The following is a 58,735-nucleotide window of genomic DNA, read 5'->3' as shown; positions in this document are numbered from 1 at the left end:
TCAGGTTTGTCCAAACTGATCCGTAGAAGAGCAGCATCTAGAAACCTTCCCATGTATCTAAGAAACCTTCCCATGAATTTTTTTTTTAAATGATGTAATACTTTATATCAGTAAGGACTGTTCACAGATGGTGTTAAACCCATCTGCTACCCATTTGATTAAAAAAGGAAGGTTGGGCCAGGCAGGGTGGCTCACGCCTGTAATCCCAGTAGTTTGGGAGGCTGAGGCCAGCAGATGGCTTGAGCCCAGGAATTCGAGACCAGCCTGGGCAACATGGCAAAACCCCATCTCTACAAAAAATGCAAAAATTAGCAAGGCATGGTAGTGCATGCTTGTAGTTCCAGTGACGGGGAGGCTGAGGTGGGAGGATCACATGAGCCCAGGGAGGTCGAGGCTGCAGTGAGCTGTGATCACACCACTCCACTCCGGCCTGGGCAACAGAGTGAGACTTAGTCTCAAAAAGAAAAGGAAGGTTGGATTTTTAATTCATATTCAAAAAAATTAACTTCAGTTGGATTAAAGAGCTAAAACTAGAAGCAAAGTTTTTCTTTTAAAACATTGGAAGACAATATTGCATTTTTTATAATCAAAGGGTCTTTCTGAAAGTGACACAAAGTCCCCCATCTGTAAGGGAAAAGTTTGAGATTTGAGTATGCAAATTGATATTTTCCATAAGACAAAAGAAAGCATAAAGGAAAGCAATGGGCTGTATAAAATATTCACAAAATATCTATCCGAAGATGGATGTCAGATATATAGAGAGACTCTAACAAGATCAGTAACACAGAAAGAAACTCACTTAAAAAAAGTCAGTGCGCTTTTCTACATTTTTTTCCAAAATAAAGGATTGGCAAAGCACATAAGCAGACCATTCATCAAAGAAGATGACTGATTAATAAGAAAAAGATGGTAACATCACTAATAATCAGTAAGGCCAGGCACAGTTCATGCCTGACTTTGGGATCCCTTGAACCCAGGAGTTCGAGACCAGCCTGGGGAAAATGGCGAAACCCCATCTCCACAAAAAATACAAAAATTAGCTGGGCGTGGTGGCACGTGCCTGTAGTCTCAGCTACTTGGGGGGCTGAGGTGGGAGGATCACTTGAGCCCAGGATTTCCAGGCTGCAGTGAGCCGTGTTTGCGCCACTGCCCTCTAGCCTGGGTGACAAAGTGAGACCCTATTTAAAAAAAAAAGAATCAGTAAAATGTAAATCCTTGCATTCCTGATGTTGATATGCATGGCTTCTTTTTAAAAAATGTTCAGTCTTACTAGAGGTTTCTCAATAATTTTTTCGAAGCAACAGCTCCCGGCCTCATTCATATTCCATTTTTGTTTTCAATTTCATTGATGTCTGCTTTTTGTCTTCCTTTGTTCTGCTAGATGTGGGTTCATTTTACTTATCGTTTTCTGTTACTGTGGAAGCTCAGATTATTGATCTGAAACCTTCTTTCATAATAAAAGCACTCAATGCAATAAATTTCCCTCTAAGCACTACATTATCTGTGCCCACATATTTTAATATGCTATAATTTCACTTTTCTCCCCTTTAAAATATTTTCTGATTTCTCTTGAGAATTTGTCTTTGGTGATTTATTTATGACTATGTTGTTTAACTTCCAGGCAATTTCAGATTCTCCTGTTATCCTTCTATTACTGAATTTTAGTTCAATTCCATTATGGTCAGAAACATACTTTGTATGATTTCAGTTATTTTACATTCGTTAAAGTTTATTTTATAAACCAGGATATGGTCTTAGAGATATGTTCCATGTGGCCTCGGAAGAATATATGTATTACGCTGTTGTTGGGTGGAGTGCTATAAATGTCAATTACAGCCACTTGATTAATGATACTCAGTTCTTCCATCTTGGCTAATTTTCTATTAGTTCTATTACTGTTAGGAGTATTGAAGTCTTCAACTGTAATGGTGAATTTGTCTAGTTCTCCTTTGAGTTGTCAGATTTCTTTCACATATTTTGCCTCAGCACAATCTTCTTTGTCATGTTAGCCTTTTTCCAGTAATTCACCTGTCCACCATAGCCATCTGCTTCCTGTCATAACCCTGCTTTCCCTGGGCGTACGCAGAATCCTATGTTCTATTGTTCTGCACTGTCTCATTTTTTAGGGATTATGCTTGCCTCACTTACAATAAGTCCAGCAGGTTTTAGAGAGTGTCGCTATGCTTGTGCACTATGAACACAGAAGCTCATACACAGTGAAGTTCCGCTGCCAGGTGCGTATACCTTTAAACATGCTGTGTCTTCTTGGTGAATTGACCGTTTTATATAAAAACTCTCTTTATCTCTGGTAATTTCCTTTGCTCTGAAATCAACTTCGCTATTGCTTTTTTTTTTGGTTAGCGTTTTTATGGTCTTTTTTCATTATTTTTATTTTTTTAGAGACAGAGTCGCCCAGGCTGGAGTGCAACGGCGCGATCTCAGCTCACTGCACCCTCCACCTCCCAGGTTCAACCAATTCTCATGCCTCAGCCTCCTGAGTAGCTGGGATTACAGGCATGTGCCACCACACCAGGCTAATTTTTGTATTTGTTTTTGTTGTTGTAGAGACAGGGTTTCATCATATTGACCAGGCTGGTCTTGAACGCCTGGCCTCAAGTGATCGACCCTCCTCAGCCTCCCAAAGTGCTGGGATTATAGGTGTGAGCCACCACGCCCGGCCTGGTCCATCTTTTTCTGTCCTTTGCTATTAACTTACTCATATGGTTGCATTTAAAATGAATTTCTTATAGACATCATATAGCTGAATCATGTTACTTTTAATTGGTGTGTTTATACTATTTACATTTAATGTAGTTACTAATGTGTGTGGTTGCTTTTTGTTCTCTGTTTTTTGTTCTTTGGTTCCCCCTTCCGTTTTCTTTTGGGTTATTTGAACTTTTTGTTGTTGTGGTGGTGGTTGTTGTTGTTGTTGTTGTTGAGATGGAGTCTCGCCCTGTCGCCCAGGCCAGAGTGCAGTGGCGTGATCTTGGCTCACTGCAACTTCCGCCTTCTGGGTTCTGGGTTCAAGTGATTCTCCTGCCTCAGCCTCCTGAGTAGCTGAGACTACAGGCACCTGCCACCATACCTGGCTAGTTTTGTATTTTTAGTAGAGACAGGGTTTCGCCATGTTGGCCAGGCTGGTCTTGAACTCCTCACCTCAGATGATCCACCTGCCTGGGCCTCCCAAAGTCTTGGGATTAACAGGCGTGAGCCACTGCATCTGGCCTATTTGAACATGTTTAGTATTCCATTTTATCTATTATGATTTTGACTATATCTTTGTATAAAGTTTTGAAAGGAAAACAGCCTATTTAGAACCGTTTTTGTCACTTAAATGTACTTGGAATACAGAAACCTTCCCACCATGTGGGTCCCTTTACTTACCCCTCTTTCTGTTACAGTTGTCTTATATATTGCATCTACATAGGTTGAAAACCCTATCAGATGATGTTATATTTTTTGCTTTCAAAAATCAAACATGTTATAAAAACTCAAGAGGAGACTAGTCTATCCTATTTTACCCAGATAGTTATCATTTTGGTTGCTTTTCTTCATTCCTGATGTTGCAGGTTTCCTTTTGGTGCTGCTTTTCTCTGAAGGACCAGCTGCCTGTGCAGTTCCTTTGAGTGGGTCAGCTGCTGCCAGTCCTCTCTGTTTTCATGCATCTGACAATGTCTTTATTTCACTTTCATTCCTGAGAGATACCTCATTGGCTAGGAATTGCGAATTGACAGTTATTTTCTTTTAGCACTTTAAAAAATGGGCCACTTCCTTCTGACCTCCTCAGTTTCTGATGAAAATTCTGATGTCATACAAATTGTTGTTTCCCTATAGGTAATGTGTCATTTTTCTCTGGCTGTTTTCAAGATGTCTTTTAGTTTTCAGCAGTTTATGATGTGTCTGGGCATTGACTTCTTTGAATTTATCCTGTTTAGGATTTACTCAGCTTCTTGAATCTGTAAGATTTCACCCATCTTGGGGATTTTTCAGCCATTAATTATACAGATGTTTGTAAAGCTCTGCACTTTTTTTTTTTTTTTTTTTTTTTTTTTGAGACAGAGTCTCGCCCTGTCACCCAGGCTGGAGTGCAATGGCATGATCTTGGCTCACTGCAGTCTCCGCCTCCCGGGTTCAAACGATTCTTCTGTCTCAGCCTCCTGAGTAGCTGGGATTACAGGTGCCCACCACCACGCCCAGCTAATTTTTGTATTTTTAGTAGAGACGGGGTTTCGCCATGTTGGCCAGGCTAGTCTTGAACTCCTGCCCTCATGATCTGCCCGCCTCGGCCTCCCAAAGTGCTGAGATTACAGGCACGAGCCACTGCACCCAGCCAGCACTACACTCTTTTATCGATCTGTGACATGACTGTGAGACCTGTCAGTATCATCCCACAGGTCCCTGAAAGTCTGTTCATTTTTCAGTGACCTTTTTTCTGTTCATATTGGATGATTTTATCAATCTGTCTTTCTTTTGTCATCTCCATTCCATTGAGTCTATCCAGTGAATTTTTAAAATGTTATAGTATTTTTCAGTTCTAATATCTTCCTTTGGTTCTGCTTTATATCATCTATTTCTTTACTGATAATTTCTATTTTAATATGTTTCAGGAGTGATTGCTTATTTGAGCTTTTTATTATTAACTAAAGTCTATAGTGGCTTCTGTTGTCTTTTCCCATTAGAATTATTTTCATGGTTCTTTATATGCTGAATAATTTGGGATTGTATTCTAGATATTTGAATGTTACATGACAAGACGCGGCTTTTAAGTCCTATAGAAAATGTTGATACTATTGTTTTATTATAGCAGGAAATTGATCTGGTGAGGCTCAGGCCGAAAACTCCAACCTTCTGTGAGTTTTGGTCCCAATGTCACTTCAGTTTTCAAAGCTTTTGCAGTGCTATTTGGATTCATCCCATATAGGCCCCATCTTGTGGTCAGTCTGAGGCCTGACAGGGCTCACCTGCAAGCTCGGTTCTCTGCTGTCTTTGATATGGACTTAGGATCAGCTCTACCCATAAGCACTGTGAACATGTGAGTAGGTGGGGAAGGGCTCAGGTGTTCATAAATAACTTTGTGGAGTCACTTTCTTAAGCTCTTCTCTCTCTGCTCTCTCCCTAGCACTTTCTAGTTCCCTGGGGCTCCCCTTTTTTGGTCCTGTGGCCCAAAATTGCCCACTTCTGCAATTAAGCCATATCCTTCAGAGAGAAAAAAAAAGCATTAGCTCAGCCCCACGCTCTTGGTGATGCAGCTGTACTCAGTGGAGATGTGCGAGGCTCTCCCTCAGGCTTCCGACTCCTGCAGGCTCCCACTGTCAGCCAGGGGGTTATCTGGGAGCTTCAGCACGAAAAAATGGGGAAAAGGAGAGGTAAGGGGGGCATTTCCCCCACTCTCTGAGCTTCAGCTCTTCCTTCCCCTCCTATCCCTCGAGCCAGGCTGCTTCTGGATCTCCGCATCACAGTGCTCACTTTTGTGTTTTGGCCTGTGTTAAGGCTGGATGATACATGAAGAAGAAAAAAAAAGGAAGACTCACCACCACTTTAGTGGTCCTTAGAAGTCTAGTGTACCCAATCTGTGCGTTGCTATTTACTTTTCAGAGTCCTCAAATAGCTGTGTGACACAGTCCGTCCATATTTTATAGATGTGTTCAGTAAGAACAAAGTGGGGGAAATGGGTGCTTCCTCCATCTTCCTGGAACTAGAATCTTCCCTAAGATATTAAGGGAAAAAAAATTGGAGAATGTCTATTGCATTATCCGATATTTGTGCAAAAACAAATGTGTGCATGTATCTCCATAGATAAATTCTTAGAAAAAAGGTCTGCAAGTTTACACACAAAACTTAAAAATGGTTTATTCTAAGAAGAGGAGTAGAATTTCGATGAGCAGGGAACTTTCACTTTTAACTCTATACTCTTTTTTTTTTTTTGAGACGGAGTTTTGCTCTGTCGCCCAGGCTGGAGTGCAATGGCATGATCTCGGCTCACTGCAACCTCTGCCTTCCGGGTTCAAGCGATTCTCCTGCCTCAGCCTCCCGAGTAGCTGGGATTACAGGCACGTGCCATCACACCCAGCTAATTTTTGTATTTTTAGTAAAGACGGGGTTTCACCATGTTGGCCAGGCTGGTCACAAACTCCTGACCTCAAGTGATCTGCCTGCCTCAGCCTCCCAAAGTGCTGGGATTACAGGCATGAGTCACCACGCCCGGCCAACTCTATACTTCTTGAGTTATTTTAACCATGCATTATTACTTTTGTAACTTTCAAAACAATAAGAAGATGTGATGGAAAAGACTGGGAAAAATTATAGCTCAACTCAAAGTGTATATACACTATTTATCTTTTCCTGGACATAACTAATGTGTCTTGTTAAACATTTATCTACTGAAAAATCCATTTAGGAGTCAATATGATCATACATTTTCTTCAAGTCATTTATGTACTAAGCAGAATTACTTCTCACAAAAGAGTCTCAGCTTGTAATGTTAATTAACTTTATTCACATTTTCCCAAGTAAATACAATATTAACTATAAGCTAAAAACAATACATAGTTCTTAGAAAATACAACCCCGAATTACTGTGTGGCCTGGGCTTTGTGATTATATGTGCCCAGCCTTTGTTCCTCCAGAATTTTAAAGTGAATGCAGTGCTCAAAACAAACTTACAATAGCACAGGGAAACCTTCCCTAAATAAAGTTTTGTTATTAGAAGAGAAATCCAAAAAGAGGCCTCTACTGCCTTCATTCAAGTGTCCAGAATTTCAAAATGGAAATAATATTAAAAGAACAATCGATTTTTTTCCACCTCACACTAGTAGGCTTGAAGGAGGCAAATTTGGACCAAAAATCTAGACATAGCTCCTTGCATAGGGTTTGATATTAAGCACACACTTGCACTGAATAACTCCATATCTACCCTATAGTACAAAAATTCATTTCAAATGCAAACATTGTGAAATGACCAGGTCATATTTTTAAGATCACTCTTTAAAATATCATTTTACTGATCACAAAATTATCTAATAAGGATCTTATATGGGTTAGGTATTAAGTTTGATACCAAAGCAACTATAGCGTCAAGCTACATAAATATTAGCACCATTTTTTATCTAGTCCAGTGAAATGTAAAACTATCCATCAAACTGTTTTTTACCAAAGCAGTCAACAAGAAAAATTGTTTTACTTCTGATATATGCTTTGCTCCTCCTCCTCTTTGCTAGTAATACTTTTGAACACTTTAAAGAAAGTACAGTCGGCCCTCTGTATCCGTGAGTTCTGCATCCATGGATTCAACCAAATACCAATTGAAAATATTTGGGGGAGAAAAGGATGGTTTCACTTGTGCTGAACATGTACAGGCTTTTTTTTCCTTGTCATTATTCCCTAAACAATATAGTATAACAACTATTTACATAGCATTTACATTGTATTAGGTATTTTAAGTAATCTAGAGATGATTTAAAGCATACAGGAGGATGTGTCTAGGATATATGCAAATACTACACCATTTTATAGAAGGGGTTTGAGTATCCATGGAGTTTGGCATCCTAAGGGAGGCCTGGAACCAATGCCCCATGGATACTGAGAGGCGACTGTACCATAACATTCCATTTACAAAGTCTGTGCCCAGAACAGCATTATCAACCTGAAAAAGGATAGTGGAAGACCCTACAGATTTTTTTTAACTTACGAATTGTGCAGAATTATCTTCTGGAAGTTATGGCTTCCAATAACAGCCATCTTGCTTGCTCTCGTTCTTACAATTTAGTCAGCTGAGTTCAAGTGACCCAAGTATAATACCCTTCAAGTTGCTAGCAATTGATCTTCGATGAAACACAATGACAAAGATATTATGTATGAAATGGTATAAATATATGCCTCCTACCTAATACGCAAGTAAGATCACCTATAGCCTATTATACATTTATTCATTTTTGAAATGAATCTTTTGAAGATTCATTTATTCATATTTTTCCAAGTAAATAGAATATTAACTATAACTACTAACTATAATCTTTTAAAGATTCATTTTAAAAGTGAATAAATGTGCTTAGGAATTTTAGGGGGGAGAACATACATATAACCAGAGGTGCCAAGTATTTTAACAGCTCCTAACTAAGGGCAGTTAAAAGACAAAGAATCGATTCCTATTCACTTCTCCTCCTGCGGACTTAATGTCCAGCAGAGTGCTAGACAATATTGCTTCAATATTCTATTACTTTTATATTAAAAGCAGTAACAAAATAAAAAAGCATATTTATGACATTGTTTTAATTAAGAAGTTAAAACCAAAATTTTAAAAAGAGTTTTATGTAGCATTTATTTTAAATATCATTGGGTTCTCCGTTTCAGACTTTTTCAACATGAAAGGTAATTTTTAAACTGTCTCACTGTCTTGCAGGTTGTCCCAAGAATTAGGAACATGATTACAACCACATTCATTTCTAGCATGAAAAGAAAGAATTAGGACCATCAGATTGTTAACAACTATAAAATTTTCACAGGTTCAAAAGGTAATTGGACACTCTTTAAAGAAGAAAGAAAAGAAACCCTAACCAACTAAGGACTTGGACGTAAGATGAAGGCTTACAATTCATACTGATTTATTAACCATTCATACACTTTAAAAGTACTTTTAAAATCCCGTTCATTTGTCTTCCACTTAAAAAGAGGAAAAAATTGGCCAATATTTGCCTTCTACGTTTTATCTCTGTCTGGAGTTTTAAGTAGTAAGTACATTAAATATGTTTGTTTTCTAAAGAGAAAAGTCTGGCGGTTCAAAGTCTAGAGGAAGTCGGGTTTCTAAGGCAGTCCGTCAGTGTGGGGCCTGAACCACTCTCTAAGGCCGTCTTTCCTAGATTGTCAGCTGCAACACAAGCCTGAGCTGGATGGCTAACACCGAACATGCAAGAAGCAACTTTAAAGGAACAGTTTTCACAATCAGCTAGCTACACCATCACAAATTGCCACATTAAGGTGATCTTTAGGTACCTGTGTCGTTTAAAGACTTTAATAATAGTTAATACCAAAATTCACCAGTTACTAGCAAGGCTGTTTTGGACAACATGTAAAATTTCCTCTTTTGAAATATACATCTCAATGATTAGGAGAGATCTGTACGGAAACAAATTCACCTCAAAACTATGCAAATATTTAAAAAGTTTTTTAAGCTCACAATACTTCAGTATGTGTTTTCAAAGCTTAAACAGTTATCATGTGTGAAGATTTTATGGGGAATGAAAGCAATATGTTCTAAAAATTGACTATGGTTTTCCAAAGACCCAGAGAAAAATACTAAGGTAATACTCAGCCTCACGTCCACTCACACATCTTCGGGTGCCAAGCTGGCATAGGCAAAGCACCATTATCTCTTATAAGGAACTTAGCACATATCCTTCTAGCAGATTCTTGTCTCCACAGGATGGAGAAGACATCATTCATTTGATGGAAACCAGTGTTTGTTAAAACCATTTTTCTACCACCAAAGCAAACATACTAAAGAGAAGGAGCACTATTTACATAAATTTGTGCCTACCCACACACCGCCATTCTCTCCCATTAAAGTGTAGATAAGATCTACTGGCTAGGAATCAAAGAGTAATGTATTTCAACCTAAAGTTTGAATACTGTACATCATCAAGACTTTGTTATTGTTAAGTGCTATAAAGAAAAAGAGAAAGTGGGGGTGGGCAGTCTGTCTAACAGGCATCTTCACACTGGTCCCCATCCCAGTGGAACAAGCAATGCCAATGTACCAAGTGCAATTCCAGATTATAAGTTTGAAATGTCATTGCCAGCCATTACAGAAGAGGCAAAAGTCCACAGTGGGTGTATGCCAAAAGGTCAAGTGTGACAAGGGACTGAATCCACAGTATGTATTCTTAAAAAAAAAAAAAAATTTGCAATAAAAAAAGTGAGTCTTTGACTATTCAAAAGAAACTTTACTACTACTCAACACACATATTGGGTTGTGTGCACTGTGTTGTGTGCGCTTCGTCTATTGGAATGTCCTTGAGCTATTAAACTATTAAATAATAACTGCCTAGATGATCACTGAAAGAGAAAAAGAGACCCTCGCCCAGCCCAGATAATTCTTAAATATCACAATCTACATAAAGATGCTGCTGAACTGAAATACAAATAAGTTAAAAATTTTCAGGAACTAGCAAAGTTCTAGTTTCATTATACATGGAATCAATAGTAGTGCTGACACTCATTTTTGACTTGATATTCTTTCACAAACAAAACGGCACATAAGGAAAACGAGTCTTACGCTGTAGGATGGAATGATCTTATAGCTATGGAATCTGGAAAGTTATTTAGAACAAGATGATAATAGGCTCTACCTAAGCTTATGAAAAGAATACTGAACTGTAAGCATCTGTTGCCATTTAAAGGCATTTGGTGTCAGTATCTTAAAAGATTAAGATGCTTTAAAACAAAAACCTTATAAGAATATCAAAGATTTAGGGAATTATCTTCATAAATAACCAAATGTCTATGGCTTCAACTGTCTGCCCTACTGCCGAGGTAGGTGACCAATATTCATCAAAATAAAACAATCTTTTACAAATTCCCTAAAAAAAACCTTGCATAATCAGTTGGTTTCTTAAACCTGTGTCCAGTTTCTTTTGATGATTTTTGTTTTGTTTTTCCTTTCAGTCATTTACACTTTTTAAAAGAGGCTGTCCACGCAAGTGTTTCTTTAAGCTCTTGCCGAATAGCACCTCATGTATTCTGTCATCCACGGGTTCTCTGAGGAGGAAGCCTTCATCTTTCTGTTCTTCTCCACATCCACAGAGTGAGCACGCTGCCTTTGAGCAACCAGTTTCCTTTTTTCCACCTGTCTTCTGTTCTTGGCTCGTAATGCCGATTCATGAATCTAAATAGAGTTCAAAATAAAAACACAGTAACTTAAGGGGCTATTATACTAATGTGCAACAAAGGTTGCAATGAAGCTGGCTACTGCCAGGTCAACTGCAGCAGGGCAGAGTCAAGCCCTGCCTCTCTATATAGTTCTTTACATAAAACCTTCCACAGAAGAGCCATTTTCACTTGATGCTGTTCTCACTTGATTCATATCAGGGATAATGAAACTAAGCAACAGCAAATTAAATGTTACACAGAAATGGTAAGCAACTAATTTGCATGTGCCTCTAGAGTTGGCTCTGGAAAACTGTCCGAACTGCTTAGCATTAAACATAAGTATTTAATTAAAGACTTATAAACAGCTCATAAACAGCAGGGAAAGTAAAAGAACTTTAAATGTTTAACATCAGTATACCAAAGACATCTCAAGAGATTTTACCACCTAAGATGTCTTATACTACAGACAAATCCTGTTAAAATTAATCCCACGGACTTGTCAGAGATCTTTTGTTAAACGGCAGCTTTGTTGTCTCAAATATCACTCCAAATAACACCATCTGCTAGGGTTCAGATGTCTGTTCAGTGAAATTTTCATTATGCTATTTATCTAGAACTCAAGCAGTTTGCAGTTTCTCTTTCTGCTTCCTTAAACGCATCCTTTGCTTTAGGCTATCGTAACAGTATTAATGCTAACATACATGTTTTGTGACTACACACATGAAGGTCCTCTCATCTGAAATGTTTCCGGGTCTTGACACAGGAGAGACGAGCTAAGGCTAAGTCAGGGGAGGACTAAAGCTCCTGAGAGTAAAATGCATTCGTTATGGATGAACAGGGGAAATGCAGCCATTTGAATTTAATCAGAAGAACAAAAGGGAGTCTATGGCAGATGCCAAGCAATCAATCAATCAGACAAACCAAAGATAAAGAAGTGCCAGGTTATCGAAGCTGAAGGAAGCTGAAACAGCTCAAGAGACCAGTGGCAAATCCAGATGGGCCATCACCAGCCTTGGCTGTGCTGCTCCTCCTGAACTCCCGGCACCCCAGGAACTTGTGAACCCCAACTCTATCTACATCTTTACCTGGCTTGGTGTCACTAAACCCTTCTGGGTAACTCCGAGCCAAAACCCCTCGCTCTGCAGGCCACTAACATGCAGAATCCTCCTTTGGTTAATCAGAGGCTCCATTCTGGAGTTCCCCAGCCCACCATGCTATCCGCTAAGATCTCCCATGGGCCCAAAGCACCCAGTGGCCAAAGGACATGATGCCCGATGACAGGCGCATGGCCCAGCTCGCCACTCTCAAAGGGAACACAGAATCGCAAGGGCCCAGAGCGCACCTCGTGCACAGGAGCGGACGCACAGACGTTGTGAGTCTTCTGGCTTCCGGTATCCGTCTGTTTTTCTCCCCAACCATAAAGAGCAAATGGATGCTTGTTTTCTTTTATTTTACTCGATGATCTTTGGGGACTTTTGACCGCTTTCCTGTTTCCTCTAGCAAATAAGGCACTTGGTTGCTGTCGAGGCTCAGTACTGGTGGGTGATTTGTCAGTCTCTCTTGTTCTGGTTTGTTGTTCAGGTTTATCTTCTACATCTTTCACTGGCAGTGCTTTTGAAAAGAGATAAATGAGATGAAAATACTTTGAAATCAGATTTATATATAATTACTTAAAATATTTATGTTGAAAAATCATAATAATTAAGACAGTAACATTTTCACTTATGGCTCAACTCATACGATCCACTTAAAGTAGAAATACAGGAACAAGTTAGCATAATTTCCAAACCATTTATCTCATTTTAAAATCAACAACAAATATACCAAGATTGAACCAAGCTTATTCAAAAGCAACCACTGCCACTCCGATTCTGAGACTTAGCATCTGGAATGTTAAAAGATAGAGAGCACCACACCCTAAGGGCTTTCTCCACAATCCCCCAAGATAAATCCAATCATCTCAATTTTGCTTTCCTTCACGGAAAGATCTGGATTTGTGGTCATCCTCCAGCAGCTGGAGGTTGCTGTTTGAGTTACTCCACCCGAAAATGCTCCTTCGTCCTTCCGTGCTCCTCCTGAGAGCCGCTTCCTTCATTCAAAAGCCCCTCCGCACAACAGGGAGTGGTTTCCATCGTTACCGCCTAGGTGCGCAGCCAGGCATTCCCCGTGCGAAGAGTTAAAAATGAGGGCCCCGGCCGGGCGCGGTGGCTCACACCTGTACTCCCAGCACTTTGGGAGGCCCAGGAGAGCGGATCACGAGGTCAGGAGATCGAGACCATCCTGGCCAACATGGTGAAACCCCGTCTCTACTAAAATACAAAAAAAAAAAAAAAAAAATTAGCCAGGCGTGGTGGTGCACGCCTGCAGTCCCAGCTACTCGGGAGGCTGAGGCAGGGGAATCGCTTGAACCTGGGAGGCGGAGGTTGCAGTGAGCCCAGATTGCGCCACTGCACTCCAGCCTGGTGACAGAGAAAGACTCCGTCTCAAAAAAAAAAAAAAAAGAAGGCCCCAGTTTTAAGGGGCTTCCCCAACACTTGCAACGGAAATTATTCCATGAAATCAGGCCTGGGTCTGTACCACAGCCCTAAATTCTGGGGAACCCCCGGTGGTGAATGTGGCTGCCCCACCTAAGGGGAACTTCAGATAGCAAGGATGTACTCCAAAAAATACCTATTCCCCTGAATTACCTTTTATGATTTTCCTGTTTATTATTTTGTAAGCCTTTCTCTTTATGAAATCAGTACGATTCAGTATAAACACTTTGTGAGCCTGTGTTTCCTTCCACCTATGGTTCTGCTGAAGTAAGAGTTCGTGACGGGTCTAGGGCTCCATCTGAGGTGCCCCAGTTGTTTAGGCCACAGGAGACCCTTTGTTTCAGATGCTCCAGAGTTTTGCTCTCAGTCATGATTTTATTTTTTTTGTTTCATTTTTTAGAGACAGGGTCTTACTTGTCGCCCAGGCTGGAGTGCAGTGGTGCGATCATGGCTCACTGCCGCCTCAACCTCCTGGGCTCAGGTGATCCTCCCACCTCAGCCTCCTAGGGAGGCGGGACTACAGGAGTGCATCACCGTGCCCAGGCAATTTACAAAAAAAATTTTTTTTGTAGAGATGGGTTCTTGCTATGTTGATCAGGCTGGTCTTAAACTCTTGGCCTCAAACAATCCTCCTGCCTCGGCCTCCCAAAGTGCTGGGATTACAGGCCTGAGCCACCGCACCCAGCCATCAGTGATGATTTTATAGACTGCTATTACAATCTATATAAGGTCTTATCACCTCTGTAGGACAGAATTTTGCCATTACTTTCAGTTGTGACTCTTCTCTTGCCTATTTCTACTTCCCTTTAAAGTTGAGGGAACCTGCATGGGCAGTGCATGCAAACTGGCACATACTTATAAGAAACCTTTATAGGTCATCTGCCACATCTGCCTTCAGTGATGATCTTGACTCTAGCAAACCATTACATTTATTACTAAGCATTTGAAGGAACAGACACTTCATGTCTGAATCTGGGTGTAATATTCTGCATTGGAGTGCATCATCTCTTTAAACCCAGCACTGGAGTTGCTGGGGATGAGGCAGGACACCAGCCTTCCATTTCATCATGAGACAATATCAATTCACTGCTCAAACGTTTATCTGAGTGATGTGTCCACACGCTCTTTCCTCCTCTTCCCTGGTGTTTAAGAAGAGGAGGAAAGAAGAGATCATCAGGACCAAGACTAAAGGGAAAGAGAAGTGGGGAAGTGCAAGAACCTGTGCAGTGGCACAGTGATACTGAGAGAGAGAACAGAAGCCACCTCGGTCATCTGCACTGATTCACTTCCCCTCTCTTCCTCCTGTTCCAGGCGTGTCTAGCCCAGATCTCCCAGAGAAGCCTGCCCACAGAAGGCAATAAGGATTTCATTGATAGGACAATCTGGGGCTAGCCAGGCAGAGAACAGGAAAGAGAATTCCAGAAAGAGGGAGTGGCTTCTTCAACGGCATGGAGAGAAGAAGAAAGAGGGAATTATAAATAGTTCAAAATGGCAAGTACATAGAGTCTATGGATGAAGGCCTGGGGTAGATAGTGTGGGGGAAATAAAGGCTTTCTATGCCAAACTCAGGCATTTTTATTTTATCTTGGAGATGAAGAATCATCATGGGAGGACTTTAAGCTGAAAACTGACATGGTCCTATTTGTATTTTAGGAATGAGGCCCCTAGCTCCACACGTGGAGGATGGGTGAGATCAGAAAGAGGGGCAGAGAGGCCAGTTAGAAAAACACACTGATCAGACCAGCTGGGAGGTGGTGCCAGGATGTTTTTTTTAACAAGGCCCCTCCAGCCAGGTACGGCGGCTCAACCCTGTAATCCCAGCACTTTGGGAGGCCAACGAGGGTGGATCACCTGAGGTCTGGAGTTCGAGACCAGCCTGACCAACATGGTAAAGCCCTGTCTCTACTAAGAGTACAAAAATTAGCCGGATGTGATGGTACACGCCTGTGATCTCACCTATTTGGTAGGCTGAGGCAGGAGAATCGCTTGAACCCAGGAGACGGAGGTTGCAGTGAGCCAAGATTGCACCACTGCACTCCACCCTGGGCAACAAGAGCAAAACTCCATCTCAAAAAAAATAATAATAAATAAATAAAAACAAGGACCCTCCAAAGCAGACAGCCCAGCAACACTGCATCAGACTGACAGGTAGACAGACAGACAGACACCAAGAGGACACCAGGAAGGACCATGTGGGCGCTCAGTTCTGTGGCTCCTGCAGGTGTTCTGAGTGGATGGTCATGCTGTCCTCTGACATAGGCCCCCTAAAGGATGAGGAAAGGGTGCTTGTCACCTTGGATGCAAGACACTCGTGGTCCCGGCGGCCAGACCTTCAACTGGACCTCAGGAGAGAAGATGGCATGGAGATGAAAGCCATGGCTCCCGGTGTGGACCAGGTCACCCAGAAGAAACACAGAGCCGGAAGACAGGAGGTGCAAAGAGGCCCGGAGACACCGTCATTTAATGCACAGGCAAAGAAAGGAGAACCCGAGACGGGAGCAGAGGAAGGGTAGCAAAAGAGTGAAAAAGAATAACCAGGAAAGAGGCTGAGCAAAGAGTTTCAGAAAAAGAAAGTGCAGGCCAGGTGTGGTGGCTCACACCTATAATCCCAGCACTTTGGGAGGCTGAGGTGGGCAGATCACGAGGTCAGGAGATCCAGACCATCCTGGCTAACACGGTGAAACCCCGTCTCTACTGAAAATACAAAAAAAAATTAGCCGGGCGTGGTGGCGGGCGCCTGTGGTCCCAGCTACTCAGGAGACTGAGGCAGGATAATGGTGTGAACCCGGGAGGCGGAGCTTGCAGTGAGCCGAGATCGCGCCACTGCACTCCAGCCTGGGTGACTCCGTCTCAAAAAGAAAAAAAAAAAAACAGAAAAAGAAAGTGCAATTAACAGTCCAAAAATTACAGAGATTGGTACAATAAAGATGAAGAGAATTTGCCTTGGCAGCTCGGTGGTCACTGGTGCCAGAGGGGAGGTGTGGGGTGGGGGAACCAGACCCCAGCTGGCTGAGGACTGAACAGAGTGGAGCCTACCCATCCTGGTTCTTGGGGGCTACTGGACTCACCCTCCCCACTAAGGATGACCTAGAAAAGCTAAATGAAATTCAAAAGTGACCCCAGGCTAACAAATGTCTATAGGTACCCAACACAAGAAACTAAAATCTTCTCAGGAAACCCTTAGACCTCAAATTATTCCTAGAAAAGCTTTTCCAACACAAAGACCAGTGTGTTGTAAAGATAACCAGGCACACAGGAGGGTAGGCAAAGAGGGGGACCTGAAGAAGCAAGAGGCCTGAAATCCAAGGAGTCTTATTCAGACTACAAAATAGCTGTGCTTATAGAAAAAGACAGAAGAATTATCTGCAACAGGAGGAGAGAAAAGATGGAAAATACAGAAGAGAAAAGGTAAAACTCATCACTGTAACATTAATATTTATAAAACTCTTTTGTAAAACTCTTGAAATAGTGGCTGGCACAAGAGAATTGTATATAAGTGTGGTATTATTATATACGTGTGTGTCTGTGTGTGTTCATTTTTGTCCATAGTTCGTGGCTCCTAACTCCCATAGCCCTTGTTCCAGTCTTTTGTTATAATGTTGGGTGTGTTAAACCTCAGGGGCAGGCCCCCAGAAACCGAATCTCTCCTGCTCTCCTTTCCCCTGCCCCCAGGCAGGACTCTAATCTTCCACACCTTCCAATTGTAGCTGAGCTCGGGAGGTTCCTGGAGGCTGGCGAGAGAGCATGGAAGCTTCTCACCCCTTTCCCCATATCTCACCCTGTTCATCTCTTCATCTGTGTCCTTTCTAATATCGTTTTATTATTATTATTATTATTATTATTATTGAGACAGAATCTTGCTCTGCTGCCCAGGCTGGAGTGCAATGGCGCGATCTCAGTTCACTGCAACCTCTGCCTCGCGAATAGCTGGGATTACAGGTGTGTGCTGGGCTCAAGCAATTCTCTTGCCTCAGCCTCCCAAATAGCTGGGATTACAGGCGTGCGCCACAACGCCCTGCTAATTTTTGTGTTTTTAGTAGAGACGGGGTTTCATCATGTTGACCAGGCTGGTCTGGAACTCCTGACTTCAGGTGATCCACCCGCCTCAGACTCCCAAAGTGCTGGGATTACAGGCGTGAGCCACTGCGCCCAGCCTCTAATATCCTTTATAATAAACTGGCAAACATTAAGTGTTTCCCTGAGTTCTATGAGCCACTCCAGCAAATTAATCAAACCTAAACGGGAATCATGGGAACCCTAGTTTGAAGCTGGTCGGTCAGAATTTCCCAAGGCCTGGACTTCCAACTGCTGGGAAGGAGGGGGCAGTCTGTGAGACTGAGCCCTCAACCTGTGGGACCTGACACTATCTCCAGGCAGACAGTGTTGGGACTGATTGCTTGCTTGCTGGTGGGAAAATAGCCCCACATATTTTGGGGCTATTTCAGAAGTCTGTGTTGATTGTTGTTGTGTGACAACAGGAAAGAGTTTGAGAGATTTTTCCAAACAATAAGTATATGTTTCTAAAATCCTGTTTGAAAAAATAGTTTAAAATAAAGACTTCTTCAAGCAAAAACAGCATTATCCACCAGTTACAATGCCCCTTTCTCAGTAATTGGCAGAACATTCAAATAAAAATAAATTCAGTCTCAATTTAGAACTGGCCGGTCCAATACAATAGCCATGAACCACACGTGGTTACTAAATATAAATTTTAATTAATTAATTAAAAGTAAATAAAATTAAAGATTCAGTTCCTCAGTTACACTAGTTATCGTTCAAGTGCTCAATACCCACATGTGGCTAATGGCTACCCTGGTAGACAGCACAAATGGAGAACATGCCCATCATCACAGAGAGAGCTGTACTGAACATCTGATTTTTCAAATGTATTTAAACAGAATTAATAAACGACCTAATGGAGATATATAGAACACTGTACCTAACAACAGCAGAATATAAATTTTTATCAATCATATATGGAAAATTTATAAGAATCTGCATATCCAAGGCCATAAAGAAATCTTAAGATATTTACAAAATTGAAATTATATAGAATGTATTCTCTAACCACAATGTAATTAAACTAGATACAACAAAAAAACTTCAAAAAATCCCTCCCAGTTTTGAAACTTAAAAACATTTCTAGGTCAGGCGCGGTGGCTCACTCCTGTAATCCCAGCACTTTGGAAGGCCAAGGCGGGCGGATCACGAGGTCAGGAGATAGAGACCATCCTGGCTAACACGGTGAAACCCTGTCTCTACTAAAAATACAAAAATTAGCCGGGCGTGGTGGCAGGCGCCTGTAGTCCCAGCTACTCGGGAGGCTGAGGCAGGAGAATGGCGTGAACCCGGGAGGTGGAGCTTGCAGTGAGCCGAGATCGCGCCACTGCACTCCAGCCTGGGCGACAGAGGGAGACTCCATCGCAAAAAAAAAAAATAAAATTTCTAAATAACCCATACGTCAAAGTGAAAACAGAGTTGCACAAAAATGTGAAGGTACTTAATGCCACTGAGCTGTACACTTCATTTATTTATTTATTTAGAAATGCACCCGGCCAAACTGGACACTTTAAATCAGTTAAAGAAGGTCAGGCGCAGTGGCTCACGCCTGTAATCCCAGCACTTTGGGAAGCTGAGGCGGGTGCATCACCTGAACTCAGGAGTTCAAGACCAGCCTGGGCAACATGAGGAAACCCCGTCTCTACTAAAAATACAAAAAATTAGCCAGGCATGGTGGCGCATGCCTGTGGGCCCAGCTACTCAGGAGGCTGAGGTAGGAGGATCACTTGAACCTGGGAGGCAGATGTTCCAGTGAGCCAAGATGGTGCCACTGCACTCCAGCCTGGGTGACAGAGTGAGATTCCATCTCAAACAATATTAATAATAATTAACAAATAAATAATAAAATGGTTAAAATTGTAACGTGTATTTTATATATTTCAGCACCATTTTCCAAAATTCCAAGTAGTGGTAATAGAAGGCATTCCTTTCTTAATTCTGATATTATTAGGAATGTTTCTAGTTTCCTCATTGAGCATAACGTTTGCATTAGGTTTTTTTGTTTGTTTGTTTGTTTTGAGACACAGTCTCACTCTGTCACCCAGGCTGGAGTGCAATGGCGCGATCTCAGCTCATTGCGACCTCCACCTCCTGGGTTCAGGCGGTTCTTCTGCCTCAGCCACCCAAATAGCTGGGATTACAGGTGCACGCCACCACACCCACCTGATTTTTGTATTTTCAGTAGAGATGGGGTTTTGCCATGTTGACCAGGCTGGAATATATGTTTTCTTTAAAAAATAAATGTTTCCTTATGTGGATACTATACATAAATGTTAAATTTTATGAATTTTTGTGACTATTTTTAAAGATCATAATGAAAATTTGAAAATGAGTTTGAATAAAAATGTTATATGGCAAAACATGCGTGATGCAGCTAAAGCAGTTATCACAGGGAAATTTATAGCCTGAAATGAACATATCAAAAAAGAAAGGCGAGGGCAAAAAAATCAATAAGCATCTATCTCAAAAAGTTAGAAAAAAGCTCTCCCTCTCCCTCTCCCTCCCCCTCCCCCTCTCCCCTTTCTTCCGTCTCCCTCTCCTTCTTTTTTTGGTCTCCTTCTGTTGCCAAAGCTGGACTGTACTGCCGAAGCTGGACTGTACTGCCGTGATCTCGGCTCGTTGCAACCTCCCTGCCTCGGGCTCCTGTGATTTCCTGCCTCGGCCTGACGAGTGCCTGGGATTGCAGGCGCGCACAGCCACACCTGAATGGTTTTTGTATTTTTGGTGGAGACGGGGTTTCGCCCTGTTGACTGGGCTGGTCTCCAGCTCCTGGCCTTGAGTGATCTGCCCCGCCTCGGCCTCCCAAGGTGCTGGGATTGCAGACAGAGTCTCGCTCACTCAATGCTCAATGTTGCTCAGGCTGGAGTGCAGTGGCGTGATCTCAGCTCGCTACAACCTCCACCTCCCAGCCGCCTGCCTTGGCCTCCTAAAGTGCTAAGATTACAGCCTCTGCCCCGCCGCCACCCCGTATAGGAAGTGAGGAGCGTCTCTGCCCGGCCGCCCATCACCTGGGATGTGAGGAGCGCCTCTGCCGGGCCGCCCCGTCTGGGAAGTGAGGAGCGCCTCTGCCCGGCCGCCCCGACTGGGAAGTGAGGAACACCTCTGCCCCGCCGCCACCCCGTCTGGGAGGAAGTGAGGAGCGCCTCTGCCCGGCCGCCCCGTCTGGGAAGTGAGGAGCGCCTCTGCCTGGCCGCCCCGTCTGGGAGGAGAGGAGCACCTCTGCCCGGCCGCCACCCCGGCTAGGAAGTGAGGAGCGCCTCTGCCTGGCCACCCCGTCTGGAAGGTGAGGAGCGCCTCTGCCCGGCCGCCCATCGTCTGGGAAGTGAGGAGCGCCTCTGCCCAGCTGCCCCGTCTGGGAAGTGAGGAGCGCCTCTGCCCTGCCGCCCTGTCTGGGAGGTGAGGAGCACCTCTGCCTGGCTGCCACCCCGTCTGGGAGGAAGTGAGGAGAGCCTCTGCCCGGCCACCCATCGTCTGGGAGGTGAGGAGCGTCTCTGCCCGGCCGCCCCGTCTGGGAAGTGAGGAGTGCCTCTGCCCGGCCGCCACCCCATATGGGAAATGAGGAGCGCCTCTGCCTGGCCGCCCCGTCTGGGAGGTGAGGAGCGCCTCTGCCTGGCTGCCACCCCGTCTGGGAGGAAGCGAGGAGCGCCTCTGCCCGGCCGCCCCGTCTGGGAGGTGAGGAGCGCCTCTACCCGGCCGCCCATCGTCTGGAATGTGAGGAATGCCTCTGCCCAGCCGCCCCGTCTGGGAAGTGAGAAGCCTCTGCCAGGCCGCCCTGTCTGGGAGGTGTACCCAACAGCTCCGGAGAGACGGCAACCATCGGGAGCGTGCCATGAGGACGATGGCGGTTTTGTTGAGGGGAGTGGGGGGAAGTGTGGGGAAAGGAAGGAGAGATCAGATTGTTGCTGTGTCTGTGTAGAAAGAGGTGGGCATAGGAGACTCCATTTTGTTCTGTACTAGGAGAAATTCTTCTGCCTTGGGATGCTGTTGATCTATGGCCTTTCCCCCAGCCCCCTGCTCTCTGAAACATGTGCTGTGTCAACTCAGGGTTAAACGGATTAAGGGCGGTGCAAGATGTGTTTTGTTAAACAGATGCTTGAAGGCAGCATGCTCTTTAAGAGTCATCACCACTCCCTAATCTCAAGTACCCAGGGGCACAAACACTGCAGAAGGCCACAGGGACCTCTGCCTATGAAAACCAGAGACCTTTGTTCATGTGTTTATCTGCTGACCTTCTCTCCACTATTATCCTATGACCCTGCCATATCCCCCTCTCCGAGAAACACCCAAGAATGATCAATAAATACTTAATAAAAAAAAAAAAAAGTTTAGAAAAAAGCAAAATAAACCTGAAGAAAATTAAAGTAAGGAAAAAATAATAAATTAATGAAAATATACAATAAAGAGAAACCACAAATCTTTAGTGTGGGGAAAAACTAAACAAATTCACAAACCTCTGGTAAGTCTGATCAAGAAACAGAGAAGAAAGTAAAAATAAAAATCAGTTAAAAAAATATAGCAAATTGGAGGATTCAGGTTAAATATGCACTAAAAACCTGTGCCTTATTGTTCCTTAAAGCTTATAGTCTCTTCCTCTCCAAATCCTACTAAAGGAAGGAAAAAAAGGTATAAAGCCACAAGGACAGAGAGCAAGGGAGGTGATGACATCAGGCAAAAGGCATCAGTAAAATTTGGAGGAAAAGAAAAGCAACTGAAGAGGTAAAAATGGCCTCACAGAACTGAGTAGGATGAATCCTAACTGCCAGAGGGAAAGGCCTCCAGGACAGAAGCTAAGTCCTAGAAAGAATCACATGAGCCAGATGTGGTGGCTCACGTCTGTCATCCCAGCACTTTGGGAGGACAAGGCGGGAGGACTGCTTGAGCTCAGGAGTTTAAGACCAGCTAGGCAACATAGCAAGACCTCATCTCTACTAAAAAATAAAAATTAAAAAATAGCCAGGTATAATGACGCACACCTGTGGTCCCAGTTACACAGGAGGCTGAGGCTGGAGGATTGCTTGAACCCAGGAGGTCAATGCTGCAGTGAGCTTAGATCATGCCATTGCACTCCAGCCTAGGCAACAGACTGAGACACTGTCTCAAAAGAAAGAAAAAAAAATGAAAGAGTTGTATGAGGTGCCAGCTTCCTCAGAAGGCTAGTGAAGTGGATTCTCTTTTCCAAAAGTTCAGCATCAATCAGCACCCCAGCCCTCATGCTCTTCTGACTAAAATATGGATGTGCTCTGTTGAGAGTTGGGATCCATGGGTCCTCCCCTTGAACCTGGGCAGACTTTTATATTAGGTTGGTGTCAGAATAATTGCACCAAGTAATAACTTCCCCAGCGAGGGTAAAATGGGGTGAGAAAGGGCCTGCAGAGCTCCTGAGGATAAAAGAGAAAAAGCAACACAGCATCCACCTGGGTCTGTCTCCAGACGCTGTCCTTACAGGCCAGCCAGTGTGTTCTGAAGAAGGCCAGGCACAGGAAGAGGTCATGCATGTGAGGGTCCCAGCAACTGGAGCCTTCCAGTACAGGCTGCAGACAAGGTATCTCACTGCCCAGGGCCAACTTCCAGCCCAGGAAACCAGAGCAACAGCAAAGGAGGACAGCAGGCCGGGGGCCTCCGTATCCAGGGGTTCTGCATCTGCAGGCTCACTCAACCATGAATTGAAAATATTCGGGAAAAATAAACAAAAAATAATACAACAATAAAAAGTAATACAAATTAAAAAGATAGTAGAAAAACTATTTACATAGTATTTAATTGTATTAGGTATTATAAGTAATCTAGAGATGATTTAAAGTATCCGAGGGATGTGCACAGGTTATATGCAAATACTACACCATTTTATATAGGGACTTGAATATCCACGGATTTTGGTATCCATGGGGGTATCTTGGATGCAATCTCTCACAGATACCAAGGGACAACTGTTTTTACTAGTTTTAAGCTACTAATTTTCAAGGTAATTTTGTTACACAGCAATTGACACTTCTATATTCTTTCCCCTAGCACATATGCCAGGTGGTCGCTCCTCTCCTACCCAGAAGGTCTGTGGATTTCAGTCTCGAGTAGCAGAAGCAGGGGAGGCTTGGACTTCAGATGACCCTAGGGACAGAAGAAACCAAGGGAAACAGCTTCCTGAAAACAGAATTAGGTGAAAGGCCTCATGGTAAAGGAGACCCCTCCTCAGCACCTTCGTCCACCTCTGTTCCCGGGATGCTGGTGCCAGGCTTATTCCCCGTGAGACAGGAGACTGCAGATGCACTGTCTGGGCAGCTCACTCAAGAGACGCTGGCAGGTATACATGTTTGCAGTCCCCAGAGGAACAGCTGGGTCCTCAGCCAATTACAGAAAACAGGCATCCCCCGTGCACAGAGCTCCTAAAAAGCTCTTTCAGGCCTTACTCTTAAATATGAGCAGACAGGCTAAGAGCAAACATCTGAGTACATCCTCTATTAGTAAGGAAGAGACCAAAATTATGCAGAAAAAGGCAAGGCAGGGAATGGAGGACAGCTCTGAAAAGATATTTCTGGCCTTTTTCTTTTCTTTTCTTTTTTTCTTTGTAGGTTAAAAGAAATCTGAAAACAGAATGCTATTTTTTTTTTAATGTAAAGAACATTATGGATCAAAAATAGATGATCTCTTCGGAATTTAAAGCTAAGGTGAGAATTAAAAATTTCAATAGAAATGTTGGGGAATAAAATTGAAGGGTTCTCCCAGAAAATAGAACCAAAAATTCCGAATTCCAATGTAGAAACATTTTTAAGTAAAAATGTTAGAGGACTGATCCAGGAGGCACACCATCCAACTAAGGATAATTATAGAAAGAGAAAATAAAGCATATGGAGCAGAGAAAATTATTTTTAAACAGGAAAATAGGAAATATCACTGAACTGAAAGAACCTTCCAGAATGAAAAGGGCCAGCCAAATGAATGAAAAAAGACACACACAGGCACATCACAAAATTTCAGAACATCTCCTAAAAAGACATAAAGAATCTCCTAAAAGTTTCCAACAAAACAACAAAAACAAACATGGTGGGGGTCACACACACAAAGCTGGTGTCAGAATGGCATGGTCCTTCTCAACACTATGACCTGAAGCTAGGATTCAGTGTTATCGTAATGCCTCAAATGCTGAGGTTTCCAATCTAGAATTATCTACCTTGCCAAAATATCAATCCTGGATATAATAAAGGCATTTTCAGATATGCAAGGTTACAAAATTTCTAATTCCCACGCAATATTTTACAGGATCTACAGAGGATGTGTTCCATCAAAAGGAAAGAACAGGCCAAGCAAAAGGAAGACTTGAGATGTGCAAGGCAGGGAATCACACAAAGGAGGGAAATGGTAAAGAAAGCCCAGTTCAGCAGCTGTGCCAGGGCTGGACAGCATAAAATCTAGACTGGAACAAGATCAAGGGCTCAAAAAAAATATATATATATATATATATGTGTGTGTGTGTGTGTGTGTGTGTGTGTATATATATGTGTGTGTGTGTGTATATATATATATATGTATATACATATATGTGTGTGTGCGTGTCTCCAAGGGAAAAAAAAAATCAGATGAATAGAACACCTAATATGTCTGACAAATGGCAAGTTTCATAGTACTATCAGGCCATTTCAGGCATTAGTGATAGCTAAAATAAATAAGAAATAAGAAACAGTGATAGGTAGCTTATTTTTTAATAAACCTATTACTGGAGTAGGAGCAAAAAACAAAAACAAAATGAGCAAACAAAAAAGTGGAACAATTATTAATTTCAGGAAAACCATAAATTTTAACAAAAAATGTAATCAGAATATATTACATGGCTCACCTGCAAATATTTACACGGCCATAATTCAAACACAGAACACAGATTAAACAAAGCAATCATATAGTTAATATTGTGGGGATATGGGGAAGAGGAAATGGGTGTTGGTATGTGTCTAGGGGTAGAATAGGGAAGGCAGAGCTAAGATCCTGAGCTAAATCTTCATCTCCCATAATGGGAAGTCAGTAGATAATGTTCACAATCAAAAAGCCAACAGATAACTTTAAATAAAAAGAGGGTGGCCAATGCTGAAAGGAAAGCAAAACTGAGTGAAAGGAGCAAGGGGCATGGGTAGGAAATGGGGCAGGATCATGTTTTTTTTCATTTTAAGCAAAATGTTTTAAATTACTGCACATGTAAACTTTGCTAAAAATAAAATCTAACCTAAAAAGAAAACGTGACTATGAAGCAAGGAATCAGAGACAGTCTAGAACACTCTTCATAGCATATTGGCTATGGGAGGAAAAGAATCCCACGCTTCACAAGCACTTCCACCCCCAAACCCCAACATACACACACACACACACACACACACACACACACACACAGAATTTCCTAACAGCTTTTTAGTATCCATCCCTTAAACAAGAATGAGAAACGAAGGATCATTAGATATTTGAGTAAAGTGCCTAACATGAAAATAGAGAATTACCAGCAAAAAGAAACAAAGAGGCAGAAGTGAAAGATTGTGCTGAAGAAACACAGAAAGAGAAGAAAACAAACAAAAAATTCTAATATATATCCTCAGTAAGATAAAACCCTATATGCATGAATCAGGAACAAGATACTGTATTGTAAAAAGAAATAAAAAGAGAAGGAAAGGAGGGAGGGAAGGGAGAGAATAAATGGCAGCCCAGAAAACAATTCAAGAGCTCTTAAATTTAAAAGAAAAATAGGATCCCTCAAATGGAAAATGTAATAAGAGATTTAGAAGATACAGCTGAGAGTGTCACCCAGAAAACAAAACAATAAAAGATGAAAATCTGTCAAGAAAAAACTTAGAAAATTAGAGGATAAAATGATAAAGTCTAATATCCAACTAAGGACTTCAGAAAAAAAAGAAATGGGAAAAAAAACAGAAATAAGAAAATAATTCCAGAAAACTTCCGGGAATTAAAAACATGAGTTTGTCTATAAAGACCCGCCAAGTGCCCAGCAAAGCAAAGGAAAACAGATCTAGATCAAGGAAAAATGTCAGAACATAAAGGCCAAAGAGAAGACCCTGAAAGCTTCCTGAGGGGGACACGTTACCTACGAAAGATCAAGATCAAGAATCGTAACGAGGCAGGCTGTAACATCAGCAGTCATAACACATAAGGAGGAATGCCTCCAGAGTTTCTACGGACAACTGTTCCAACCTAGAATTCCATGCCCAGCCACACTCACTGAATTGTAAGGGCAGAATAAAGCTATCTCTTGGCATTCAAAGAAAACTAACCTCTGAACCATCCTTTCTCGGGAATCTACCAGAAGATGTGCTCCACCAAGAAGGGGTAAACCAAGAAAGAAAATGACATGAGAGCCACACAACAGACTCAAACCCAAGAGAGAAGCCAAGAAAGGTCCTAGGAGGATGGCCAAGGGCCCTCCCAAGATGCCAACCAGGCAGCAGGCCACAGGAGCAGCAGCCAGCCCGGACAGAAGTAGGTCAGGGGCCCTGGGAGGGGCGTCTTAAGATGACGAGAGTGATAGTGAACCTGATGTGTTGGTTGTATTGTGAAAGAAAAAAAGGGAATCATGGGAAATAGTATGGGTCAGCTTTGAGTAACTTTTTCCATGGGCACAATATGGTACATACTAATTATGAATCCAACAAACTCTATGAGGACTGTATTGAGCAGGTGTGGAGACGGGCCGTGTGTGTGTGGGTGAGGAGAGCAGTAAAAAAGAATTAAAGTCAATAGATAATGTTAAAAACTGAAAAAAAAAAAATCAAATGTCAATAAAAGCCATGTTACTTGAAGATACAGAAATAAATACCAAAGGAAAAACCAGGGTGTTATGTATGGCATGGGGCTGATGTGCTTTTGTAATAAGTCAGGTGGAACTATGTGATTCTATGTGCATATATGGCTTCAGGGAAAGTAAGAAATTTTATATTTTGTAGAAACTCAGAAGAGTGCTCATTGCACTAGTATTTAAAACCATCCACTTAAAAACCAGGATATTTAATCTTGTGCAAGCAACACAGGAGTCAAGAGGGCCTTATAGGTAGGAGCAAAACAAAAGATGCTGCGATTGAGTCTTGGAAGCAGAAAACATCCTTTCTTCTTCCTGATGCCTAAACCAGAAATGTTAGCAGGGAAGAAATAACTGAGAGGACGCTATATTTAAGGAAACCAAAATAATCATGAACTCAGAGCTTACCTGAGCTGGTAAATACAGGCACCATCCATATCACAACGCTGCCTAAAAATCGTATTTATATTGCATGCAAATATTTGACAGCTCCATCACAAACAATAAAAGATCGGGGAGAGAAAAGCCATTTAGCCTGATAAAGTACATCTCAATTTAGCTAGCAGATCAGTACCCACAGGAATAATCTGGAAGGCATGTTCCCTACCCCCTCCACCTTCTGTTATTTTCATTTCTAGCAGTGATCACTGAAGCATCAGGATTTGTGGGGATTCACAAGTAACATCATGATGGGAGGAGGCAGCCCTGCCTCCGATGATGAGCTGAAAATAGCTGAAGATGGTAAAACCAAGAGCAAAGCAACCCGGCTCATAGCCGAAATTTCATCTCCTCCTCAGCCTCTCACAGAGAAGCCAGGAAGAATCTGATTGGCTTGCAATCGGGTAAACAAAAATAAACACATAAATGAATAAAGTCACTGATCCTGAGCTTCCGTTTCTTCATCTATAAAACTGAGATTAGGGCCGGGCATGGTGGCTCACTCCTGTAATCCCAACACTTTGGGAGGCCGAGGCGGGCGGATCACGAGGTGAGGAGTTTGAGACCAGCCTGACCAACACAGCGAAACCCCGTCTCCACTAAAAATACAAAAATTAGCCGGGCGTGGTGGCGTGTGCCTGTAACCCCAGCTACTCGAGAGGCTGAGGCAGGAGAATGTCGGCAGAGGTTGCAGTGGGCCGAGATCGCGCCACTGCACTCCAGCCTGGGCCACAGAGCGAGACTCCGTCTCAAAAAAAAAAAAAAAAAAAAAACACACAGATTAAGGCATGGTCTCTTTTGGGATTGTTTTGAATATTAAATGACAACATACATATTCCCAGATCAGTGACTGAATGTCTAACAGGCTCCCAATACATTTTCCATGTTTTCCTCACTCGAGCCTTTTTAAAATCCAGTGATCTGGAAGGAACCATTGGTTACTCCAGGCTGTACTGAGGCGTTCAACTGGGTCCCCAGCCCTGCAAGCCTCTGGGCAGGAAAGAACGTGAAGGGCCATGGCTGAAAACACGCGCAGCGCCACCGGCGCTTTCGGATCTGGAGAGGCGAGGGAGGATGGGGTGGGACGGAAGGGGAGAGGACCTAGCACTTATAAAGATGCTCTCACAGCCAAGTTATACAACACTCCACGTAAACAAATGCAAAACATTCTTTAGGGACAGCGTAGCGAGGTCGGGGAGTTAATATGGAAAACAACGGCCCCATTCATCAGACAGAAAGCTTAGCTTTGTGGTTCTTAACCTTTTGGGTTACCTTTGAGAATCTGATTAAAGCTGGGGCTCCTCTGATCAAAAATGGGCGCCTAGAAATAAGCAGATGGGACTCAGTGGTTCGCCAAGAAATAAGATGGGATTCAGTGGTTTGCCAAGCCGCAGAGGCCCGCGAGGAAAGACCCCGGACTCAGCCAGCGGCGCTTCAATTGAGTTCACCGCTGGCTCGACCGAAAGCCACCTAATTAAGGAAATAAAGAGTGGCAAAGGCTGCCACCTTCCCTATTTTGTCAAGAGAGACGGATTCTGTCAACCGAAAAAAAAAGGAAGAGCCAGCCCCGAGCGGCGCAAGAAATAAGAGATCAGCTGCTCAGAGCTTACAGCAAACCGTCCCTGCGTGCAGGTCCCTCGCGCTCCCCTCCAGGCCCGGTACCTGGCAGAGCCGCGTCCTCCGCGTCCTCGGCCTCCGCGTCCCCGGCCTCCGCGTCCTGCTCCTCCGGGGCCCCGCGCGCCCGCCGTTCCGCCTCCTCCTGGGCCGCCGGCTCTACGGGCGGCGGGGGCGAGGGCGAGGGCGAGGGCGGGGCGCACCGGGGCGCGGGGCCCCCGGCGCCCGACGACTCTGACGACGCCGAGTCCTCCGAGGAGCCGGCCGGGCCCCAGTCGTCCCAGAGCCAGGGCGCGTGCGCCTGCTCCAGCAGCCGGCGGCCTAGGCGGTAGTGCAGCAGCTCGCGGTAGCACGGCCCGTACTCATCCCAGCGCGGCTCCTGGTAGCGCTTCATGTACTCGCTCTTCACCCCGCTCCCCGGGGACATGGTGCCGTCCGCCGCCTCGAGCCCCAGACGCTCCTCGCTGCCCGCAGCCTACGGGACCCGGTACACGACACAGAGGCCGCCCCGCCCCTCCGCCGGCCCTGCCCGCCGCGACGTTTAAACCCGGAGCCCCGCCCGGCCGGGAGCAGGGGGCGGGTCCCGGCGAGGGCGGGGCGGGGGCGGGGCGGGGGCGGCCTCACTTGGCGGCCGGGACCGAGAGCAGAGGCGGGGACCTGGGCTGCTGGGGTCGAGGGGCGCGCAGCCGAGGAGGGCTGCTCAGAGGGCGGAAGGCAGGGAGGCTGCGGGCTGGGGCGAGAGGACCGCGGGAGACTGGGGCTGAGCGGGAGGAGGAGCGAGGTAGGGGAGCGGCGGGGCCCGTGATCTGGCGGTCCTGGGGTCTCCGGAGGCGTCCCCTGAGCTAGGCGTGCGGTCCCGCGGGGCTGCCTTACCTCCTTCCCGCCGCGCCCGGCCGATCCTCTGTGCCCAGGCCCGAGGCGCGCGTGGCGCAGCAGCTAAAGCGCAGCTCGCTCTCCCGCGCGCTTTCCTCCTGAGCAAGATGTCGCCGAGGCGGCCCGGCTCCAGCTGCAGGCGGGAGGCGGTGGCGCCGCCTCAGTCCCGGAGCCTCCCCGCGCGCTCCCGGCCCCCGGGCCTCCGCCCGCTCCGTGGGGGCGGCTGCTTCCGTGCAGAGCGCAAGGCGCGGGGGTGCGGGCGTGCCTGCCAGTCCGAGGGGCCCAGGCCCAGGTCCCTGGCCCACTTATTTGAGGTGCCCGTCCACCCTGGTCCCAGCAGACGCTGCCCCAGGCACGCGTCACTCTGCAGGAGTCGTCAGTTAGGGGCAAGAGATGATCCCTCCAGAAATGCAGCCCCCCCAGGCTGCGGCCGGGGGCGACACTCTGTCCTCACTCGAAACCTACCCGTTCTTCCTCTCTGTGTTCACAACACCTGTTATTCTGGCTTTAACTCCCTTTTATGTCTACACTCCCCAAATTCTTTTAGATTTTGATCAAAACCATTTCACTCGCTCAAAGACCCGTTTGCACATAAAACCTTGACAGATTCACTTACGTTGTGCAGAAGTATACAACGTTGTCCCATTTGTTACAGTTTCAAAAGTGGCCCCACACTGTTTTCCCTTTTTACACATAAAACCTTCACAGATCCAGTTACCTTGTGCAGAAGTATACAACGTTGCCCCATTTGTTACAGTTTCAAAAGTGGCCCCGCACTGTTTTCCCTTTTTGCTCATAAAACCTTCACAGATCCGGCCGAGCGCTGTGGCTCACGCCTATAATCCCAGCATTTTGGGAGGCCGAGGCGGGTGGCTCAGGAGGTCAGGAGATCGAGACCATCCTGGCTAACACAGTGAAACCCCATCTCTACTAAAAAAAAAATTAAAACAATTAGCCCGGCGTGGTGGTGAACGGCTGTAGTCCCAGCTACTCGGGAGCCTGAGGCAGGAGAATGGCGTGAACCTGGGAGGCGGAGCTTGCAGTGAGCCGAGATCGTGCCACTGCACTCCAGCCTGGGCGACAGAGCAAGACTCCGTCTCCATTTGTTACACTTTCAAAAGTGGTTCTGCACTATTTTCCCTTTCTTAAAAAAAGAGCCTTGATACAGTAGCTGCAAAAAGATTTGAAAGGAAAAAACTTTTGGAAAATCAAAATATATATAGCAGTTAAAAAGCAGGCCCAGGCCGTGAGTAGCGCTCACGGCTTCCACGTCAGGATTCCCACGAATTCACCTACTTTCTACGTGTCCGCATCCTGCCTCCCACCACCACCCCCCACCTCATCATAGCTAAATGATTCAGAGGCGGCTACTGGCCCAAATGGGGCGAGTCAGACCGCCTGCTCTGAAAACTTGAAGTTACTAGTCCAGTCATTAGCACGGGATTGTGTTAATGGCAGTTTTCTGGACGGAAACTCCAGGATACCCTGCTGCTAATGAGTCTGCGGACGCCATGATTTCTCCCCTTCCCAACTTTATTGTCTGTTCCTTGACTTACATTAGGGACATTCTAATGCACTTTCCTTTTGTTTAAACTGGCTGGGGTTGGTTTCTGATGTTTGCAACCAAAGTAGCCTTAGTAAAGATTGAATAAGGTGGGGAAATGGTTATATGTAGTTCTATGGGACATGCAGGACACCATCGGTTTCAGCTTTTGCTGCATAATTCACTCCAAAACTTAGTGGTTTAAAACAGCTGAGATTTATTACTTCTTATGATTCTGAGGGTTAGCTGGTCAGTTCCTCCGCAGTTGGATTCTGATGGAGAGACAGCAGGGCTGGAAGGTTCCAGATGACCTCCTGATATAGTTGGGATAATTCTCTCCTCCAAATCTGAAGTTGAAATTGATCCCCAGTGTTGGAGGTGGGGCCTAGTGGGAAGGGAAGTGTGTGGGTCATGGGGGCAGATCCCTCATGCATGGCTTGGTGCCATTCTTTGGTAACGAGTGAGTTCTCACTCTTTTAGTTTGCATGAGAGCTGGTTGTTCAAAAAGAGCCTGGCATGTCCTCCTCTCTCTCTCTCACTCCCTTTCTCTCTCCATGTAACATGATAGCTCCCCTTCCCCTTCCACCATGATTGGAAGCTCCCTGAGGCCTCACCAGAAGCAGATGCTGACACTGTGCTTCCTGTATAGCCTGCATGAGCTATACATGAGCCAAATAAACCTGTTTTATTTATAAATTACCCAGCCTCCGGTATTCCTTTATAACAGCACAAAACAAACTAGTACACCTCCCTCACATAACTGGCAGTGGGGTGGGCTGTGGGCTGGGCTGTCTTGGTCACATCCTCCAGAAGCCTGGACTGGCATCTCAAGGTCATATACATCTCCTGCTGCATTCTCACGTTCAAAGAAATCACAAGGCTAAGAGTCAAGGGTGAGAAATAAACTTCCCTTCTGCATAAGAGGAGCAGCAAATTCACATTCCAAAAGGGATTGCATACTGGATGAAGGAATTTGCGGGCATATTTTACAATCTTCAACACAACACACACACACACACACACACACACACACACACACACACACACACACAAATAAAAGGGCACTCTGGGAGGCTAAGGCAGGCGGATCACCTGAGGTCAGGAGTTCAAGACCAGCCTGGCCAACATGGCGAAACCTCATCTTTACCAAAAATACAAAAATTTGCTGGACTTGGTGGTGCATGCTTGTAGTCCCAGCTACTCCGGAGGCTGACAGGAGAATTACTTGAACCTGAGAGGCAGAGGTAAGCTGAGATCATACCACTGTGCTCTAACCTGAGCGACTGCACCCTATTTACAAGGGAGGCTTGCAAATATCTGGCTTTTCTAGGTTCTACACTGGCATGGGAATTCATAAAAAGTGTCAAGTAGGTAGGGGATGTCTCCTGAGTATGTTTGTAGTTGGAAGGGGCAGTCAGGGGCTGGGGACGGGGGGAGAGAGAGAGAGAGAGAACAGCACCATCCAGAGACGAATGGGAAGGAGAGGGCAGAGGAGGGAAGGAGCACTGTGTGGGAGGAGCGGGTACAGAGCACGTGAATTGGGGAGGAGTCAGGAGGAGTGGGTACAGAGCACGTGAGATGGAAGATTAGCTTTTTCTCAGAAGCAAGGAAGACGTAAGTTGAGGAAGCCCTCGGAGGATGGCCTCCCCTGGCTCAGAAGAAGAAAATTATTGAGATAGGATGGGCTGGCAAGCTGAGGGAGTGATACTGCCAGAGGCTTAGGGTGGAAGGGCTCCGAGAGGTTCAGCCACACCCCCTGAGAGGTGGACAGCCTTCATGTCCCTGTGAGGCTGCCTGTTCTGCTCCTGGCCAGTCTCGGTCGCCAGCAGATTTTCTCCTGTGGAATCTGTATGCCTGTGTGGCAAATATCTATTGTTTATCTTTCAGGAGTCCAGCTCCAGACCCTTTTTTTTTTTTTTTTTTTGGAGATGGAGTCTTACTCTGTCGCCCAGGCTGGAGCGCAGTGGCGCGATCTTGGCTGACTGCAACTCCCCTTCCTGGGTTCAAGCGATTCCCCTGCCTCAGCCTCCTGAGCAGTTGGGACTACAGGCATCTGCCACCATGCCCGGCTCAATTTTGTATTTTTAGTAGAGAGAGCGTTTCACCATGTTGGCCAGGCTAGTCTTGAACTCCTGACCTCAGGTGATCCATCCGCCTCGGCCTCTCAAAGTGCTGGTATTACAGGCGTAAGCCACTGTGCCCAGCCAGATCTTCCTTTCTATTGGCTCCCCAATCTCCATCAGGGGAAGATGCCCCTCCTCGCCCAGGGCTGCCTCCCAGCCAGAGCTTCCTCTCAGCCAGGGCTTCGTCTGCCAAAATTGAGGGCACGAATCCTCCCTCTCCTGCCTATGCCTGGATCTTGCAGCCTGGTTTCTGGATTCTCCTTGGTTTCTCTTAAATTTCCACCCTTTCCATTTTTTCTGCGAGCCTCTTAGGCCAGAGGTCCTGGTACCATCCATGGCCTGTTAGGTTCTGGGTCGCATTGCAAGAGGTGAGTGGCGTGTGAACAATTACCACCTGAGCTCAGCCTCCTGTCAGATCAGCAGCAGGATTAGATTCTCATAGGATTGCGAACCCTTTTATGAACTGTGCATGTGAGGGATCTAAGTTGCGCACTCCTTATGAGAATCTGTCTAATGCCTGATGATCTAAGGTGGAACAGTTTCATCACTAAACCACCCTGCCTTGCTGCCCCACATCTGTGGAAAAATTGTCTTCCACGAAACTGGTCCTTGGTGCCAACAAGGTTGGGGACCACTGCCTTAGGTCATTCCTAAAAGTTCCCTCTTGCTTAAGAAACCAGTCCCAAGCCAGTAACATTTGCCACAGTTCTATCTTTTAATCTCTGCTCATCGGTCCTCATCTCATCTGCAGAACAAATTGACACCCTCGTCCATTGTGGCTGTTCTTCAGTACTGTACGAACAAGGGATTCTCTGGAGGGAGGCTTACCTCATCTGTTCTAGAAATACAATCTTATAGGTTATGCTTATGACTATAGTAGATTGTTTAACATCTAGACCTTACATATGGTCAATTATATCCCAGAGAGGAGTCCTTCCCACCCCATGAGTGCTGTCCAATTTGGTCTTTCTCATCATGTTCTTGTTATTTTAACACAAAGGCAAATGTATAAATGGACACGTATTGCTTCATCTGCTCACTGCTATTCCCTGTCCCCCCTGTGGTTCTTGTGGGGCTGTCAACCCCAGCTTCCCACTCTGTCCCCATCTATAGGGAAAGGGATGTGACCTGGGCTTGGCCAATCAGATCATCTCATGCCCCTGGCAACAGCTGCGCATATGATGGAAGAATCTTTGTCTATAATTGGAATACCAAGAAGTTCTCTTTTGCTGGTGGTCTTTGGCTCAGACAATATAAGCTTGAGGCTATTAAGTGGCACTTTCTCCAGCTATAGGGAGGAAGTCCTTTTCCAGTGGGAGAAGAAGAGGCCAGCCTTCAGCAGGAAAGCAGAGCTCAAAGACAAAGAGAAGGAAAGAGAGTCCCAGTGACATTGGTTGAACCCCTGGCTCTAGCTCTGCCTGAGCCCACAAATATCCTTTCTGTTTAAGCTAGTTTGAATTTTTTTTGGTCACTTCCAAGTGGATAAGTCCTGACATAATAATATGCTATTAGCTCATGTGGGAGCTGGCTGTTAAAAAGAGCTTGGCATCCCTCTTGCTCCCTCTCTTGCCATGTGACATACCTGTTGCCTTTTCCCCTTCTGCTATGGCTGTGAGCTTCCTGGGCTCCCCCACCCAGAAGCAGATGCCAGCACTGTGCTGCTTGTACAGCCTGCAGAACCATGATCCAAAAAAACCTCCTTTTTTTTTTAATAAGTTACCCAATATCTGGAATTCCTTTATATCAACGCAAAATGGACTAGTTCACAGAAGATAAGACATATTAAATATCTTAATTGGAATCAATATTTAAATGTGCTTAGATTCATTTTGAATTGAGGAGGAGTATAAAGAAAACATAAGAATGGATACAAATTAAAATAAAAGAGTTTTTGTTTCCATTCTTTCTGTGGTAGCTGCTATTATCTTAAGTCCTCAAGCGAAGGTAAGGCAAAGAATGCTAACACAGCCCTGCCACATCAACAGTTGCCCCCTGTGCCCTTCTGTGAAGTATAAGCCAGCAGTGACGGTCACAGTTGTGCAGTTTGAGGGATGTAATCAGCACCCTTTCCCAATGCAGCATGTGAAATACTCAGCTTTGAAATGTTGTTATTGGACTGAAGAAGTAATTTCAGAAAACTTTTCACAGTGGGCATCTTTGTGTGGAATGAAGACAGGTGACAACGTCAGGAACCCTACTGTCCACGGCCTTGACCCAGCTGCTACGTTCCAGTGAGGATTTGATTCCACGCACATTAGTGAAAGCTTGCTGTATCCCTGGCTGTGCTGAGGGCAGGAAATGTAAAAGACGCAGGTCTCAAACTTTAGGCTTATTTATTTATGTATTTATTTATTTATTTTTGAGACGGAGTCTTGCTCTGTCACCCAGGCTAGAGGGCAGTGGCATGATCTCGACTCACTGCAACCTCCATCTCCCTGGTTCAAGCTATTCTCCTGCCTCAGCCTCCCAAGTAGCTGGGATTACAGGCTTATGCTGACATGCTGCGCGAATTTTTGTATTTTTAATAGAGACGAGATTTCGCCATGTTGGCCAGGCTGGTCTTGAACGCCCGCCTCAGCCTCTCGAAGTGCTGGGATTACAGACATGAGCCACCATGCTGGGGGCCTTTTAGATTCATTTAAAGCTCAGTGGTTCCCAACTTTTGGGGGTCATATACTCCTTTGAGAATATGATCAAACTTATGGACTTTCTCCCCAGAAAAAATAAATATACACACAAAACATTTGCCTGCCTGTAACCCTCCCCCATGCCGGCTTATGGATCCCAGGAAAAGAACCTACGTGCTCTATTCCACAGACAAACAACATATAATTAGATGACTAATAGTACTAGCATCCAATGCCTCCTCAATGTCAGGCATTTTACTCACATTAGCTCAATTAATTCTCATAGCAACTCTGTGAGAATTAGAAATAGAATCTATTATGTGCCCATTTTACAGACGATGAAATTGAGGACTAGACCTAATAAAGAATAAAGAACTCGATTAAGATTACACAGCTAGCAGTGGTGGAATTGGAGCTCAGAGATGGCTGACTCTGGAGTTAATAGTCATGCGAGGTTGGCCGAGGGATAATTAGCCAGGCGCTCCGAGGCAAAAAATAGAGAAGGTGGAGACTGCAGTCTGCCTCAAGGCAGAGCCAGACTGCCTGAGTTTGAATCTTGGTTTTCCCACTAACTACGCGACTTTGGTCAGGTAACTTCTCTATGCTTCAGTGTCCCTAGGCATGAAACAGAGATAATAACAGTTCCTGTGAGGACTGGATAAAATTGCAGTTTATGAAGTAGTGAGAACTGTGTCTGCATCGAATAAGCAATCAATAAATGGTAGCTCTTTTTATTGTTAAGCAGGATGGCCCCAGTGCTTTGAGGATGGCTCCACATACGAAGGAAGAATGACAAAGAACAGATGTATCCAGAAACACAAGCAGAGAACTGGCTTAGGGTCTTCAAACTGCAGGTGAAGAGTTGTCACTAGTACTATGTAATTTAGGATAGTGAGGAACGAAGAAAACTTGAGTTCCACAGTAGAATAGTTTACTGGTGAGTTTCAAGAGTGAGGTTTTGCCAACCACGGTGGCTCATGCCTATAATCCCAGTACTTTAGGAGGCCAAGGCAGGAGGATCACTTGAGGCCAGGAGTTGAAGACCAGCCTGGGCAATGTAACAAGACCCTGTCTCTTAAAAAATAAAAAATATTACCCAGGCGTGGTGGAGCATGCCTGTAGTCCCAGCTACCCAGGAGGTTGATGTGGGAGGATTGTTTGACCCCAGGATGTCGAGGCTGCAGTGAGCTATGATCACACCACTGCACTCCAACCTGGGTGTCAGAGCAAGACCCATCTGTTTAAAAAATGAGGTTTTGGCTGGGCACAGTGGCTCAGGCCTGTAATCCCAGCACTTTGGGAGGCCCACGGGGGTGGATCACCTGAGGTCAGGAGTTCAAGACCAGCCTGGCCAACATGGTGAAACCCCATCTCTATCAAAAAATACAAAAATTATTCAATCATGACTGGCGCATGCCTGTAGTCCCAGCTTCTCTGGAGGCTGAGACATGAGAATGGCTTGAACCCAGGAGGCAGAGGTTGCAGTGAGCCGAGATCGTGCCACTGCACTCCAGCCTGGGTGACAGAGTAAGACCATGTCTCCAAATAAAATAAATAAAAATAAAAAATAAAAAAATGAGGTTTAATAAAGGGAGAGGGTAAACATGAAATCTGGGAAGCTAAGGAATGTGTGAATAGTGAGAAAATGAATGTAGCTGGTATAAGTCACTCATTTAAAAAGTCTAATACAAAACCAGGCTTGTTATCATGCTGATTTCGTCATTGATGGATTAAAATAAATCAGGCCAGGCAAGGTGGCTCACGCCTGTAATCCCAGCCCTTTGGGAGGCCGAGATGGGTGGATCACCTGAGGTCGGGAGTTCGAGACCAGCCTGACCAACATGGAGAAACCCCGTCTCTACTAAAATACAAAATTAGCCAGGCGTGGTGGCGCATACCTGTAATCCCAGCTACTCGGGAGACTGAGGCAGGAGAATCCCTTGAACCTGGTAGGCAGAGGTTGTGGTGAGCTGAGATCACACCATTGCACTCCAGCCTGGGCAACAAGAGCAAAACTCCATCTCAAAAAATATATATATTTGTGTTTGTAAGGGAGTCATGTTGATAACTTTTTGGGGAATTATACTGCGTTAGTCTGCTAGAGCTGCCATAAAAAGGTACCATAGACTGGGTGGATTAAACAACAGAAATTTATTTCTCACAGTTCTGGCTGTGAAGTCCAAGAGCAAAGTGCCAGCATCGTTGGTTTCTGGCAAAGAGTTTTCTTCCTGGCTTGTAGATAGCCCCTATCTCCCTGTGTCCTCACATGGCTGAAAGAGAGTTCTGGGGTCTCTTCCTCTTCTTATGAGGGCATCAGCCCTATCAGATCAGCGCTTAAGTCTTATGACCCCATTCAACTTTAACACCTCCTCACAGGCCCCATCTCCAAATATAGTCACATCAGAGGTCAGGGTTTCAACATAAGAATTTTGGATTAGCGCTTCAACATATGCAATTCAGTTCATTGCACATACTTTGACAGTTTTGGATATCTCATTGAGATGTCCAAGTGGACTCAACTTCCGGAACCAGTTAAACTTAATTAACCGAAAAAGTGCACTTCCTGGCCAGGTAAGCCCAGTAGCACCTTTTCTTGGCTCCTAAAGTGAGTCTCAAATGCCAATAGAATTTATCTTCCTTGACTCTGTTTCTCTGTGCATCTCACCACCCGCTCCCCGCTGCCCTATCTCATTACTTTTGCTTCTGTTTCTGGTCCTTAGACAAATTTGTTTCCAGTTCAGATTTGCACATGGCCAAGAATTTATTCCCCAATGGTGGCAGCAATGATTAGGAATGTAGTTTTATGATCCAACCATTTTGTGATATAGCAGGTTGATGTGAATCTATTCTCTGCCATGTGAGATACAACAAAGAATTGGGTAAAAACCTTGCTCATTTGTCTGTCTATGAGTTCAAGTGAATTGAGAAAGTATTTCATGGACACTGGAAAGGAAAATGATGCTTTGTAATATGGACTGGCTCTGCTCTAAGCTATAGATTCTAAAACTTAGATCTACAACAAAGAAGGACTGTCTCAGAGTGTTGGTAGAAAGGACTGTACCAGATACTTCTAACTGCTGATGTCTCAAGGAATGGATTTATGACTATAGACTTGCAAGCTGATGCTGCCTAGACAACTGTCAGGATTCAGGACTGAGTGGGGATTTCCAGAACTCTTATTAGTGGTTCTCAACTGGTGTTGATTTTGTGCCCCGGGCAGCATTTGGCAAAGTCCAGAGACATTTTTGGTTGTCACAGCAGGGGAGGGGATTGCTACTGACATTGAGTGGGAAGACAGCAGGGATGCTACCACATACCCTATAAGACACAGGACACTGCCCACAACAAAGAATTATCTGGTTCAAAATATCAGTAGTGCTGAGCCTGAGAAACCCTGTTCTAGAGGCATGTGCCTTTGTTTGGTTATTGCTTAGGAAATGTTAAATTCTGTAAGGATTGATTTAACTTGTAAAATGCAAATGATTTTTTGTTGTTGTAGTAGAATATATATAACATAAAATTTACCATTTTAAGAAAGAAAAAAGAAAAAAATTACCATTTCAACCATTTGTAAGTGTACAATTCAGTAACACTAAGCGCATTTATGTTGTTGTGCAAATATCACCAATGTCCACCTCCAGAATTTTTCATCATCTCAAACTAAAACTGTACCTATTAAATGATATTTCTCCATTCTCCTCTGCCCCAAGTCCCTAATTATCGCTATTCCATTTTCTGCCTCTATGAATTTGCCTACTCTAGGTACCTCATGTAAGTGAAATTATACAGTATTTGTCCTTTGTGTCTGGCTTATGTCACTTAAAATAATGTCTTCTAAGGTTCATCCATGTTGTAGCAATGTGTCAGAATTTTCCTCTTTTTAGGCTGAATAATATTGTATTGTCTGGATAGACCACACTTTGCTTATCCATTCGTCTGTCAACAGATACTTTGGTTGCCTCCGTATTTTAGCTATTGTACATAATGCTGCTATGAACATGGATGTACAAATATCTCTTCCAGACCCTGCTTTCAATTCTTTGGTATATGCCCAGCAGTGGAATCACTGTATCATATGGTAATTCTATTTTTAATTTTTTTTGAGGAACTGCCATACTATTTTTGACAGAAACTGTACTTTTTTTTTTTTTTTTTTTTTTTTGAGACAGGTTCTCGCGTCCAGGCTGGAGTGCAGTGGTACAATCTCGGCTCACTGCAACTTTTCCCTCCTGGGCTCAAGTGATCCTCCTACCTCAGCCTCCCAAGCAGCTGGGACCACAGACACACACCACCATACCTGGCTAATTCTTGTATTTTTCGTAGAGATGAGGTTTCACCATGTTGCTCAGGCTGGTCTTGACATCCCAAGCTCAATCAATCTGCCCACCTCAGCCTCCTAAATTGCTGTGATTACAGGCATGAGCCACCACACCCAGCCACCATTTTTATCTCCACCAGCAATGCACAAGGATTCCAATTTCTCCACATCCTTGTCCACACTTGTTATACTCTGTTTGTTTTTTTAATAGTAGCCATCCTGATGTGTGTGAAGTGGTATCTCATTGTGGTTTTGATTTGCATTTTCCTAATGTTAGTGATGTTGAGCATCTTTTCATGGGCTTCTTGGTCTTTTGTATATCTTCTTTGCAAAATGTCTATTCATGTTATTTGCCTATTTTTGAATTCAATTGTTTGTCTTTCTGTTATTGAATTTTAAGAGTTCTTGGTGCGTTTGAATACTAATCCCTTATCAAGTATATGATTTGCAAATATTTTCTCCCATTCTGTAGATTTCCTGTTATTCTACTGATAGCTTCTTTTGATGAACAAATTTTAAAAATTTTTTGTAAGGCTCAATTTGTCTATTTCTTACGTTTTTGCCTGTGCCTTCAGTGTTACATCCAAGAAATCACTGCCAAACCCAGTGTTATGTAGCTTTTGCCCAACATTTTCTTCTAAGAGTTTTAAAGGTTTAGGTCCTACATTTAGGTCTTTGACCCATTTTGAGTTAACTTTTGTTTATGGTGTTAGGTAAGGGTCCAGTTTCATTCTTTTATGTGTGAATATCCAATTTTCCTAGCACTATTTGTTGCAAATACTTTACTTTTCCCATTGAATGGTCTTTGCACCCTTGTCAAAAATCATTTGACCATATATCTGAGGGCTGATTATTGGGCTCTCTATTCCATTGGTCTATATGTCTGGCTTTTTGCCCATACCATACTGTTTTGACTACTATAGCTTTGCAATATGTTTTGAAATCAGGAAGTGTGAGTCTTCCAACATTGTTCTTCTTTTCCAGATTATTTTAGCTATTCAAGGTCCCTTAAAATTCCATATGCATTTTAAGATGAGTTTTTCCATTTCTGCAAAAAAAACTGCTAGGATTTTCATAGAGATCGTATTGAATCTGTAGGTCAGTTTGGGTAGTAATAGCATCTTATTAAGTCTTATTAATAGCGTCTTATTAAGTCTTCCAATCCATTAACATGAGATGTCTTTCCATTTATTAGTATCTTCTTTAATTTCTCTCACCAATCTTTTATAATTTTACCTGTTTTTTTAAAAGACAGTCTCATTATGTTGCCCAGGCTGGTCTCAAACTCCTGGGCTCAAGAGATCCTCTCACCTCGGCCCCCTGAGTAGCTGGGACTGCAGGCACACACCACCATGCCTGGCAACAATTTGTAGTTTAAATGTGCAGGTCTTTTGTATCCTTGATTAAGTTTATTCCTAAGTATTTTATTCTATTTGTTGCTATTGTAAATGTTATTTTTTAAAATTTCCCATTGGATTGTTGATTGTTAGATTATAGAAGCGCAACTGATTTTTCTATGTTAATTTTCTATTCTGCAACTTTGCAGAAGTCATTTATTAGTCCTGACAGTTCTTGTATGTGTTGTATGTCTTTAGGGTTTTCTATTTATAAGATCATTTATCTGCAAACAGGTAATTGTACTTCTTCCTTTCTAATTTGAATGGTTTTTATTTCTTTTTCTTACCTATCTGCTCTGGCTAGGACTTCCAATGCTATGTTGAATAGAAATAGTAAAAGAAGGCAACCTTGTCTTGTAACTGATCTTAGGGGGAAAGCTTTCAGTCATTCAACATTGAAGGCAATGCTAGCTGCAGGGTTTCATATATGGCCTTTATTATGTTGAGGAAGTTTACTTCCAATCCTAGTTTTTTTCAGTGTTTCAGTTTGTTTTGTTCACAAACAAGTGTTGAATTTTGTCAAATGATATTTTTCTGAATCAATAAAAATGTTCATAGGATTTGTTTCCTTCATTCTGTTAACATGGAGTATTACACTGATTGATTGATTGATTTTTTTTGGGGGGGGATAGGGTCTCACTTCCATCACCCAGGTGAGAGTACAGTGGCACACTATCACAGCTCACTGCAGCCTCAACCTTCTGGGCTCAAGCAATACTCCTGCCTCATTTTTTAATTTTTTTTGTAGAGATGAGGTCTCACTATGTTGCCCAGGCTGGTCTTGAATTCCTGGGCTCCAGTGATCCTTCCACCTTGGCCTTCCAAAATTCTGGGACTATAAGCATGAGCCACTGCACCTGGTCAGATTTATTTTCATAGTTGAACTATCCTTGCATTCTGAGAGTAAATCCCACTTGGTCATGGGGTATACTCCTTTTATTATGCTGCTAATTTTGTTTCATAGTGTTCTGTTGAAGCTCTTTTTTTTGCATCAATATTTATAAGTACAGATTTGTAGTTTCTTGAGCTGTCTTTGGCTTTGGTGTTAGAGTAATACTGGCCTCAAAGATTAAGTTAACAAGTGTTCTCTCTAACATTTCAGCAGAATGTGAGAAGGATTTGGTGTTAAATCCTCTCTAAATGTTTGGTCAAATGCACCAGTGAAGCAATATTGTCCAGAGTTTTCTTTGTTGAGAGGTTTTTGATTACCAATACAATCTCCTTACTACTTAAAGGTCTATTCATATTTTCTGTTTCTTCATGATTCACTCTTGATATCTTGTGTGTTTCTATGAATTTGTGCATTTCATCTATGTGTATACAATTTGTTGGCATATAGTTGTTCCTCTACTCTCTTATAATTCTTTTCATTCCTGTAAAATCAATATGTCCCCACTTGTATTTCTCACTTTAGTAGTTTGAGTCTTCTCTTTTTCATGGTCAATATGCATAAAGATTTGTAAATTTTGTGGATCTTTTTCAAGAATCCCCTTTCATTGGCGTTCTCTGTTGTCTTTCTTTTTTATTTTATTTTTCCATAAGTTATTGGGGTACAGGTGGTATTTGGTTACATGAGTAAGATCTTTAGTGGTAATTTGTGAGATTTTGGTGTACCCATCACCCAAGCAGTATATGCTGAACCATATTTGTAGTTTTCTATCCCTTGCCCCCTTCCATTCTTCCCCCCAAGTCACCAAAGTCCATTGCATCATTCTTATGCCTTTGCATCCTCATAACTTAGCTCCCACCTATCAGTGAGAACATACAATGTTTTGATTTTTCATTCCTGAGTTACTTAGAATAATAGTCCCCAATCTCATCCAGGTCACTGCAAATGCTGTTAATTCATTCCTTTTTATGGCTGTGTAGTATTCAATCATATATGTATATACCACAGTTTCTTTATCCACTCACTGATTGATGGGCATTTGATTTGGTTCCACGATTTTGCAATTGTAAATTGTGCTGTTATAAACATGCGTGTGCAATTATCTTTTTTGAATAATGACTTTTTTCCTCTGGGTAGATACACAGTAGTGGGATTGCAGGATCAAATGGTAGTTCTACTTTTAGTTCTTTAGGAATCTCCACACTGTTTTCCATAGTCACTGTACTAGTTTACATTCCCACCAGCAGTGTAGAAGTGTTCCCTGTTCACTGCATCCACTCCAACATCTACTTTTTTTTATTTTTTTATTATGGCCATTCTTGCAGGAGTGAGATGGTATTGCATTGTGGTTTTGATTTGCAATTCCTTGATCATTAGTGATGTTGAGCATTTTTTCATAAGTTGGTCGGCCATTTGTGTATCTTCTTTTGAGAATCATCTGTTCATGTCCTTAGCCCACTTTTTGATAGGATTGTTTGTTTTTTTCTCACTGATTTATTTGAGTTCGTTGTAGATTCTGGATGTTAGTCCTGTGTCAGATTATAGATTGTGAAGATTTTTCTCCTACTCTGTGGGTTGTCTGTTTACTCTGCTGACTGTTCCTTTTGCTGTGCAAAAGCTCTTTAGTTTAATTAGGTCCCAACTATTTAGCTTTGTTTTTATTGCATTCACTTTGAGGTTCTTGGTCATGAAACCCTTGCCTAAGCCAATGTTTAGAAGGGTTTTTCCATTGTTATCTTCTAGAATTTTTATAGTTTCAGGTCTTACGTTTAAGTCCTTAATCCATTTTGGGTTGATTTTTGCATAAGGTGAGAGATGAGGATCCAGTTTCATTCTCCTACTTGTGGCTAACCAATTATCCCAGCACCATTTGTTGAAAAGGGTGTCCTTTTCCCACTTTATGTTTTTGTTTGCTTTGTTGAAAATCAGTTGGCTGTAAATATTTGGGATTATTTCCGGGTTCTCTATTCTGTTCCATTTGTCTATGGGCCTATGTTTATACCAGTACGACGCTGTTTTGGCGACTATGGCCTTATAGTATAGTTTGAAATCAAGTAGTGTAATGCATCCAGATTTGTTCTTTTTGCTTAGTCTTGCTTTGGCTATGCAGGCTCTTTTTTTGGTTCCATACAAATTTTATAATTGTTTTTTCTAATTCTGTGAAGACTAATGGTGGTATTTTCATGGGAATTTCACTGAATTTGTAGATTGATTTTGGCAGTATGGTCATTTCCACAATATTGATTCTACCCATCCATGAGCATGGGATGTGTTTCCATTTGTTTGTGTCATCTATGATTTCTTTCAGCAGTGTTTTGTAGTTTTCCTTGTAAAGGTCTTTCGACTTCTTGGTTAGGTATATTCCTAAGGTTTTTGTTTCTTTTTTTTTTTTTTTTTTTTTTGCAGCTATTATAAAAGGGGTTGTGTTCTTGATTTGATTCTCCACTTGGTCACTGTTGGTGTATAGAAGAGCTACTGATTTGTGTACATTAGTCTTGTATGTGGAAACTTTGCTGAATTCTTTTATCAGTTCTAGGAACTTTCTGGAGGAGTTCTTAGGGTTTTCAAGGTAAACAATCATATTGTCAGCAAACAGTGATAGTTTGACTTCCTCTTTACCAATTTAGAGGCCCTTTATTTCTTTCTCTTATCTAATTGCTCTGGCTAAGACTTCCAGTACTATGTTGAAGAGGAGTGGTAAGAGTGGGCATCCTTGTCTTCTTCCAGTTCTCAGAGGGAATGCTTTCAACTTTTCCCCATTCAGTATCATGTTGGCTGTGGGTTTGACATAGATGGCTTTTATTACATTAAGGTATGTCCCTTGTATGCAGATTTTGCTGACAGCGTTAATCAAAAAGTGATGCTGGATTTTGTCGAATGCTTTTTCTGCATCTATTGAAATGATCGTGTGATTTTTGTTTTTAATTCTGTTTATGTGGTGTATCACATGAATTGATTTGCATATGTTAAGCCATCCCTGCATCCCTAGTATGAAACCCACTTGATCATGGTGGATTATCTTTTTGATATGTTGTTGAATTCGGTTAGCTAGTATTTTGTTAAGGATTTTAGCATCTATATTCATCACGGATATCGGTCTGTAGTTTTCTTTTTTGGTTATGTCCTTTCCTGGTTTCGGTATTAGGGTGATGCTGGCTGGCTTCATAGAATGAATTAGGGAGGGTTCTTTCTTTATCTTGTGGAATAGTGTCAAAAGGATTAGTACCAATTCTTCTTTGAATGTCTGGTAGAATTCTGCTGTGAATCCGTCTGGCCCTAGACTTTTTTGTGTTTTTTTGGTAATTTTTAAATTACCATTTCAATCTCGCTGCTCGTTATTGGTCTGTTCAGGGTATCTAATTCTTCCTGATTTAATCTAGGAAGGTTGTATGTTTCCAGGAGTTTATCCATCTCTTGTAGGTTTTCTAGTTTATGTGCATAAAGGTGTTCATAGTAGCCTTGAATGATCTTTTGTATTTTGGTGGTGTCAGTTGCAACATCTCCTGTTTCATTTCTTAGTGAGGTTATTTGGATTTTCTCTCTTCTTTTCTTGGTTAATCTTGGTAATAGTCTATCAATTTTATTTATCTTTTCAAAGAATCAGCTTTTTGTTTCATTTGTCTTTTGTATTTTTTTCTTGTTTGTTTCAATTTCATTTAGTTCTGCTCTGATCTCTGTTATTTCCTTTCTTCTGCTGGGTATGGGTTTGGGTTTGGTTTGTTCTTGTTTCTCTAGTTCCTTGAGGTGTGACCTTAGAGCGTCAGTTTGTGCTCTTTCAGTCTTTTTGATGTAGGCATTTAGAGCTATGAACTTTCCTCTTAGCACCATGTTTGCCATATCCCAGAGGTTTTGATAGGTTGTGTAATTATTGTCGTTCAGTTCGAAGAATTTTTAATTTCCATCTTGATTTCATTTTTGACCCAGTGCTCATTCAGGAGCAGGTTATTTAATTTCTGTATATTTGCATGGTTTTGAAGGTTCCTTCTGGAGTTGATTTCCAGTTTTATTCCACTGTGATCTGAGAGAATGCTTGATATAATCTCAATTTTCTTAAATGTATTGAGGCTCATTTTATGGCCTATCATATGGTCTATCTTGGAGAAAGTTCCATGCGCTGTTGAATAGAACAGGTATTCTGCGGTTGTTGGATAAAATGTTCTGTATATATCTGTTAAGTCTATTTGTTCCAAGCTACAGTTTAAATCCATTGTTTCTTTGTTGACTTTCTGTCTTGATTACCTGTCTAGTGCTGCCAGTGGAAGATTGAAGCCCCCACTATCATTGTGTTGCTGTCTATCTCACTTTTTAGGTCTGTTAGTAATTGTTTTATAAATTTGGAATCTCCAGTGTTAGGTGCATATATGTTTAGGATTGTTATATTTTCCTGTTGGACAAGGCCTTTTACCATATATAATGTCCCTCTTTGTCTCTTTTAACTAAGTTTGCTTTGTCTGATATAAGAATAGATACCCCTGCTCACTTTTGGTGTCCATTTGCATGAAATGCCTTTTTCTACCCCTTTACTTTAAGTTTATGTGAGTCCTTATGTGCTAGGTGAGTCTCCTGAAGGCAGCAGATAATTGGTTGGTGAGTTCTTATCCATTCTGCAGTTCTGTGTCTTTTAAATGGAGCCTTTAGGACATTGACATTCAATGTTAGTATTAAATTCAACATGCATTCATCATGCTCTTTGTTACCTGTGTGCTTTTGTTTTTGGTTTTTTGTTTTTACTTTTTAACTTCTATTTTTGCTTTATAGGTCCTGTGTGATTTATGCTTTAAAGAGGATCTGTTTTGATGTGTTTCCAGGATTTGTTTCAAAATTTAGAACTTCTTTTAGCAGTTCTTTTAGTGGTGGATTGGTAATGACAAATTCTCTCAGCATTTGTTTGTCTGAAAAAGACTGTATCTTTCCTTCATATATGATGCTCAGTTTCACTGGATACAAAATTCTTGGCTGATAACTGCTTTGTTTGAGGAAGCTGAAGATAGGACCCCAATCCCTTCTAGCTTGTAGGGTTTCTGCTGAGAAATCTGCTGTAAATCTGATAGGTTTTCCTTTATAGTTACCTGGTGCTTCTGTCTCACAGCTCGTAGAATTCTTTCCTTCATCTTAACTTTGGATAACCTGATGACAGTGTGCCTAGGTGAAGACCTTTTTGCAATGAATTTCCTGGTGTTCTTTGTGCTTCTTGTATTTGCATGTCTAGGTCTCTAGTGAGGCTGGGGAAGTTTTCCTTGATTATTCCCCCAAATATGTTTTCCAAGCTTTTAGAATTCTCTTCCTCCTCAGGAACACCGATTATTCTTAGTTTTGGTCATTTAACATAATCCCAGACTTCTTGGAGGCTTTGTTCATATTTTCTTATCCTTTTTTCTTTGTCTTTACTGGATTGGGTTAATTCGAAGACCTTGTCTTCAAGGTCTGAATTTCTTTCTTCTATTTGTTCATTTCTATTGCTGAGACTTTACAGAGCATTTCATGTTTCTAAATGTGTGTACAAAGTTTCCTGAATTTTGCATTGCTTTTTCTTTAAGCTATCTATTTCCTTGAATGTTTCTCCCTTCACTTCTTGTATCGTATTTTGGATTTCCTTGCATTCGGTTTTGCCTTTCTCTGCTCCATCCCTGATTAGCTTAATAACTAACCTCCTAAATTCTTTTTCAGGTAAATCAGGGATTTCTTCTTGGTTTGTTGGATCCATTGCTGGTGAATTAGTGTGATTTTTGGGGGGTATTGAAGAGCCTTGCTTTGTCATGTTATCAGGATTGCTTTTCTGGTTCCCTCTCATTTGGGTAGGCTCTGTCAGAAGGAAGGTCTGGGGCTGAAGGCCGTTGTTCAGATTCTTTTGTTCCAAGGGGTGTTCCTTTGAGGTGGTACTCTCCCCCTTTTCTTATGGATGTAGCTTCCTGCGAGCCGAACTGCAGTGATTGTTGTCTCTTTTCTGGGTCTAGCCACCCATTGAGTCTACCCGGCTCTGGGCTAATCCTGGGAGTTGTCTGCACAGAGTCCTGTGATGTGAATCGTCTATGGGTCTCTCACCTATGGATACCAGTGCCTGTTCTGGTGGAGGTGGCGGGAGCAGGGGTTGTAATAGGCCTGTTGTTTTTCTTCTCTTTTTATTTATCCCTCCTGTGATTTTTATTTTTCCTTCTGCTCGTTAGCTGTGGGTTAAGTTTTTTCTTCTTTTTCCTATTCCTTAAGACATAAACTTTCGAGATGGGTTCTCACTCTGTCGCCCAGGCTGGAGTACAGTGGCACGATCTCGGCTCACTGCAGCCTCCACCACCTGGTTCAAGCGAGTCTCATGCCTCAGCCTCCTGGGTAGCTGGGACTATAGGTGCCCACCACCATGCTTGGCTAATTTTTTTGTATTTTTAGTAGAGATGGGGTTTCACCGTGTTGGCCAGGCTGGTCTCGAACTTGTGATCTCAGGTGATCTCCCTGCCTCCCAAAGTGCTGGGATTACAGGTGTGAGCCACAGCACCCAGCTTGGCTGACTTTAATCTGTATCCTTTCACTGTAGTAAACTATAATCAGCCAGGTGCAGTGGCTCACACCTCTAATCCTAACAGTTTGGGAGGCCAAAACAGGAGGATCACTTAAGCCCAGGAGTTTGAGACCAGTCTGGGCAACATAGCAAGACCCTGTCTCTGCTAAAAATAAAAATTAAAAAAAAAAAATTAGCTGGATGTGGTCGTATGTGCCTGTAGTCCCAGCACATTCCTGCCTTGGAGGTGAAGGCAGGAAGATCACTTGAGCCTGGGAGACTGAGGCTGTAGTGATCTATGAATGCACCACTGCACTCCACCCTGGGTGATAGAGCAAAATCTTGTCCAAAAAAAAAAAAAAAAAAATTACAACAAAAACAAAAATAAAACAAAACAAAAAAAAACTGTAACCTGTAACTATGGGTATTTCAGCTTTCAGCGAGTTCTATGACTCTTTCTAGAGAATTATCAAACCTTGACAGTGGTCTTGGGAAGCCTCAAATTTGCAATCGGTGTTTGAAGTGAGAGTAGTCTTGTGAACCATGCCCCCTAACTTTATACTGCGACAGACTAAACAAAAGCACACGGTAGATGTAGGAATCAGAGGTTGAGAAAAAAGTATCTGAGGCTTCTGATCATATGACAAAGTTAGGTTAGAATTCCTGTCGAAGAGGTCGGATATAACAAATCCTTTTTCGTGGACCTTCTGAAATTCAGAAGCTGCTGAGATATTGGTTCCTCTACATCCCCTTAGTCTGGAAAGTTGAGAATGCATTTTTTTTTTTTTTTTTTTTTTTTGAGACAGAGTCTCACTCTGTCGCCCAGGCTGGAGTGCAGTGGCGCAATCCTGGCTCACTGCAATCTCTGCCTCCCAGGTTCAAGCAATTCTCCTGCCTCAGCCACCTGAGCAGCTGGGACTACAGGCTCATGCCACCATGCCGGGCTAATATTTTGTATTTTTAGTAGAGACGGAGTTTCTCCGTGTTAGCCAGGATGGTCTCGACCTCCTGACCTCATGATCTGCCCACCTCGGCCTCCCAAAGTGCTGGGATTACAGGCGTGAGCCACTGCACCCGGCCAAGAACGCATTTATAAGGTTCTAGTGAAGATGAGTTTTTGATCTTGGGAATCAGAGCTGAGACTAGAATTTGTCGTGAATGACGTCATGTTAGTCATTCACACAGGAAGAATATACATTGTATTTTGAGAGTGTGCACCTGATTTAAGCCCCTAGGATGATTCAGGGGGAATACTGCTGTCCATGATTCACAATAAAGGTGTTTCAAATACACGATTTAGATCTACAGGATGTTAAAAGACCAACAAGACTATAGCATCAGGGAGGCTATGGATCCTAGAACCGACGGCCAATGCCATAAGCTTTCCTTGCCAGGATGTGGAAATGCACTATTTTATAATAATTGTTGCTGTTACATAACTCCTCTCTCTGCAGTGGAAAACTATAATATCTGGAAACAGTTTATTAGCTCTTTCCTTTTCCTAGACAAATCCTTTGTTTTCTTAAAATCGAAAGACACATACATAACATAGTGGTCCCAGTATAGGAAGAAATAAATGACTCTAGTCATGAAGCATTTACGAGAGTCCTGGGAGGCAGATTTTCCCTTTGGGTAAAGAAGAACTTTCTTACAAATTAAAAAAGACCAGAGCTGTGATTGGCTGTTCTTCCAGGTAGGAAGTAAAAGATCCTTGTTGAAGATTCGAGCCTTCAGTGAATGACTGAATTAGACCAGTGGAGTCACTCAGGAGTTAGGAGCAAGCGCTCTGCAGTCAGACAGAGCTGGGCTGAAACCCCGGCTTTCCCTAGCCACTCCCAGTGTCACTCAGATTAGCCATCCACCTCTGTAAGACTTAGTTTCCAAACCTGAAAAATGCGGATAGTGACAATATCTACATCACAGAGGTGTTATGAGGAGTAAGCCAGATAACACACACTGAGGGCTTTACTGTGAGCAGGTGGTTAACCAGCCTCCATTGACACCAGTTAATTTCATTTATTTTATGCCTTGCTTTTTTTTTTTTTTTTTTTTGCAAATGAGTCTTTTATTAAAGAAAATCTGATTGGCCAGGTGCAGTGGGTCACGCCTGTAATCCCAGCACTTTGGGAGGTCGAGGCCAGTGGATCACGAGGTCAGGAGTTCAAGACCAGCCTGGCCAACATGGTGAAACCCCGTTTCTACTAAAAATACAAAAATTAGCAGGGCATAGTGGTGCGTGCCTGTAGTCCCAGCTACTCGGGAGGTTGAAGCAGGAGAATCGCTTGAACCCGGGAGGTGGAGGTTGCAGTGAGCCGAGATGACACCACTGCACTACAGTATGAGCAACAGAGCGAGACTCCGTCTCAAAAAAAAAAAAAAAAGAAAAAGAAAAAAGGAAAATCTGATCAATAAAGCTTAAACAAGTGTGCTACAGTTTGGATGTTTGTTCCCTCCAACTCTCATGTTGGAATATGGCCCCCAAAGTTGGAGGTGGGGCTGAATGGGAGGTGTTTGGGTCCTGGGGATGGATCCCTCATGAATGGCTTGGTGCTGTCCTTGAAGTAACGAGTTTTCACTCTATTAGTTGCTGTGAAAGCTGATTGGTAGAAAGACACAGGCACCTCCCCTCTCGCTCTCTCTCTGGCTTCTCTTGCTATGTGATCTCTGCGCATGCCAGCTCACCTTTGACTTCCGCATGAGTGGAAGCAGCGTGAGCCCTCACCGGATGCCCAGGATTCCGGCCAGCAGAATAATGAGCCAAATAACCCTTTTTTTCTTTACAAATTCTCCAGGCTCAGATATTTCTTTAGAGTAACACCAATGATCTAAGACAAAGTGAGATAGATAGAAAAAGTGTTGTTTTAGATGAAACTGAGGTGAGAATGCTCACTCTCTAGAAACGCAGAGAAATCTACATGAGGTTTTTACTTTTTGTTCATCTCATCTGGATAAGGACAATGCCTGTGAGCATTTTCTACTCGGTCAGTGTATCAGACAGGTGTATTCACCGCCAGCATCTACAGAAGGCAATTCCAGATTTATTTCTCACCCAGACAAAGAGCAGGCTCTCCACCAGCCAGTAAGTCAGAGATCCAGGACCCCTTCTTGTCACACGGCCATCCCAACATGGCCATCCGTGGTCCCAGGGAGGAGACACACCAGCTCTTAATATCCTTGGCCAGGAAGTATCACGCATCATTTTTAGATCTGGTCACATGAACTCAACTGAAAAAATGGAAAGTGCAAGGGAGCCTGTGGATTTACTCACTGAGCTCTGTCTCTGCCAAGGGCAGCCATCTGGGCCTTCCAAAGCGGGATGGGCCGCCACACTTCTGAGATTCTGTCTGGATGCACTGTTCCCCCTGAAACCCCCTTGTCCTGGTGTCAGGTGGCCGGGCTGTGACTTGTCCTTAAACTCAACTCAAGAATTCAATCCTCAAGACCCTGACCAGCACCAACTCTCAGGAAACACGGAGCACTTCTTCCAGATGATTTTTGGCACACACTTGCATTTCAGGAATTACCCTGTGGAATCCATGTTGTTTGCCTCTCCCTACCAAACTGCAAGGTCTTTGAGGCAGGGACCTGACATCCACTCAACAGATACTGATGAGGCTCCTACTGGGTTCCTGGCACCCATGTAGGGACAGAAGGCACAGCATGAACAAGACCTACCCTCCAGGAGGACACAGAACAAACAAGTGAAAAAGCAAGTAGGATAATTTCTGGGATTGAAGGACATAAACTGGGGGAAGACTTCTCTGAAGAGGGGACATTTGAGCAGAAACTGAAGCTATGCAAACATGGCAAGGAAATGAGCCCCAGGCAGAGGTGACAAAAATGAAAGGCCTGAGAGAAGAAATGCCACAGCTGGCTGGGAGAGGAGGAAGGAGAGTGGTCAGACAGTTCGTGACGGGACCCCCGTGTCTTCCTGATTCCCACCAGCCTGTGACATGTGTGACATTTGTGAGAGAGCAGGATTCAAGAGCTGTCATCCATGCAGTTATCCTTCCTGAACTTTATCCAAGAGTTCTTAATTTCCAATCTTGCAGGAATACCAGCATTTTCAAAGCAAATCACCATCTTAAAATCATGGCTGATACTGAAATCTACTGAGAATTCCTTATCACTGAAAACTTAAAAGCAGAAAGGAAAAAGCAGGAAGAAGGCCAGTAGGCCTTCTTTTTTTGAATTATATTTTTTGAATTTTGAATTATAGTATTTTTAAAGGTTTATATTTTTCTGGATGTTAGTGCAATGTATAATGCAAATTAAAATGCATCTGGGTACAGCTAATTAATTTTTTCTCCTTAATATCCACCTTTTTTTTTATTATATATATTGATATGGTTTGGATTTGTGTCCCCATTCAAATCTCATGTTGAATTGTAATCCCCAACATTGGAGGAGGGACCTGGTGGGAGGTGAGGCGATTGGATGACGGGGGTGTACTTCCTCCTTGCTGTTCTCGTCATAGTGAGAGAGTTCTCATGAGATCTGGTTGTTTAAAAGTGTGTAGCACCTCCCCCTTTTCTCTCTTCCTCCTTCTCTAGCTATGTAAGACTTTCCTTTCTTCCCCTTCACCTTCCATTATGATTGTAAGTTTCCTGAGGCATTCCCAGCTGTGCTACCTGTACAGCCTGTGGAACTGTGAGTCAATTAAACCCTCTTTCTCTATAAATTACCCAGTCTTGAGTAGTTCTTTACAGCAATGCGATAAGGGACGAATACATATTTTTTTAATTTCAATAGCTTTTGGGATACCAGTGGTTTTTGGTTACATGGATGAAATGTATAGCAGTGAAGTCTGAGATTTTGGTGCACCCATCACCCGAATAGTGTACATTGTACCCAGTATGTAGTTTTTTATCCCTCATTCCCCTCTCAACCTCCCCATTCTGAGTCTCCAAAGTCTATTATACCACCCCGTATGCTTTTGTGTACCCATAGCTTAGCTCCCCTCCCACTTACAAGTAAGAAAATATGGTATTTGATTTTCCATTCCCGAGTTACCTCACTTAGAACAGTGGCCTTCAGTTCCATCCAAGTTGCTGCAAAACACATTGTTTCATTCTTTTTTATGGCTGAGTAGTATTCCATGGTGTGTATATACACCATATTTTCTTTATCCACACATCAGTTGATGAGTATTTAGGTTGGTTACATGTTTTTGCAATGGTACAGCTAATTATAGGACTAATTAATGAGCATAACCAGGCTTTCATAGTTAGACATCATTATGTAGTGGCATGCTATGAAAACAGAAAACCTTTCATATGTATACATTTGTAGTTAGACCAGGAACATGAAAAGGTACAGGAATGGTCTTCAATTTATTGGGGTCTCTTTGAAAAATCTTGGTATTGTCAGGCACACAGTGGGTCATACCTGTCATCCCAGCAGTTTGGGAGGCCAAAGTGGGAGAATCACTTGAGGTCAGGAATTTGAGATCAGCTGGACAACATAGTGAGACCCTCATCTCCACAAAAATAATTTAAAAAGTTAGCCAGGCATGGCAGTGCACACCTGTAGTCCCAACTATTCAGGAGGCTGAGGAGGATGGCTTGAGCCCAGGAATTTGAGGCTGCAGTGAGCTATGATCACACCACTGCACTCCAGGCTGGATGAGAGTGAGACTCTGTCTCAAAAGAAGAAAAAGTCTTGCTATTTAATAACTTTTTCCTTTTTTATGTTTAAAGTTTTGAAAATGCAGAGGAAGAATTATTTCAACACCTTTAGCACTGAGTAAGAATTTCTCTCCTTTTTTTTTATGAGACAGGGTCTCACTTTTCACCCAGGTTGGAGTACAGTGACACAATCACAGCTCACTGCAGCCTCAGCCTCCCTGGGCTCAGCTGATTCTCTCACCTGAGCCTCCAGAGTAGCTGGGACCATGATGCACACCACCATACCTGGCTAATTTTTGTATTTTTTTGTAGATACAGAGTTTCACCATGTTGCCCAGGCTGGTTTCAAACTCCTAGGCTCAAGCAATTCACCTGACTTGGCCTCTCAAAGTATTGGGATTACAGGCATGAGCCACGGCCTGGCAGGAATTTCCTTTCTCAACAAATGCAGTTTTTTAATAAATGGTGTCTGGATTAGCGAGGCTTTTTTTTTTTTCGAGACAGAGTTTCACACTTACTGCCCGGGCTGCAGTGCAATGGCATGATCTTGGCTCACTGCAACCTCTGCCTCCCGAGTTCAAGCAGCTCTCCTGCCTCAGCCTCTCAAGTAGCTGGGATTACAGGCAAGCGCCACCAACCCTGGCTAATTTTTGTATTTTTGGTAGAGATAGGGTTTCACCATGTTGGTCAGGCTGGTCTTGAACCCCTGACCACAGGTAATCCACCCGCTTTGGCCTCCCAAAGTGCTGGGATTACAGGCATGAGCCACTTTGCGCTGACAAATGCGGCTTTTGTAGGGGTTGAGATTCAGGAATTTAGAGGAATTTTAGAAATCTTCTCTTAGCTGGCTAGACATGGTGGCTCGGCACTTTGGGATGCCGAGGTGGGCAGATCACCTGAGGTCAGGAGTTCGAGACCAGCCTGACCAACATGGAGAAACCCTGTCTCTACTAAAAATACAAAATTAGCCAGGCATGGCGGTACATGCCTATAATCCCAGCTACTAGGGAGGCTGAGGCAGGAGAATTGCTTGAACCTGGGAGGCGGAGGTTGCGGTGAGCCGAGATGGCGCCATTGCACTCCAGCCTGGACAACAAGAGTGAAACTCTGTCTAAAAAAAGAAATCTTCTCTTAGCCAAACTGAAAGTGACAGGTGATCATTGGTTTACCCCATATCAGTGTACTTGACACTTGACAAGTTGTCTTAGTCAGTTGTTATAAAGGAAGACCTGAGACTGGGTAATTTATAAAGAAAAGAGGTTTATTTGGCTCACAGTTCTGCATGCTGTACAATAAGCATGGTTCCAGGATCTGCTTCTGGGGAGGGCTTCAGGCTGCTTCCACTCGTGGTGAGAGGTAATGGGAAACAGGGGTCATAAGGTGAGAGAAGGGGAGCAAGAGATAGAGAAGGGAGGTGCCAGCCTCTTTTTAACAATTTGCTCTCAGGGAAAGTCTCGTGGGAACTGGTAGAAGGAAAGTTCACTCATTAGTGTGAGGACAGATGCACCAACCTGATCATGAATACCTCCCACCAGGCCCCATCTCCAACACTGGGATTAAATTTCAACCTGAGCCTTGGCAAGGCCACACAAACCATATTCAAACCATAGCACAAGTAGCCCTCTCTAGTTTCGGAAATAGAGAGTAAAGTTTTCTTAGTTTACTTAAGTGTCACCTCACCCACTGATGGGGTTTCATCTTGTGGAATTCAGAACAGCATTGCTCAATCTGCTTCCTTTGATAGCCTCAGAGCATTTCAGCTGTTGGAGACAGCCATATCCTATCAGTAAGTCATTCATTTCTAACATGAGAAGGGTCCTAACAGACCATCAAGTCAAGCCCTTTGCATTAGCGATGAGGAAATGGAACCTCAGAAGCCAAATCCGTGCCCCTGAGCCCTGGCCAAGCTCACTCCTCGCCTCCCCAGCCTCATCTTTGCTCCTTTACAAATGGCTTCTCCTTGGTGGGAATATGGACATTTTCTTCTCTACAGCTTCTTTATTTTTTCCTGATTTTTATAATATGCATTTTGTTGGTTTTCTTAAAGTAAAAAACTAAAAACATACATATATTTTAAACATTAAAAAGTTTCTGGCTTGGCGTGGTAGCTCATGCCTGTAATCTCAGCACTCCAAGAGGCCAAGGCAGGAGGATCACTTGAGCCCAGGAGTTTGAGACCAGCCTGGGCAACACCGCAAAACCTCATCTCTACCAAAAATATTTTGAAAGTTTACTAGGCGTGGTGGTGCATGCCTGTAGTCCCAGCTACTCAGGAGGCTGAGGTGGAAGGATCCCTTGAGCCCAGGAGGTCGAGGCTGCAGTGAGACATGATGGCACCACTGCACTCCAGCCTGGGTGACAGAGTGAAAACCTGTCTCAAAAAAAAAAAGTTTCTTTAATTTTGACTCCCCAGTTCTTTTTCACATGAATTGCCAAGATGTTTCCCCCATGGTTAAAAATCTGAATCCAAACTTGACATTTCTCTGGGCTGGCTTTTGACTCATTGGTCTGAGCCCATCATTCCAGGCCTGTCAAGCTTCTAAATTAAATTGGGTCATTGACATACTAGCTTTCCCTATAAGTTTTTTATTATTTACAGATTTAGCAGCAAGTTTAATATTTCTGAACATTGAAATTCAAGAATAGACTACTTCATTCTCCAGGATAATACTGGTCCAGTTTTTTTTCCTTGTATTATATAATTTATTATATATACATAATTACACTTGCCCCCATGCAAATTTAGTGAGAAATAAAAATACAGCAAATCTTCAAAAAGGAATGTGGAAATGACATATGGGGTAGACATATTTAAATCTTGAGAACTCTAGGATTCTAACCACTTTGCAGTATTTTTGAAAGTCCCAAGGTGGTTTTCTCCTTTTAAATTTACATTGTGAATAGATGTTCTGTGGTTGGAAGAGAATGTAGTGATTAAAATTTAACCTACCCCAAACTAAAATCTCTTATGCAACCACATCAAGAGATCCTTAGACATGACCCATGTTCTTGCCTTCAAGGGTTTTCTCCTCTCTTATTTTATTTTTTATTTTTAAAATTGATATATCATAGATGTATATATTTTGGGGATACATGTAATATTTCGATACATGTGTACAATGTGTAATGAGCAAATCAGAGTAATTGGGACAGTGCAGGTTTTTTACTGTAGTTGTTCTTTTACCTGTCCAATTGTGCTACCACCCAGACCATATTTCTTTATTTTATACATGGGATTTTATGTCAAATGCTGTATAAAATGTTAAAATACGCTTTCTATGGGATTATTCTGAGGTATGAACCAAGTACCACCCTCTAAACAAGGAACAGTGTGAGTTTGGCATGGCCTGCTCTTCTGAACTAGGACAGATTCCTGGCAATCTCTGTATTTCTTCCTAATGTTCGTAAATCATATGCTCAGCAATCAACCCCAGGAGTTTTCAGGAAGCTACGTCAAGCAACCCGACAGTTTCTTACGATCTACTCTATTTTCCTTTTCAAAAAAATGAAGAGATGCCTACCTGATTCTAATCTTTTTGATACTTCTACCATTCTC

The 58,735-nt window shown here is 43.1% G+C and overlaps 1 protein-coding gene and 1 long non-coding RNA gene across 3 annotated transcripts; one reads left to right on the top strand and one right to left on the bottom strand.

Annotated features, from left to right (window-relative positions):
- Nucleotides 1-6,473: 6,473 nt before the first annotated feature.
- CCSAP (centriole, cilia and spindle associated protein) lies at nt 6,474-30,301 on the bottom strand. 2 transcript variants are annotated; one of them, XM_054561817.2, is made up of 4 exons: nt 30,166-30,301; nt 29,341-29,767; nt 12,206-12,474; nt 6,474-10,879 (listed from the first exon to the last, which is right to left on the bottom strand). In XM_054561817.2, exons 2-4 carry the CDS (start codon nt 29,717-29,719, stop codon nt 10,703-10,705), a joined length of 825 nt encoding a protein of 274 aa, XP_054417792.1. In that variant the 5' UTR covers nt 29,720-29,767; nt 30,166-30,301; the 3' UTR covers nt 6,474-10,702. The 2 variants fall into 2 exon arrangements, with proteins under 2 accessions (XP_054417792.1, XP_024107096.1); XM_024251328.3 differs by lacking the exon at nt 30,166-30,301 and having other exon boundaries at nt 29,341-29,820.
- Nucleotides 23,203-24,746, top strand: LOC129047477 (uncharacterized). The gene is made up of 3 exons (XR_008509186.2): nt 23,203-23,754; nt 24,023-24,118; nt 24,711-24,746. It is a non-coding gene; the product is annotated as an uncharacterized LOC129047477 (long non-coding RNA).
- Nucleotides 30,302-58,735: the final 28,434 nt, after the last annotated feature.

The sequence above is a fragment of the Pongo abelii genome, chromosome 1 (assembly GCF_028885655.2).
Source record: "Pongo abelii isolate AG06213 chromosome 1, NHGRI_mPonAbe1-v2.0_pri, whole genome shotgun sequence".
Lineage (NCBI taxonomy): Eukaryota > Metazoa > Chordata > Mammalia > Primates > Hominidae > Pongo > Pongo abelii.
The sequence above is the reverse complement of the archived record's forward strand: the minus strand, read 5'-3'. Positions and strand labels throughout refer to the sequence as shown.

Bases quoted from the DNA above. Each gene is read 5' to 3' on its own strand.
- CCSAP (XM_054561817.2), bottom strand. From the start codon at position 29,719: ATGTCCCCGGGGAGCGGGGTGAAGAGCGAGTACATGAAGCGCTACCAG. The intron at 12,475-29,340 runs GTACCGGGCCTG...TCTTTTCAAAAG, and splicing joins GGAGGACGCGGCTCTGCCAG to CACTGCCAGTGAAAGATGTA. The intron at 10,880-12,205 runs GTGCGCTCTGGG...AACTCTATTTAG, and splicing joins CGTCCGCTCCTGTGCACGAG to ATTCATGAATCGGCATTACG.